This window comes from Melospiza melodia, chromosome 4 (assembly GCF_035770615.1).
Source record: "Melospiza melodia melodia isolate bMelMel2 chromosome 4, bMelMel2.pri, whole genome shotgun sequence".
Lineage (NCBI taxonomy): Eukaryota > Metazoa > Chordata > Aves > Passeriformes > Passerellidae > Melospiza > Melospiza melodia.
The window spans coordinates 61,183,372-61,255,460 of record NC_086197.1 but is presented as its reverse complement, the minus strand read 5'-3'; the positions used below and the strand labels follow the sequence as shown (position 1 = coordinate 61,255,460).

General features: G+C 37.1%; 2 protein-coding genes across 3 annotated transcripts in view; both read right to left on the bottom strand.

Moving 5' to 3' along the window:
* Positions 1-26,750: 26,750 nt before the first annotated feature.
* On the bottom strand, positions 26,751-46,252 carry EPYC (epiphycan). The gene is made up of 7 exons (XM_063155915.1): positions 46,124-46,252; positions 43,881-44,061; positions 33,188-33,341; positions 30,542-30,700; positions 30,169-30,371; positions 28,476-28,571; positions 26,751-27,222 (listed from the first exon to the last, which is right to left on the bottom strand). The coding sequence occupies exons 2-7, from the start codon at positions 44,046-44,048 to the stop codon at positions 27,052-27,054; spliced, it is 951 nt and encodes a 316-aa protein (XP_063011985.1). The 5' UTR covers positions 44,049-44,061; positions 46,124-46,252; the 3' UTR covers positions 26,751-27,051.
* Positions 46,253-65,662: 19,410 nt separating this feature from the next.
* KERA (keratocan) overlaps positions 65,663-72,089 on the bottom strand; it is an 8,942-nt gene continuing 2,515 nt past the window's right edge. For both annotated transcript variants that reach the window (XM_063155914.1, XM_063155913.1), the window contains exon 3: positions 65,663-67,534. In XM_063155914.1, the coding sequence (XP_063011984.1) occupies positions 67,362-67,534 (173 nt within the window). In that variant the 3' untranslated portion in view covers positions 65,663-67,361. The remainder of the gene's footprint in view (positions 67,535-72,089) is intronic.

The window sequence follows — 72,089 nt, the reverse complement described above, 5'->3', positions numbered from 1 at the left end:
CTGATTGTTCTGTTAACATGGAAACCTTTCAGAACACAACAAAGGAAAAAATAATCTACCTTCAAGGTCTTACTGGCTACACAGCATGACATATACCAGAGCAAGTTTTATTTGTTCCAACATGCAGGTTGGGATAGCAGATAGATAGCATTTTTCATGCAAGCCTAGAACTCACACTGGCCCTTTTCAGGGAGTTGATTGGGGCTCAGTACATGAGATTTCTCTATAAATAACTCTAGCATTTCTTGGCAAAGAGGTGAATTTTGTCCTGAACGTAGATCTTACTTCTAGATGAATGACACTCCCACCTCTCCAGCCTCTTCCTGGAATATATGCTGCCACAGGTGGGTGCCACTAACAAAATTATATCAGTGCAAGGTCAACTATATTTCTCTCATTCTCCTCAGTACCTAAAAAGCCAGCAAAGGACAGTCACATGGCTTTAGCATTCAGTAGCTTTGTATATTTTTGGATATCAGAGTTCCACTTCCACTGTCATTTTGTAAAATTTGTGATCTTTGCAGGGAAGTGGTGGCGGGAAGTGATGGAGAAGGGCGCATATGAATGAAAACCTTACCATTATGTTAATTCCTTTTTATTTTCCTAACTTTTTTTTACAGAGATGAACAAATGTTTGGCAGAGAGAAAGATCTTAAAATCTTAGAACTCAGAACTTGCAGGAACTTTACTCTTTGCTAGCCCATCTTGCCTTCAGCCTCAGCTGAAGCTCTGGAAAATGCTGGTGATGGCATGGCACAAGCTGTGAGTGCCCACGTGGCCTCCACTTTAATTCTGAGCCATGGACAGACAGTGTTATCCAATCTGCTGCTTCCAACAGCTGTGGGAAATGTCATTATTGATCTGTTTAGACCATTATATTAACTGGAAGCTGTGTTAACAGTTGATAATGACAGCTCACTGCAATCTTCTCCTTTACTCTTCCTTTCCATTTCTTCTCTGACTTCCTTCACCACCCATGAATGTGGAGTGGTACCCTTTTGTGTGTATTCCCACAGGATAATCTGGTAGGGAAATGTAGATGTCTTCCCAAGGCAACAGCTTACTGGTTGTATATAAAAAATGTAAAGCCTTTTTTCTCTTGAGCTTTTCAAAATTAGGTTATTGATTCCTCTCTACAGGAAAGTACCATATTTAAATATATCATGGTAACTGTGATTTTGTCATGGTTTAGGAATGGTACTCCCCAATGTACTGTTCCCACTGAAACCCCAAACCACACATTGTTCACTCTCAGTCCCCCTTTTCCCCTTCCCATCCCCACTGCAGCAGACTGGAGAGGAGAACCAGAGGCACAAAATGCAAAGATCACAGATTGAGATAAGAACTATTTACTGGAAACAACAATGATATGAAAACCAATAGTGACAGCAATAACATTAATAACAAAATCCTAGAAAATGGAGTGAAGAGCTCAGTCCAACTGCAGTTACTCACCCCAGCTGCTTCCTCCAGCTCAGGACAAATGTCACCCCACTGCTGTGCCCACCGTGCTTGCTCGACCCAAAGGAACCTGCTCTCCCTGGAAGAGAATTCCTTTTTCTGGCCCTCAGCAGTGACATGAGGTGGCATGGAGTAACCTCTGTGCTCTAGTAGCCATGTTCCCTCCTGCCTAATGCAAAAAATTAACCTTTCCATACACAGCTGTCTCCTGTCAGCTATGTAGCTTTATTCTTCTGTGAAATTCTGTTATTTGCTTTGTTGCTTTAGGTATTCATTAGTCCAGCATATGTTCTGTCGCTTTATATACTCATTAAAGGTCTATGAAACATGCTACAAAAATGTCAAGCACCTTGCAGCTCTGATTCACTTCTGTTCAGTATTCAGGTATTAGTTCCAGCAAACCTTCTGTGAACTTTTAATTGCAGCTGGTACAAACTTTGTGCTCCCTCTGCCTGTCTTCAAGCATCTTTTGATACTGCTCTGTGATGCATTTGAAAGCTGAATCTTGTCTTTCTGTAGAAAATCAACACTCTTCTTTCCATTTCTCTGACTGGATGAAAGTGCTGTCAGTGCCTCAGAGGATCAATTAGAAGCTATTTTACTTGTGTGACTATAGAAAGACAAGCTGAGCTCTTTCTCCAATGGAAGAAAAAAAATAAAAATCAAAAGACTAATTTATGTCAGTCCTTCTTTCTGGATTAACCAGAGCAATGAATTAGTGGAGTTCTATTTTCACTCTCTCAGAAACCCCACATGCAGACAGTGCAGTATGACAGCAAGGCCATAGTGTCCATCCCTTAGCTCAGCACTCCTAACAGTGCCCCACAAGTGGTTTGCAACAGTAGCTCTAAACCATGTGTGACAGCAGTACACAAGCAACAGAACATCACTGACTAGGTGTGACTCTGGTGTGACACACCAGTGCAAAATTCCATGTGCTTTGTGCTTTAGCATGGCTTTTATTTATCCTTTCAACCTTGGTGTATCTAATCATCTACATCCAAAAATACAGTAAGGTCCTGTTCACCAAATGTTAGCTTTTCTGACTGAAGTACATGAAGCGATTTTTGAACAACACAATGTCTTAAGGAATGAGCAAGACATTTGTGGGAATGTCTATTAACTGGAAATTAAGAAACCACAGAGACTCATGAGGCACACATGGAACTTGTGAGAGAGTATAAATATCCCTGAGTTATGCAGCCACCCAGAAAGTATAAATGAAGGATTTAATTAACCTCTGCTGTAAGCAAGCAGATTATTAGAAATAGCTGTTCAAAAACTCTATTTCAGGTAAAAAAAGCAACCACTGGTTCCTAGAAGTGATTTCTGTGGTACACATTAAGGAAAGCTTTAGAAACAGCAACTGTCAGTCGTGGAAAGCAGAAAACAAACTAAGGAAAGCAAAGCTTCTTCATATTTAACACAGGCTTTTCACAATAAAATCAGAAATGCAGTAGAGGACATTCAGACTTTTAGGAAAGATGTGGTCTCCTTGTAGAGAAGAATCTCAGAGCTATATCACTGCTTGTCATCTATATTGCTGCTATAAATTCCTGAGTGACAATGATTTAGCAGAGATTACAGCAGGCAGGATGCCTGCTCTGTCAGAAGTGTCTTGTGTGGATATTAGCAGTGGCTGGTGCTCAAGCACCTCATATCACAAGCTCTCCTGCTATGGAGTTACTGTCTTTCAGCACAGCAGCTCTCCTTCCCCCCTCCACCTCCACGATTTCTACAATAGTTTAAAATACTGAGAAGCATTAGGTATAGAAGTATATAGATACTTAGAAGTATCAGGTATAAAATACCTGAAGTATTTATATGTTGGTTGAAAGGAAATTAGGACTGTGTGAAAGGAAGATGCACAAGGAACTCCTCTAATGCAGGACTGATAATAAAACTACCTATGGCTTTCCAAGCTGGAACAGAAATAGAGCACCCCGAGTCCTTAAAATCAGGAGGAGAGAAGAGAAAACAGACAAAAAAATGTGTTTCTGAACCTATTGTCCAGTTCCACCTTGAGCAGCTATGAAGAGTGAGCTCTGATAAACAAATTGCTGTAAAATAACATATAGAGCTGCTCCTGTACCAAAAAAATATTTTTTGAAAATGTAAGTCATTTCCTGCTTCACAACAATACTGAGTCAGCGCCTTGTACTTTCTCAAATGCAGAAACTGAAAATAAAATTCCATAGCTTTTCTTCCTATGAATCTTTCTTTCAGCTAGTATGCAAGCAAAAATTTAAATCTAAGTCTAAGGATCATCAGTCCTAGTAGCCAAGACTGCTGTTTTGAAAAGGTCACCTTCTTACATGCAAAGCATTTGGAGTGAAATCCAAGCCTTGGCAAGTCTCCTATTGATCTCATTTACTTCAGATGCATATACTGATCAGGAAAAACACTTTACAATGAGGAAGGAATTGAACTGGAAATGTAACTTTATGAATAAAAGTCTTAAATATTATTGCAACAAGATTTTCCTTTTGAATTTCAGGTTTTGGACTGAAAACTGTTTTTTCTAATTCTCCAAAAAGTTGTATTTAGTTCATCTATGCCACTCTATGGCACTTCTTGTAGAAGCTAGCCTCTACATTGAAAAAAAAAATCCTCTGCAGACATTTTAAATTTTAACCTGATTAACTCAGTTATTTTGATTTATTTTTTTGATTGCCTTCAGGTTCTGAACCCACACCAATTAATTACTACAGATGATAAAATTAATCATCTTATTAGCTAGAAGCCACAGCTACCATGGTAGCCTCATTTAGTATGCTACAAGAAAGTCATGCAGAAATCAAAAGCTTTAGAGAAGTTTTAATCATACAAAAATTATTGGAAATAAGAGATTAACTCCCAGATATACTAAATCTCTTTTATGTCTGAATTTTATAGTGTTTGACAACTAGGATCTCCAAGAGAGTAGACCAGCATTTGGACAGGAGATGTGCTACTGTATTTCATAGTTATCAACAAAAAAGCCTAGAACAAAAAACCCTTACTGCTGAAAGTAGAAAGTCAGACAAGTTAGAGCATTTTTGAAAAACAATGTGCCCCTAAGTGTACTGAAATGTCCCTGTGTTATTTAATCAATTACTAGAAAAAATTAAAAGGCTAAGAACTCATTTGTCTGTGATGTTTCTACAAAATGTATTTTTAAAACCCACAATAAATTTGTCAGACGCTAAAGTTTAATTCTTTACGTATTTCCATTCATTTTGGGGAACGGTTTGGAAAAGGAGATAGTTATATCCTCTCTATCAGAGGGGTGAAAATTATAAGGTCTATGTCAGGCAGAATGTTGCCTCCTCAGATGGTGAACATCCCTCTATTTCAGGATCAGCTAAAAAAAGAATTGGATGATGGAAAAATTTGGAAATGTTATAACCTTTTTGTTGTTGTTGTTGCTATCTTTGGAATGAGTCAGTTCTGAAGGTTTTTCATTTACAATTGAAAATGTGAGTGAAAGGGTGAAAAAAGGTTTTGAAAGTGTCAAACACGTTGGATAATAAGAGAAATCATTTTAGTTTGGCTACACCACATTTAAAAATCACCAACTAGGAGTACCAACTCTTCTCAAAGCCTTTTGTGCAGCAAAAGAAAAAGTATGGATTATTCAGTCAGGGTAGTGCCCCTGAATTGGAAGTCTGAGTTGGAATTTGAGTCTGTCAAAGAGGTCTCTCAGCGCTGCTGGAGAATTGCTTCCTGTTTACTGCAAGTACATGCTTTTTTAAAAGTATGGGAGATCATAAAAGAGATGTTTTCCAAAGTTCTTAGGGTATTCAGTTTCTCCCTCTATATCTAAGCTGAAAGTGTCTCCTCTTGTTTGGTTTATGGAAGTACAAGTCTATGTATTAAGCAAACTATCAGCTCTGCATTAACTTAATTTCCCTTCTCTAATCATGATACATATCAAGATGACAACAAGTATTCTCAAAATAGCAGGGCCCAAATCCATTATCCTGTGCAGAAAACTGCTTGACATTTGTGACATTTAAACACCATTCTTATATGTAGTCAGGGAATGTGGTGAGGCATGATTGCTCTCAGTCAAGCAACATAGGATATCACAGTTCATAAAGTATGGGGCAGGGATGCTCTATAGGTCACAAAAAGTGTCTTAAATTGCAGACAGTCACATACTGTTCTGGTGAAAAATGATGAACTCTTCTGGTTTTCTTTGATTTTAATCCTTAATGGCACAGAACACCGTCATGTAAGGGAGTTCCACTTTTGCAGAGCCCAAGGATGATGTTGTTTTCCACTTTTCACAGAACTTCTGGAGAAATCTGTAATGAAATACAGAATTTAGATTCTGTATTTGTAGGCTTGAGGCTGCACTTGCTATAGTCCTATTCACCCCAACAGTGTGATATTAAAAATTATTTAATTTTTAGCAGGGAAGTCTCATCTTCTAACTACAATAGGAGAATGTGGCAGATGTGCTACAACAGTGAATTCCACTCCAGTGTGTGCAGAGACAGGGAAGGAGGCAGCTCTGCAACTGAGGGCTGGAAGAGATTGCACTGGTGACACAATTTTAAAAATGGTACATGGAAATTTTCAATGCTCTTGACTAAGAGCGCATTCTATGATTCCTGGGCCTTCACGGAAAATACCTCTCTTTCTTGACAGGCTGTGAACCCTAAAAAGAAACACCAGAGACTCATGTAAATGCTTTTACTATTTACAATCATAGATTTAATTACATTACATTTAATTACAGTGAAGTACTGTTGATGCCTGTCTTCTCTTCATTTGTCTCCTGTCAGTCTTAAAAGCATTTCATTGACATGCCTGGAAAATAACTTGTTTTTAGAAAACTCTTCATATTAAAGCTGAATTAATTTGATTCTAAAGAAAAAGGAATGACATTAAAATAGTCAATTGTACTTCTAGGTTTTATAGCATACAGAATTATCAAATTAAACCTTGTCAATAGTAATTAATTTGTTTTGGTAATAAAAACATCAGGCTGCCTTTTCCTGTGTTAACATTAATTCTTCAAACCATCAAATCTATACATGTGATACACCTCTTTTGTAGTACTTATGTTTTTATATGGCTGCTTGATAGGATTTCTCTTTTAAAACCCCTATGAATCTTATTACAAAAGAAGAGCTATTGAGATGGATGCTTTTACAGACATTTCATTGCTCATTTTCCTTTCTTAGCATACACATTTTTATTTGGTATTTTGCAAGAATTTGAAAGCATCTTGTCAAAGAAAAAGTAGCTATTTTTCTATAATTACATATCTAGTCCAGTTCATTGTCCTTGCTACTGTTTTACAAGCCGCATTGGGTTAAGTTCCAGTGGCAGTTAATAAATCTTTGAATTCTTTCATGTAGCGAGATGCAGTAAGAAAAATCTATGGCACAATATCATGTGAATTATCTGTCTAGACACTTTCAATCTCTCTGAAGATATAGTGGAACTATTGAATTACTAATATTCACTGTTTCTAAGGTATATGTTTAAAGCCCTATCTATGTCACAGACAAATACTTTAGAAAAAGAAGGAAAGTATTTCAATGATGAAACCAAAAATCAATTGTTTTCTGTCAGACATGATCTATATTACCAAGACCAATTGAGATGCTCCAAAATGTTGACAAAGTATGTTTGAAAAGAAACAAAACCAAAATAAAACATTAAAGTAACTAGAATTTTAAATAGGAAGAAGAAAAAGTCATCACTGATTGCCATATTAAAGTCAAGACCTTTATTTTTAACTTCCTTTAGTTTGAGCTTTCATTCGTAAATACACTTCTTAGTGGTTGCTCAGATGCAATTTAGCTATTTCAGTCAACAATCAAAAATGGTTATATCTCCATTGTATTAAAAGGAATAAAACCCCAACAAATCAACCCTAAATTAGTTTTAGAATTTAGTTTGGATTTGTAGTGATAGAGGAAGAAATCAGATTCAGTTTGTAGATTATGGCATCTAATGCACCAATCTCCAAGTAGAATTTCAGACCTACACTGAGCAAGGTGTGTAGGCTGTCCTTACACTGGGGAAATCAACATTCTATTGTGATCTTAGATAAGAGTGTGAGCATAAAATTTAGGTGTCAATCTTTAAACTATATTTTAGCTATGTTGCTTTACAAGGTTATTAATCTTGAAGTGGAATAGTGGTTGTTTGAGACAGTCATGCAAAAAGTCTGTGCTTCCTTTAAGGAGGGGTAAATAAAAGGTTGCATGAGATCCTTGTGATGATCTCTCTGAGTCTGAAATTGGTAATTTTTGGCTGTCATGCGATTTGCCTAATTCAGTTTTTTCCATGATCAAGAGAAGGGGAAAGTAATTGACAAAGGGCTTGAGCATTGACTTTCAGGCTTATGTCTCAGGCTTTCAGACTAAAGCTTTCAAAAGACTATAGACATTAGCAAACATCTAGACTAACAAGCTGAATGTATTGGGGACCTTCATTTGTGGTATTAAACTCTTACCTTCTAACCAGAACAGCCTTGTAGCTGCCTAATGAGAGTAATACCCAACCCATGCTGAGCCCTGAGCAGTGCCCAGGAGGTGCTTGGAGCAGGCATAGCTGACTTGGGCCAAATCAACACAGCACCTACTCCACCTATTTAGAGTTCTATGCTGATTGCTTCAAGGCCTGGAAATAGATCTTCGGAGTCTTCAGTTTATTACTAGAGATACAGGTTATATGTTTCTCTAGCAATGCATTTCTAGAAATGCATAAAATGCTGAGTGCTCCTATGCTGTGGCTGAAGATGTATATTTGGATGCACTAAGATGAGCACACCAATAACTGTTTCAGATATCTTTTTAAAGAAAATTAGTAAGATTTTCACCTTAACTAGATGTTGAAGATTAAATATTGTAGAAGAATGCTACAGTTGAGGATCAAAACCAGAGAGAGAACTAAATTTTGAAGGAAAGATCTTGGAAAATATCCAATTTTAGGTTATTTCAACAAAGTCAGGATAGCACTGCTATGATCCACTTCTCTCCATAGCCCTAAACTGATAAGAAACAAAAGACGCCTAATATGTCCATAACTTTAAACTGAATCCTCCTTTTAAAATATCCAGTAATTTCAGGAATTTAATCTATAAAAATTTTCACATGGACTATTTTTTTAATCCTCATATGCCTCCTCATTGGATTGGTTTGGATTACCTTTTAAAAAGTTTTTTAATACTTTATTTTTCAAGTTGTACTTAGTTGGAAGGATAACATACTCAGCAATGTCTATTTCTGTTCTCCTGAAGTAAAGTAATTAAAACTTGCTGTACTTTCAGTTTGTGTGTTTAGCAGATATCTGTCAACATTCCCTACCTGGATTTTCTTTTTTCTCTCCTGTGTATTTTAAGCGTATATTTGCACTTCTGCAGGAATTTGAGCAAGGGCTAAATGTTAAGCAGAGAGAATGTCTGTCCCAAAATCGGGGTAACAGAATGGGAAGCTGGAAGGAATCTCTGGAGGTCATTTTGTGCCCAACCCCTTCTTAAGAAGGACACCTAAAGCCACTTGCCCAGGACCATATCTAGATGGCTTTTAAATATCTCCAACGCAAAAGTCTCCACTATCTCCTCAGGCCACTTGTGCCAGCACTCTGTCAACCTCACAGTAAAGAAGTGTTTCCTGATGTTCAGGAAATCTCCTGAGTTTCAGTTTGTGACTATTGCCTCTGGTGCCATCACGGTACCACGGAAGTGAGTGAGCTTACATCCAGTCATCTGCCCTTCATTTTTTATATATTTTGATAAGATCTCTCCAAAACCTTCCCTTCTCCAGGCTGAAAACTCCCAGCTCTCTCAGCCTTTCCTCATATGTTGGATGCTCTAGTTCCCTAATCATTCTTGCTCTTCACTGAACTCTCTCCAGGATGTCCATGTCTGTCCTGTACTGAGAAACCCAGAACAGGACCCAATACATTTGAGATGGCCTCACAGCACTGAATAAAGGGGAAGGATTGCTAGCTCACGTTCCATGTGGGGTCCACCAGGACTCCCAGGTCATTTTCTGCCAAGCTAATTTTTTGCTGTGTGGCTCAGGGCACATTTGGGTACTTGGGCTGGTTCTTCCCTAGGTTCAGGCCTTCCCAGTTCCCTTTTCTGAAGTTCATGAGGCTCTTGGCAGCCCATTTCATCAGTCTGTCACAATTACTCCAGATGGCAGCATGACCCTCTGGCGTATCAGCCTTTCTTCTCAATTTGGCATTTGAAAAATTGCACTTTGCCCCATCATCCAGATCATTATGAAGAATATTAAACAGGTACATCTTCAATACTGATGCTTGGGGTATACCACTAGTCACTGGCCTCCAGATGGACTTTATGCCACGGTCCATCCCCTCTGGGGCCAGTCATTCATCTAGTTTTCAATCTGCCTCACTGTGTGCTCATCCACCCATGACCTCACTTTGGTGAAGCCACACTGTCTACTTTGGATGGCCTTCTAATTCTGGAAAATATTTTATTCTTGTTCATGACAAAAAAAAGCCTAAACAAACAAACAAACAAAACCTAAAAACAAACAAACAAACAAACAAAAAAACCCTAAAAAACCCCACAAACAAACAAATAAAAACAAAAAAAAAAATAAACCCAACAAGTTATGGTAGTTACGGTTAATGCTGTGTGTTGGTTTTTTGTGTTTCAATAAACTTGATCTGATAATTAGAGAAATAGCAGTCTTTGTTAAAACCCCAATAACTAGTCAGTGTACTCACTGCGACATTGGTTATTAATAACCCAGGTGAAATACGAAATTCTGGCAACACTGAGTTGATTGGAATGATAGTTGCATTAGAAAAGAATATCCCTGATACACATGTTGGTAATATATATGCCACACTTGCAAAAATCATTTGCTAGAGTAGGTGTTATTTGTCACATAATGTATAATACAATTTTCTTTTAAGGTAATGAAAAAGTAAATTAAACTCCTTGGAGTGGAATGGAATACAGGCTTTAATAGCTTTGTTAACTCAAACACTGGCTTCAGTTCATAAAATCTAACACTTAAAAGGAAAAAGATTTGCATGTGACCTGACTTAATATTTTTGCCTTTATGAAAAAAAAATTTTAAAAAATAAATCTAACCATCTGTTCTAACTCTTCCAAGTAACCACCTTTATTAGGTGAACACTGCTTGATTCATTAAGACAGGGACACTGTAGACACTTTCAGTAATTCTTACTTGAATTTCTTTTAAAATAAGTTAATCAGTGATGGGATGTAAAAATTCAAAGTTTTAATTTTCTGACACATTTTATCGAAGAGCAAGTTACATGTAAAAATGAATGACAGACTCTTATAATTTTTTTTCTCCAAAAATACCTTCGAGGGAAAGTAGAAAAACTGATCAGAGATTATCTTTATTGATTAGGTCTTGCCATATGGCTCCAGAGATTGATTTCAGAAGAAAAAATATTACAAGATTCAATTATTATCTCCTGAGGAAAAACAGTATTGATTTTTCATGAAATCCAAGGTGTTAATGCTGAAAATTGGCAAAAACAAGTAACATTTAGCTTGGTTTTAGGGGTATTGTGTCCTGAGACATTTATTGGAGTGTAAGGATGTATTTCAGGAATTTTGTATCAAGAAATGATTTAATATTCTTACTCCAAAATGTCCTGTTCTTAGTTCCTTAAAATTGTAGAATTTATATCTGTTCTCCTTGTGAATTAGTGAAAAAAATAGCAAAAAGAGCTGGATAGGTTGAAAAACCCTGTTACATTTTTAGTTTCTTAAGACTGAACTTCAAGTTAACTCTATTTGTGAGTTTAATGAGTTTTATGAATGGATTTTAAATATTAAGTATATCAGTATTAAAATTAACTGCTGAATTGTAGGTCGTGCCAACTGAATTGTGTGAAAACCATGACATTTCTTTTCCTTGAAAGCAATGCATATAATCTGAAAACAAAAATTTCTAAAATTTACAGTTGTCTCTACATTATGAATAGTTTCTCCTTATTGCTGTGATGCAGTCCTCAGCCCTTCTGCCATAACCCCCAAAATGTACATTTTGTGACCATATCCTGTTGTAACGCCATATTATCAGAGTGGGAAAAAGGATTGATTTTGTAAAAAAGTACCTGTGACAACCAGATAGACATTTCACTAACATGAAGCTTGAGCAAGTCTTCAAAATGTGACTGAACTTTTATTTTTTTAATAGTAATTAAGGTAAGGATTTCATTAAGATTTCGAAAAAAAAAAAAAAACCAAAAAAAAACCCCACCAAAACTAACAAATGACACCAGCATTGGCCATTGGGATCTCAGCCTTATCTGACATTTCTGGGATAGTACCTGAGTTCTTTCCAGAAAATCCATAAAGTCCTCAGTTTCCATGTTTATGTCTTACCAATTTGTTCCTTCTGAACAAAGGACTGAATATGTGCTAAGTTTTATCCAGTGTTACATAGAAATTTATACAATAAGGAAACTTTAAAGGGGTTTTGTTTGCTTAGTTGATGGCAAACTTGCTCTATGTAGATTTTGTGTTTATTTCACAAAAATACTGGTCTGCAAATAATGCTGTACAAGTACAGAGTAAATTTTCTTAGACTTTCAACAAATATTTTGATTTTTATTCAAAAAGCACACTTGAATCATAGCCTGCTTTCATAATTAATATGACTACATATTAAAAACAAGATTTTTGTGGCATAGCATCCACTAACCTTTCTCTAAAATATAATATGCTCATTTCCATATTCTCCACAAAGAAATCTCTCAGAAATTTCAACCATGCTCCAGAAAGCCATCATTCAACCGAGAGCAAGCACGTATGAACACCTGCTCTTCCACAGTGGAGAAGTCTTGGAGGCAAGAAAAGAGGCTGTTGTGAGAATCCAAGGATTACTCAGCAATGCCTGCTGGTGTCTTGAGCAAACACATTAGTCTCTTGCTTAAAACAGATGCAGGTCACGTTCTCTGGGCCAACATGTGCAGACAAGGCTGTTGAATTGCCATCTGTGCTTAATCTGTCACTGAAGAGCAAACAAGGCTGTTCCAGCCTTTCAAAGAAAATGCTGACTGGTAGGAACATGTGCAGCATTAAAAGCCCTCCAGTCATAGGACTCTGCTCACTTATGCCTTCTGTTTGATTGCTTTCTTAATTAATTATTTGGCCAAGATAGCTATCTTAATCAGTATAGGCATTTATTTAAAAGATTAATTGCTGGAAAAACAGGAAAAAAAATTCGCCTTGAAGTTTTTTTTTTTTTTTCTTTTCTGTATGCTACTGCAGTTATGCAATTTCTGGACATGTCTGTTCTAATTAGCCATCTTCTTCTTAAAATAGTCCTAGGTTTTTAAAACATGAATCTCTGAAATTACGTGCTTAGGGTTGTAAAAATGTACAAGAAGTACTTTCAAGTTACTTTAGTATATTATCTAAGGGATTTTTTTAGAGACAAATCACACCAAAGCATGGTTCCAGGAGAAATGCTCTGCCAAAACCATTAGTTTGCCAGTGGGTTTTTTAGTCTTCTTTTCTACCATAGAGACACTTCTGTGGATTAAAAGTAGACTTTGCCTTGCCAAAATCTTTCTCTTCTCTGAATCTCTCCTACATATATACTAATTCATGCAGCTCCCTCTATCTTATTGCCATCACCAAAGAAAGGATGTAATTTCACAAACCATGTATTATGACTCAGCTACTGCAGCAACTAGAAAAATATATCAAATTACTTTCTCTCTAGGGGCAAGACATCACTTTGATAATTAGGCAAGACAGCAGAAAAAGCTGGTGGAAAGATCAAGACAAATCTGCATGCATTTTAAATAATATGGATGACGTATATCTGTATAAAGTTCCACTGGTATAAATGCCTCTCTTAGTAATATAGCCTGAAAATTAAGCTTGATGTGTTTTGGATTTTTGTAATTCATCTAGCAAACTACTCAGCTGCCTTCTGTCATGGGCTGGGTGCTGAAGGCAGGGAGAAAAGATAAAATATAGCCAGGCAGTTTAGCTCCTGGCAGGTCTTCCTTCCCATAAAGTCATGTTAATAGCAGAGTAATTTTGTTGCACCTTCCATTATGCCATTTGCCACAGCAAACAGGACAATTTGCTAGCCTTTAAAAAGTCTTTGTAAGCTTGGTTCTTTCTAAGAAAGAGGCAACATTATGAAGACAAAGACTTCTGAGAACAGTTTATTATTTTTCTCTTCCAGTGCATGAAGCTCTCATGAACCTTCCATGATCTCAGACATTTTCTGGCCAAGCATCCCCTTTTTCTGAAAGTTACTGTTATATTTTGATTTGTCTCTGTCCCCACAGATAATCTATTTTAAGTAGGTTTGCTTTTACATTTGAGCACAAGGTATCTCTAACCTTTATTTTACTGAGGCTAAAAAGGAGAAAATTCAGCTCTAGAATGGTAAAACTGGGGTTTTTTTAAATCCAACTGCCAAATTCAGTGGCGTATTGCACCAGCTACTGGCATCTTTCTAAACAAATCACTCTCTTTTTTTGGGGGTGTGGGCATAAAGTAATCACTGTACTTAATGAATTCAGGATGGTTTCATCCTCTCAAGCACTATTCTATAGAGATAATGACATTAAAAAAATCAATGCGTAGGAGTTTTTTTAAGTCTCCAAAACATTTCTAAAGTAGCTCTTATGCACCCTTTGTGGCATATCCAGATGACATGGCAGTGGAATATAATAGTCATTTTTAGCAATATTTTGGGGTGTATGATGTAACTTGGTGCTAGTCTTATAATTTATAGATAATTCAGTTTTCTAAAACTCATACTAATAGAAATGAAAAATTATTTGGAAACAAAACCATAACATGTTCCATTTTGCTTTTAGTGGAATCTCCCCTCTGTCACCATTGTTGTTTTCTAAACAGTGACAATTTTTCATTGTGAACCAGACCTATGCTTTAATTTTGACAAACTGTGTTTTGAAGCAGGACAATGTTCTGTTGGGCTCTCTGACTAGCTCTGCATACCAGAGATGAGCAGATGGAAAGGCTGTACTACTCCCACCAGCAGTGAAATACAGGGGGTTGATGCTTTTCACTTCCCAGGAAATTTTACTGGCTTCAAATTTTTCTCCTCCCACTCTCAACCCTCAATTCTCTTTGGGGCTGAAACCAGCCTTTTCTCTTGTTTTTTAGTTCTTGCTTCACACTAACAGTTAAAATCACTCCCTGCCTGAAACAAGAGCTGGGATGACTCCTGGATACACAGATATTTTTATTTCTTTTGCAGTATGCATCCCGAGTTTTCTAAACAGTTTATGAGTGGATTAAACACGCTGGCATATCCAGCAGCCTCAGGTAAAAGACTGCTGTTTTGCCTGTAGAAAAATCAAAGTTTAAATTTGTTCGGCAACTCACTTATCACCATTCAGAATGCCAGGACTGGAGTGGAGATTGAAATTCAGGGTTTACACGCCTGAGGGCAGATTATTCATGCTTTCTTGAACTATTTTGTTTCTTAACCATTAAGGCTATTAAAGACTTGTCCAAAAATGACTGTCCCTTCCCTGCCCAAATAATGTAATGCCTGAGTGCCCAGGTGCCATTTGTTAGGGAAATTGAAAGGATATTTTGAGTTTAATCTGTTCCTTTCAGGCTACAGGGGCTTGGTGTTAAAAGCTCTGCTGAACAGAGACGGGTTTCAATGCCAGGAATGAAAGCTCGGATCTGACAAAAAGCGACAACCACAAATAAAACCTTTTATGCTGCAAAGGGCCTGCCACTCTGGTGGTGACAAATACGTGTTCAAGAGACAGTGACGAAACGCCGCTGCCGCCCTGCTCGGCAGCTCCCTGGGCGCGGCGGAGCGCGGCCTCAGCGGGCAGCCCCGGGCTGGCGCTGCGCGGGGCCTGCGAGCGAGGCGCTGCTGCGGAGCGGGCAGGAGCTCCGGGACACATCACCTGCCCGGGCCTTCCCCCAGCTGCCTCTGCCTCCCCCCGGCTGCCCCTGCTTTCTCCCGGCTGCCCCTGCTTTCTCCCGGCTGCCCCTTCCTTCCCCCGGCTGCCCCGGCTTCCCCCCGCCTGCCCCTTCCGTCCCCGCCTCCCGCCTCCCTCCCCGGGATCCCGGGCTCGCAGCGCCGCCGGCCGGGAGCAGTTCCTCCTCCACAATCGGGAGCAACGTGTTCAGAAATGAAAGAGCAAAATGTAAGGGCTGGAAATTACTCGCATACAGAAGGGATAAAAGAAAATAAACAAAAACTAATAACATAGCACCACAAGAACTCTCTCCCCAAGCCCACACCTTACTTTGGTTAATGCACTCAGTCTTGTGTCAGGCTGTCTCTGTAATAACTCTAGGATTTCCATCCAAATGTTTCCCATTCAAAAGGACTTAAAAAAATCAATTTAATTTAATTGAAATTAAATTAAAATTTAATTTAAGCCACTGTTCTGAAGAAACTGTATAGTGCTGGGACCTCAAATTTGTTGTAGCTATCACAACCTGTCCAATCCTCTGACTGAAAACCTCATAACTCATGGCTCTGTACAGCTTGTTCCTACCTAGATTACAAAAATTTTCTGTGGGCATCTGAAGTGGATAGGTAAATACTGTATCCTGCTAATATTTCCATAATGCGTTAGTCTGCCAAAATGTTACAGTAATTCGAACTCCATTATGCCTCAGAAACCACCTTTTACTCCTGAAGCTAAAGCCAGCCATGCTGTGGATGAGGCATGGATTTCTGCTCAATGACCTGAAGAACCTATCTTACACTTTCAGGGCTGAAGATCATTTTTATTTTCATTTGTGTCTGGACCATGTTCTTAAAGTCCTGGAGGGGAAAATGGATTTTTTTTTTATATTTAAAGAGGTGGGATGATTCCCATCACAGGTTTAGGTATGGAGAGCTTGACACAGACCAAAGTTTTTATTCCATATGGTATCCTGTTGTGTTCTCAAAATCTGTTTTTATTCAGGTGTAATTTCATGAGAGAACAATTATTTAAAATATGTGCAGTTTTTATTGGTAGTTCACTAATTTTTAATTTTAGGCATTACCCATTATCAGTTGTAATTGTCACTTATAGCATCCTGTCTTCAGATGTTCGTAACTGAGCTTGGACTGAAATTTTCCATCTTAGATATATTCTTCGGTTTTAACCTTTGGGAAACTTATAATCAAATTTATTTTAGCTGTTTCTAAAAAGATGAAAAAGTGTCATGTCCCTGTTAAAAATACTTGTGCTCTTTCTTTTTCAGCCTCCTGCACTTCCTCTAAAGGGCAGGAACTTGATGTTGAACTGAAGTATGAAGTTTTGCCTTTTACATCTCTTCTGTTGTGAATGAAAAATACATCAATATTTTTTCTTACATTTATGAACCTTTAAAAAAGAAGTGCAGTTTAGTTATGACTATAGGAAGTTTGCAAAGGTTTTACAGTTTGGCTGAAGATTCCACTTGCTCTGAGTACATGAGTGCTATCCACATGGACACATCTGCCAGCTCATATTCCAGGGCAGGGTTGAAAGGGCTACAAAAGGATTTGGGCAACTCTGATCCCTTGCGGGCTGACTTGGGAGTGTGGACTAAATTCAGAATAAGAGGCTCACAGCTGTGCTGCTACCAACAAGAAAGTTCGAACCAGGAGGGGAGAAAAGTTGGCTCAAACACAGAAAGAAAAGACAAACAGATAGCAACAAAGTCTCTGAAGCTGCATTTGGACTTGAGGCCTACTGACACAGCATAGCTTATTTCGGGGTGGGAACAGAGAAAACACTGAACAGCTCAGTCTGGGAATATTAGAGAAGATGACTGAGTAAGGAGTCTAAATAGAAAACATAAGTTTGGGAGAAAGATGGCTTTAGAGAAAGTGCTTACCATGGATGTAAAACTCCTGGATGGGGAAGGCTGGAATATGAAAGTAATTTAATTGCAATCTTTGTAAACAACTATATCATTTTCAAATAATGGATACTTATCTCCTAAACATTTATCAAAGCAAGGTGCCCGAATCTCTATTCTGACATAGCAATAACAGCAGTCAGACAGAGTGGTAATCAGTCTGGGGCTTTGCAGTCCCAGATTAGATTTCATGAATTTTGAAAGATGTTGCATTCTTGTGTTTTTGTAATGATATCAATACATAATAAAGCATAAATCATGAGGATATCTCATTTACAAAAAAACCTTAACCGAAACCACATTTTCATTGTTTAGATTTCTTCTAAGCATATCCTTAATGTTGCAATTTCTTAAATCTATCTGACATAATTTGTTTAATGTTTACGTTTCAGACGTATCTTCCAAGACATACCTCCCATTTAAATTGTAATTCCTGCAGGAATTTTATTACTTTTTGAAAAGTTCATTCATGATCAGTAGGAAGGTAAATGCAAGGGAGAATTACTATGTTCTCAATTAATGGTGTGGAACTGTTTTTTTAGTGGAATCACAGATTTGCTAAAGATTTGCTAATCTGTGCTGCTGAAGGACAAAAATACAGCCAAGTTAAGAGTTTACAGAATCACACAATGGCTGAGCCTCAGATCCATTTGGAGATTGTGGATCGTCAGTGCTCAGAGCAAGGTCTGCTGGAACAGGTTGCTCAAGACAGGTCTTAAAGATCCAGAGGTGGAGATGCCGCAGCGTGTCTGGGCAATCTGAGTCAGTGTTTGACCACCCTCACTGAGGTGGTAAGTATTGCTCATATTTACGCAAAATTGCTTAAATTTCAATTTGTGCCCCTTACTTCTGGCCACCATTTGGGCGCCACTAAGAAGAATCTCCAACTCTGTCTTCTGTACTGTCCTCCTTGGATGTTCACACACATTTGTAAGATCTGCCTCAGCCTTTTCTGCTCTTTACCAAAATGCTAAATTAGTGGCTGCAAGGTTCTTCTCAGCTTTTATTTGGCCACTCTTTTGCATGCACTACCTAAAATGAAACACTGATCATCCTGATCTCTGGCCTCTGGCACATAATACCATGGAAAGGAAGAGACACCACCTTTGTGGTGTATGATCTCCTCCCAAGGAGAAGGAGCAGAAAGGTCTCACTTGTTCTATCAAGATCCTGTTTGGTGAATGAAGAATCAGTCTCTCTTGTCAGGCACCACTGCTAGGATATAAGGAGTAGTAAAAGTGGTCTTGTATCTTTCATTAGTGTGCAATAGAGAGATAGTGCCAGGTCTGTGAACTGCCATTAATGGCATTCCATAGCAATATTCTGTCAGGCTCATTTACTAAATTGAGTATATATTTAATTAAGTACAGTCAAAATATTAGTGATTTAGATTTTTGTGTAATGAGCTCTATTTATTGTAAACACCAAGCTGATCTTTATGTACCATCAGATGTCATCAGAAATACCTGTTACGACACAATTCACAATAAATTCCTGTTTTAGGAAGTGTGTATTGTGGGAGATATTAAGAAGTTTTATTTGGGAGGCCTTCTGGTGTGTGCCACAAATTTGAAAGTATTTAGACAACTTGAAATTATTAGCTGCTGGTTGTCTGGGGAACTTAAATTGTAGTTTGATAAATTGGAGAAATTCAAAATGTTGCCATAAAGTTAGGGTTGATTCATCCTCTTAGCTGCGAGAGCACTTTAGAGCAAACTCTTTCTCTAAAAAAAGAGGAGGAGGGGAGGAAGACGCTGTTATTTTCTCTCAGCTATTGTTTTTCACTAGAAATTCACATGTGTAACTCATACCCTCTAGGGGTACCATTACAATCAATCAATCCCTTTAACAGAATTTACCCAGACTCTTTACTATTAATATTTTCTACTTTCTATCTTTTTTATTTCTCCTATTCACAGCAGTAAATTAAAAACCCACAAATTTTTCCTTATGCTCTTGAGATAAAATTATAGTCCTGAACAGCTCTTCTCTTACAACTGTAGCTTCTTTGTCAGAAGATTAATATTTTAAAAGTGCAATAAGCTGATTTTCCTTAGAATCATTTCAGACAGAAATTCAATATTTAAACCATTCTCTGCCATATTATTGAGCAGTACCCATAGCTGTTTTTCCCAATCTATCACAAAAGCAGATGAAAGAGATGAAAATTCAGATATTCAAATCTTGCGATTTAAACAGTTTTATTGTCAGATTACACATACTTCTAAAAGACTAACTTTTTAATATATACATAAATAATGGCAGAATTTTGAAGAAAGGCATTTCAACCTTATAACTTTTAAAGTTATATAGTTTAATAGTCTTATGCAGTTTTAGAGTCTTTAATAAAAGTCTCTTGTGACCAGTACAGTGTCAGTAGTCCACCACTGAACTCAAAAAGATGACATACAACTTGTACACTGTGAATGGAGAAAATACTTTGTAATAATTTTAACTCATTGGACTGTATATCAAAATGATAAATATTTTGTGCTAGCTGTGGTGCAGTCATCTTTTCTAGTGCAATAACAAAAGAGAGAAAGGGAATCAGCAATTCCAGCTTTATAGGGCCTTGGTATTACATTGACCAAAGAACTTGAGAGCTAAGAAGCCTTTTTTTTCCCCTGAATTTTGAATGCTAACTGATGTTGCTTGAAATATAAATTCAGCCATTACAAAATAAAATTAAATAAATTGGACAAATCTTACTTATTCATAAAAGAAAATTGCTAATCTTAATCTTTCAATTGATAAAACAAATTCAATCTTTCAATTGAAAAAACAAGTAAGAAAATTTGAATAGAAACAGAATTAGAATGCAAAATACTTGAGAACTACATTTGAAATTCCTTTGAGGAAGCTCCATTTTTTGTTTTTGTGATGCTGCAGTTCTTGGTAACCTTACAACAGAATAGAATAGAATAGAATAGAATAGAATAGAATAGAATAGAATAGAATAGAATAGAATAGAATAGAATAGAATATTTTAAATTGGAAGGGACCTGCAATGATCGTCTAGTCCACCAGCCTGACCATTCCAGGGCTGACCAAAAGTTAAGGCATGTGGTTAAGGCCATTGTCCAAATGCCTCGTAAGCCCTGACAGGCCTGGAACCTCAACCAACTCTCTAGAAAGCCTCTGTCAGTGTTTGACTGACCTCTCAGTAAAAAAATGCTTCTCAACGTCCAGGCTAAACTCTCCTGGCAGATATTCAAACTTCATGCATCATGGTTCCCATGCATCCTGTACCTGGATACCTGGAAAAGAGACCAGCACCTTCCCCTCCTTGGGAAGCTGTAGAAAGCAATGAGACAGCCTCTCAGCCTCCTCTTCTGTGAATTAAGCCCAAAATCATCAGCCTTCCAGCCCTTTCCTCAACTTTGTTGCCCTCCTCTGGATGTATTCAAGGATCTCCACAACCTTCTGAAATTGTGGGGCCCAGGATTGCACACAGTGCTCCAGGTAAGCCCACACTGAGCACAGTGGGACAATCCCCTCTTTTTCCCAGCTGGTCATGCAGAGTTTGATGCACCCCATGCCTTTTGCCCTCTAGGCTGACAGGGTTCACTCACTGCTGACCTGTGTCAAGCCTGCTGCCCAGCAGCACCCACATATCCTTTCTTGCAGGGCTGCTTCTCCAGCCACTCTTGTTCCAGTTTATACTTGTGCCCAGCATTTTCATCTCATTAATGATTGCCCAGTGCTGCAGTCTATCAAGATACCTTTTGCAGGCCAAAGTTTTATGAAGGTTTTTATTGTCTTTCAAAGACAAAAATGTACCATAGAGACTATAAACCTTGCATTTATACAAATTTTTTATTCATAATTAGTGAATTTGAAGTCATTTTTGCAGACAATAAAAAGATAGAAAATTACACTGATTGAGGAATAAATGTAGTTTCATGGTTTTCAATTAAGCAAGGGTTTGATAAGTCTAGCATAAACTTCTGCTCATTAGTTTATGGCATATCAAAGCTTTTCTTGCTTTACTGCCTCTCTCTTACTCCCTCTCACTCTCAACACCACCCTATCTTATTACAGTCCAGGATATCATCTTGAGGGCTATGACAGGATATGGGAGCTAAAAACGAGGCTTTCTGCCAAATAAGAGATTTGCATCCTGCTAAATGTTCAAGTTCTAATGGTTTAAGATGGTTTCTATTAGCTAGCAGTGAAGAAGACTGTGAAGGAGGAAGACCAAAAAGTATTAAGGCATTATAAGATTAAAGGTGAACTTCAGGAGCAGAATTTAGGACTTTTAAAAATTATTTGGAGAAAAAAGGCCAAAGAAGAAAAATAGATCTGCAGGTCTAGGTAGGCACTTACTTTTATGAAGGATTCAAGAAATTTAAATATGTCTATTTATATATACAAATATATATAGTTGCTTTGCGCATAAAGCCTATCAACATCTACAGCAACATTGTATTTAATATTGATTTTAATTTATTTAATTATAAAATTTTATTTTATAGCGATTTTTTTTTCACTAGAAGCATGAAAAATTTAATACTTGTATAACAAACCGAGTTTTAAATCTTCTCTCAACTTAGACCCAAGTTAAAAAAGGCTTATGGGCACCTCATTTTATCTTTAGCTACAAATACAAGGGTCAGATCCACAGCCTTTCCCACTAACATTTTGCCTTCTCCCCATTTAAAATCCCCAGACTACATCAGCATCATTCTCTCTCAAGCAGCTTCTTGAGCCAAGAGATTTGACTCTTGGGAATACTAGTATATTTGTGATGGTGTCCATGGCTATAATTTCAGCCACCTTAAAAAGCAAAGCTATGGCATATCACCAACCCTCTGTATTTGACATCTTCTAAAAGGAAAACCACATGAGCATTCATGACAGGTCAAGGTGCATGGTCTGTGATCTAAATGTTTTTTTTTGTTGTCTCTTATTTTTTTGCGATGCGTTTAATTTGCTTGTATATATGCAAATGCACACTTCAGTCATCGATGAACAAGTTGTAGTGTCTGTTTATAGCAAAAAGTATATTTATCTATCAAGTACTCTCTTATTTTTTTTTTTAATGCTCAAAAAGCCTCCGTTCTGATGTTTGCTTGTCACAGACACATTTTATGAAAAATCCTTTCCTTAGGATTTTTTCTTATGAGAAGCTGAGAGGCCTCAGGAACAAAATGTAAACAATGATTATCTGCTGCTGTGGAATGAAACAGGTTCATCTGTGATTGGTCTCGTGTGGTTGTTTCTAATTAATGGCCAATCACAGTCAGCTGGCTCGGACTCTGTCCAAGACACAAGCCTTTGTTATTCATTCTTTCCTTTTCTATTCTTAGCTAGCCTTCTGATGAAATCCTTTCTTCTATTCTTTTAGTGTAGTTTTAATATAATATTTATCATAAAATAATAAAGAAAGCCTTCTGAAACATGGAGTCAGATCCTCGTCTCTTCCCTCATCCTAAGACCCCTGCAAACACCATCACATTTGCTGAAAACCATTTTGGGATTTTTTGAAATTTCATCATCTAGTTAGGCTTTCTCTTTTCAGTATAACATAGTAACTTAAATATTATGTTAATAATAATACATATATAATATAATAATAAAATATTTAATACTTCAGTATAACTTAAAAAAACCTTCCTGAACAGGATATATGTATCTGAGGGGAACAAAGGTTCTCTAAATCTGTAGGGTAACAGTTTTGACCTCTTTGGCATATGCAATGCTAACCTTCTTCTGGTTCTTATTCTGCCAGGCCTCTCTTAGTGTATGTGAATCATTAGACAGTAGGCAGCGGGGTTAGAAGTATACAAATATATATATTTATTTAGGGAGCTGAATGTCAAACAGTTCCCTGCTCTTAATAGCTGATGATTTTACAAGTCAGACACTTTCCTTGTGCTGTCACTCTGGTTTGGGTTTCACACGAGATCGTCTTGGCACTTGCAGTCTTGGCAGGCAGGCTGTGTGCTCTCCTCTTCCTCTTCTGCTGATGTGCCTTCAGCCTACTGATCTGTGGAAGGGAAAGCAGCCATCAGAGGGAAATCCTCATCTTCAGTGCTGCAGTCACTAACTTCTCCAGACATCTCCACCGCCGCTTGTCTTTCTTCTCTGTACTCGCGGTGGCCCATGAAGTACTGGTTGGTGTTGTGGGGCGTGCACATCCCTGGCAGCCGGTATCCTGCCAGGTTCATGGGCCGCAGGCGCGCTCTTGCCTCTCGCTGAATTGCTGCTGGCAGATGTGAGGTTGTGATCCAGCAGCCCTTCTTTGCGTTCCAGAGCAGCTCGCTCTTTTCATCACTGCCGCTCTGCTCACCTGCCTGGTCTTGCTGGAGGGGCTCAGTGCATTGTAGTGGTTGCTGCTTCCAATTCCTGCTGCACTTGGGACCCTGCCACTGTGCCTTCCCAGGCTGCTTCTGCTGCAGTCCATGCACAGGATCATTGTGCTGGCCACCATGTCTCTCACAGCCATTTGAGGACGATGCACAGGGGTTCTGCTCCATGAGGTCCTTCTCTCTTTTCTGTTGCCCTCGCTGACCGTCTCCGTTAACGTGCCTTCTCAGCCTGTGCTTCCATGCCTGCTGTTGCCTCCTGCCCCTGCCAGCCCTGTTGCTATACAGGAGCACAATGAGCATGTCTTTTGCCTGTACTTGGTGGCCCTGCCTTGGTCTCTTGTCCCTGTCCTGACCTTGCTGTGCCTTCTAGCACTGCCCAACAGTGACAGTAGCCAGCAGCAAGGCACGGCTGGGGGAGCGGTACGGGGGTTGGCTTTCGCTCCAGCTGCGGCCTAGCACGGCAGCCATGGCCCCATGGGGGGTGCTTACCTGGCAGGCCACGGAGGGAGCCTGTCCATGCTGTCATCCTGCCCTGCAGAGGCTCTTTGTGTGGGCACTCTGTGACAGACTGCCATGCCACCCTGTCTGGAGGAGCCAGAGGTGCTTGGCGGTGACATGGAGCTGGTGCCAAGGGCACAGTCCATCAGTCAGTAGGGGCCACTCCCATGTAGGCCCTACAGGCCTAGGCCAGGCCTCGCTGGAACAAATCCAATCTCTGGCCCTGATAACATTACCAGCCCTGATACCATCACCAGCCCTGCTCTGTGATTCCCTCCAAGCACCTCGTGGGACTGAGGGAAAGGGGTCCTGGGCACCTGGTGAAGAAGGGTGTGGAGGGACTAAGTAGCTGTCAGGAGTTGTCACAGAAAGTCAGCACCTTCAAAAAGCCTTTCTCACCCTCCTGACTCAAAACCCTGTATCCAGCACTTATGTCAGCTGTTGAATGAATTCCTACTTTTTCAGAGTGGAAGGTGGAAAGATAGATACCAGGCTTATCTCAAATTAATTTTCTATACAAAGCATATTGGCATAACACCAGGTACTCTTTGTAGCATCCTTCTTGTTGGCTTTTTGTGATACAGAATAAAACCTAATAAATCATAGAAGTACTGAATGGTTGGCCTGGAAGGAATCTTAAATATCATCTAGTTCCAACCTCCCTGCCATTGGCAGATATATCTCCCACCAGACCTGGCTTCTCAAAAACCCCAGCCAGGCCTTGAACACTGCCAGGGATAGGACTAAATAAAATTAAAACTTTTTTTTTTTTTTAGTGTGTTTGTTATGGTTAGAAAAAAGCTGTATAGATGACAGCTATGTTGAAGAAAAGAGTGTCCTCCTTCTCACCACACAAAGATAAGGATGGGGTTTTTGGGGCTGTGTTTGTCTTTGGAAGTTTGCACAATTTGTGTTGCTGGGAGTAGGTGGGTATTTATTATTTTAGGCTCCCTGTCCTTCCACTGATACTGTCAGACCAGGCTTATTGTTTCATAGTAAGTGATGCATTTATACTATTTAGACCAGAAACTGTGTTTGTCATTTGTTGAGAGATATCATCAAGCACTCTGAATTTTTGTACTTAATATTAGAGAGATTATCTGTATAGTATCACACCCTGCAACATAAATTCTTTGGATGTCATTTATAGTCTACTAATTTAAATACAAAAAATATATAATTCAAAAAATTATAAAATAATAATTTGCAATATGCTATGAATATTGCAATATGCTAAGAATATTTTCCTCTTCTTTTTTTTTCCATATTCTAGGTTGATTTAAAAACCACAAACAAAATACCAAAGCCAACCAAACTGCCCCCTCAGCAAAAACAAAAGCAAAAATATTTCACAAAATCTTCCTTTGTTTTTTATCATCAAAGAGTTCCATTCCTTCTGCTTTCGTTCAACATGAAAGGGAAAAAAACGTGCATAGGGTCAAGTTCACCAAACAAGTAAAAACAAGTCTCATCTACCCTTAGTATCAGGCTTTGGTGTGATTTCCAGTGTCGCTATTCATCAACACACGATGGCAGTAGCAGTCCATGAAATGATTAGCTGATGCTGTACATGAATGAAACTAAATCTGCCTAAGGCCTTTTTTTTCTAGAGATAGCTATAGTCTTTGCTTATGAATATTGACAGTTCTGAGGCCAGCTCCACTGAGAAATAAAAAAAAAAAAAAGAAAAAGAAAAAAAGAGGAAGGTTCACAGTCTTTTCTTGATCAAGGCAACCCTAGATATTATCCCAGGTACAGTTTTTGATCCCAAACTCCATGTAAGAAGTGGCAGATTAGTGCTTTCATTAACCACAATTACTTTCTGGAAAGCTTACTGGCTTATAATGTTAATTATAGCAGGTTCTACAGTCATTCTTTATCTCCTGGTCATTTTGGGGATCTCCTCAAATCAAAGATTTCTCTAGCAGCCCATTTAGCTAATAAGACTCCCTTATCTGTGATCAATTTTGACTGAGCTATCAAAGGTGCTTACTGGAGAGCCATATTGACTAAGCATATACAACTTTTTTGGAACTACATTGCCACTTTGGTTTCATTCTATCAAGAGAAAGTCTTTTAAACATGTGGCTTAATCCTCACAGTTATGAGTTTGATTTAATGCCGTTACATGCCTCCCTGTTGAACCCTGATAGCTTCAGCGTTTCTGCGGAACATGTCTTCATGTATTTACTTTCAGGTGAGCTATTCACTGGAAAATAGACATTTAACATCAACTCCCTGTGACTTAAAGTAATTACATGGTTGAGATTCTCGTGGGTCTCCCAGGCTGAGTCTGTGGCTGAAGGAGTATTTGTACTGGTCAGTGGATTGTGCTGCTGAGGTAAGCCTGTATGTTTCCCAGCTCCAGAAGCCAGCAGCAGAAATAGCTGCGGCACTCCAAGAAGCCTAAGTTAACAGGATTTACCAACAATCTCAAAAGCATTACAAAGATAAATTATTGCTGCAAAAATATAGATAGATTATGGAAGGGTAAACTGAAGGAAAGATTCTGTTTTCTGAAGAAAACATGTTTTTTGGAATATTGCTAATACTTTTCCAAAATAAAGGGATCTTTAATGAAAGAAGTAGAAAATTAGATGTGTCTCTGAGAGAATAATATTTAATTAAAATAAAACCCAGTAAATAATCAATTGTGTACACAATTTTATTTTTGTTTACCATATAATAGTTAGACTTTAATATGTAAAAAGTATTTAAATTTAGAATTCATACATGGGATCTGAACAATTCAGCAAAAAATTTTGTATTTGCATTGTTTTTGTAGTAAAGTATTTTTCTTGATATTACTAAATAACTTGCAGTTGGGTAGATAATGGATTTTTCTTTTAGCATTTCATAATCTTCTCAGCATCTCAGTAATAAATTCCAATATTAACAGAAATTTTTCTCAAATAAATGATGTTTGTAAAAATTCATCTAGGTTGATGTAGCTTAGATGAGGTTACCAACTGGCAAGCGGGGTAGACACATGTAAGCATAAGGTGTTTTGCTCAGGTTGATGGGATTGCCATCCAGCCTGATGTCTTCAAGAGCCCTACGCACATAAGTAAAATCTCTCCTTTTGCAGAAAGTATCTTCATGCATCTCTTGAATGTTGTTGTTCTAAAAGAAAACAAGCAAACAGCAAAGAAACTATCAGAATATTTACCTGAAAGTAATTTTTTATTCTGAAACACCATTTATGGATGTGTTTTCAGTGTGTAGAGAGATACTTGCTTGAACTCAAGGGCCCAGATTGCGGCAGCAAGTCATCAACAGAGAAATCTCCCAAGCAGGGGAAAATTTCTTGGCCAGTGCAAAACTTCAGAACTAAGTAACTCAAACCTTGTAGCAGAGACATGCTTTGAAGGAGGAGCCTGGTAGAATTATAGAGTATTTTCATTTCCAGATTATAGTGAAGAGCCATATTAAGACAAATTTGATCCACGATAGGCCAGTCCAAAAATCACAGAAACATAATTATCATCCTGACATCTTAATATGCCTTAACCTGCAAAGGTACAACTCTGTAATTTGACCTGTGACAATTTCTTTCCCCCCACCCCTCTCACATTAGTTTAATTCACACCTGTATATGTACTGGCAAAATTGAATGCATTTGGTTTTATTCCTTTGATTTAAATTGCTCGTACATGCCTTATATTCACTGAGCTTCCATTCTTGAAGCGAACCATTCTCAACCATGAATTGCTGGAATGCAGCATTGTCAGGAAACTGGGACTAAAAAGCTCATTACCTAAAAGGAGGACTGAAAATTGTTCTCTTCTCCATTCCTTTGCTAGTGAAAAATTGGTGTGGGCAAAGTCCTGCTCACTAAGTTTTTTCTGTAGCACATAGCACTGAATATTTAATTTACAGGCACAAACTGGTGAAAAGGAAGTCAGCTAGCAGGCAGAGAGTTTTGATAAATTTACTTACTGAAAGATCGAGGTTAAATGATGTGAGGCACATGACATTGCTTACTGAAAGATTTTTTCTGTATGATGGAATTAGTAAAAACGTCTGATAAACAAAACTGTAAATTGATACAAGATGAGATAAAGGGAAAGAAGCAAAGCTGGAAACGGTTAAAAGGAAGTATTCAGAAAGAAACTCTTAGGTCATAGTAACTCTAGAATTTGATTTTTGAAAAATATTTTATTAAAAATTCTGAAAATTAAGGCTTAGCAGAGCTAAATTTTACTTCTCTAAAAGACTTGCAATCACTAGTTAATTTTATGTTTCCCATAGCTTGTTTAGTCAAGTAAGAACACTTTTTGATAAAAAGAAGAAACACTACAAGACAAATATTTGCCCTTCTGAGTTGTGCATGTGCTTTGAGCATGATATAAAGAGCCATTTCTTTTGTAGCCTACCTGAAGATGAAGAGCTTGGAGGCTTTCAGGGAGCGGCAAGGGAATGTGATCCAAGTTATTGTCAGTGATATAAAGATGCTGCAGTGCATCCAGATTCTAGAGGAATATGGAAGAAAACGGAGGAAATGAGAGATATATTTGAAAATCTCTGCCAAGTAAGTTTGAAATCTATCACTGCAATGAACACCACCAGATAGCAGAACATTTTGTTTCAGCATGATATGGTGAAAAGACAGAAATTCAAAGACAGTAATGGACTCTGATTTGCATAGGCTGAGAATGTTGCTGATAAGGGATAGGTGTTCAGATTAAAATGAAGGGGAAAATGTTTTTCAAAAATCTACAGAATTATTAAAGATATAATTTTAATGATGATGTTGTTACCTTTCTTTTGTGACAAGACTACTCAATTTTGCAGAAGTGTATTGTTTTGAAGCAAATTATAATTGTATAAGAAATGCTGGAGTTAAAAATACATTTCTCATTCTTTTCAAAAGGTAAAAATTCTTTTCCTTGTTGGAGGAATGAGCGCTGAGAAATCTGGCAGACACCATAGAGGTTGCTCACAGTGGTCTTTGAAAGGCCTCAGGGATCAGGGGAAGTGCCTGAGGACTGGAGGTAAGCCTGTGTCACCCCTATCTACCCCTAAAAAGAGCAAGGTGGATCTAGGGAGCAACCATTCAGTCAGCTTCACCTCCATCCCTAGAAAGGTTATGGAGTGCCTCATTCCAGAATCCATCTTGATCCCCAGGGATGATAAGAAGGTAATCAGGAGTAGCCAGCATGGATTCACTAAAGGTAAATCATGCTTGACCAACCTGATTGCTTTCTAAAATGAAACTACCAGAATGGATCAGGGGAAAACACTGAATATTTTCTATCTGACTTCAGCAAGGCTTTCAACACTTTGTCTCCTACTATACTCTTAGCAAACTCAGGAAGTGTGGACTGGAAGAGTAGAGAGTGAGGTGGATTGAGAACTGAGTGAATGGCAGATCCCAGAAGGACATAATAATCAATGGCACAGTCCAGTGGGAGGTCTGCCACTAATGCTGTCCCTCAAGGTTCAGTGCTGGGCCCAGTATTGTTTAACGTGTTAATCAATGACTTGGATGGAGGGACAGATGCCTCCTCAGCAAGTTCACTGATGACACAAAGCTGGGAGCAGTGGCTGATACCTCAGAAGGATGTTCAGCTCTCCAGAAGGACCCGAATAGGCTGGAGACAGGATGAGAAGAACCATCTGAAATTCAGCAAAGGCAAATGCAGTGTCCTGCACCTGGTAAATAATAACCAGCAGTACAGACTGGGGGGCGATCTGCTGGAAAGCAGCTCTGCAGAGAAGGACCTGGGGGTCCTGGTGGACCACAAGCTGTCCATGAGCCACCAGTGCCCTTATGGCCAAGAAGGCCAATGGAGACCTGGGGTACATTAGGAAGAGCCTTCCAGCAGAGCAAGGGAGGTGATCCTGCCCCTCTGCTCAGCCCTGGTGAGGGACATCTGGGGTGCTGTGTCCACTTCTGGGCTCCTCAGGACAAGAAAGAAACACGGAGCTCCTTGAGCGGGTCCATTTGAGGGCTATAAAGATGATTGGAAGACTAGAGCATCTCTCTTATGAAGAATAGGCTGCACTTCACTCTCCACATCCTCTGGAGAGAGGAAGAAAATATTTTCCCATCACACCCAAACTTACTTTAAATGCCTCATTTGGTATCCCTCTGCGACCAAGCCTGTTCTTACTAACATCAATGAACGTTAAGGTAGATGGTAACTCAGGCAGTTGCCTTATCCTATTGTCACGGAGCACCAGCTCCTGAAGTTGGGGCAATCTTCGGAAGGCATCTTTGTGGATGTCTGATATGAAGTTTGCAGTCAAATCAATCCTCTTCAAATGGTCTGGCAGAGAAAGAGGATACAACAGATTTATAAGAATGTATTTCCTGAAATTTAAAGAAAACCTGCCCATATCATTCTTTATACATCTTTCAGTGAAAGACTTCAAAATTTAAAGATTTCTGTGTGTTTTGGGAACCTTATAAAAATTTCAATAATGCTTCTATCCATACTTAAGTTTGCAAAGTCATTTCTGCTGATCTTCTTGATTCTGTTATAGCGTGAGTAAAAATAGGTGGTTTTCTTAGGCAATGGTGGAACGGCATGAAGCTCACGATCATCACAGTAGACTGTGGTCCCTAGGCATGTACACAAAAGGCAAGTGGGAAGACCTGTCAAGGAATTTAAAAGAAAACACTTTGTTAGAAAGGACATGAATAAAAGTCATACATAAATTATTACAATGAAATGCTCACGTAAGCACCTAATCATCAGTCTTTGTCTATGGTAAAGTTCGCTTCCTATTCTGCTTTGATTAGGCAATCATATAATTGCAACACTAAAGTGATTAAATTATTTTTAAAATTAATTTATTTTTCGCCCTGTGCCTAGAAGAGCAATTAACCTGTTCTAATAAATTGTTTCTCAGACTATAATAGACTATTTGGTGACAGTAACCAGCCGGAAGTTGATTTCCCCTTAAGCTAGCAGGTGTATACTTCTGTCTAGATGGAGGAATAATAGCTGATGAATGATCTTTTCTACCTAATCTGTCTCTCTGACACTCTCTTTCTCTCCTCCCCCTCCCTTTTTATGTTTCTTTCTACCTCTCTCTCTCCCCCCCTTACATTTGCTAATATATAAAATTCGTCCTATTGACTGTGGCATATGGTCTCATTTACACCTTTATTCAGGCAGAGGCATCCCTCTAACAGTTTTAATAACTGGATTGTAACACTTGTGACACTGACTTTTTGATACATCTTTTTTCAGTATATTATGAGTATACATTATGAGTATAAATCAGCATATCTGTTTATCAACTTTTAATCCCATAGAAATACTTTTCTGTTTCATGTTTTCCTCCTCCTTGTAGCAGATGGGGTGGTTTGCTCTTGTTATTTATAGAATAGTAGGATAATGCAGGAATATGAAAATGTTTTCCTTGCAGATTAGTTTCTTCTCCAGGTCAGATGTGGCTACATGAGAGATGCTCCTTCTTAATCTGCCCCAATTACCTGTAGATTATTGAGGTGTCTTTTAAGGCAAGATTAAAGAATCAATAGGCAGAGTACTCTTTTATTTTTGTGTAATAATCGCTACTTGGACATCCAGGAATACAATTTCCCTAGAGATAAGGATCTTTTCATGCTTTCCCTAGCTTTCTCCACAGGACAGATTAAATTGGCTGCAGAGAGTAGGTCTGATACAGGGAAAAAAATATTCACACCTTGGACTATTCTGGCAAATCTGGGCCTAAATGAATATTGAGTTAATGATGGCTGACATTTTTTCATAATATTGCAACATAGTACCATAGTATGGGTAAAGGGTTTCACCCTGTCCTATTTTTGATCTTGGAGGAGTGGTATTTTTCACCTATGTCTGGTGGACACTGGATAAAAAACAGAGGTAGGGGAAGAATACAAAAAGATATCAAGAAAAAATGAGTTTGGCTTAATGTTACTGAGCCTTGTAGTCTTTTATTCAGCACCAGGTCAATAGCAGCAACATCTGACAGGAAAATATGCTGCTAAAATAAAGACAAAAGAGAAATATGATTTGATACATTACTGTGTTGAGCATTTCTTTAGTTGATGCACTACTTGATTTGCATTCAGTACTCAAAAATGTTGACAGACACAGAATTCATCATATAGAATTTTTAGAATATTTACAGGATATAATGTAAAATCTTCTAATCTTCAAATTTGAAAAAAGAAAATATGGGCCTTTTTTTTTCTAGACTCTCCCTGGAAGTTCTCATTTCATTTTTGTTTGTTTTGACAGTGTATATTTTTGCCTGGTCGAGCTCACTTGTAGTATGTACCAAAATAAGACTATGAATTATTAACTTCACTGAATACACAATTTTGGAAGCAGGAACTTTGGGTTTTATATTTGGGGTTGTTTTTTTTATAAATTTCATTTTTCTTCTATGTAACGCAGCTGTAGTGTTGGGTATAGTAGAAAGTAGGATTTTCCTGTTACTGTATGTTGATCACCATAAAACACAAAGATCCCTCACAGAAATTGATAACTCTAGTAGACTTTACCTACTATAACTTAGAGGAACTTCTGACGAATGCCAAAAATTAGCAGTGCAAAATTTGTGTGGGAGAGGGACAGATTGCGTTTTGCAATTTTAATTCCCCTGCAAGATTTATAAAGTTCTTATTTCACTATTGATAGTCAGAAGAACTGAAAAATGTCTCCACTAAAAAGTTCTAAGTAGCTCCCTTTCCTTAAGTTTTTCAGTTTATAACTTTCATGGTCAAAAATTCTTCAACAATTTAATTGTACTTTGTATTAACACATTTATAAAAAACATGCAGCAAATCACCATAAATAAAGACAGTTGATAATGATATTGAAATTTAAGACAGAATGACAAGTACTGGTAGCATTTCCAACCATCAGCAAATTTTCAAGTTGTAAATGTTCTGGAACAAGAGGCACAGTTGTTTTCATAGTGAAGTAGCATGGAGACCTTTTAGAGACTAGGCACCTATCTGACTTTGGAGGAGGATTCAAGATAGATTCTTTCTTCAGTAAGAGACATACAGAAACTATGTACTTCATTTTCAGTAAAAAAGAAAATAAAATGGGCTTGCTCAAAATCAACACTATACACAAAAACATTTCTCTTTCCTGCTAACCGTCTTGAGTCTGGGGTCCAAGAACCCCTGACCCCTGCGCTGAAGACCCATCAATTAATTTTGGTGTAGATGCTTCATCCTCAGTTTCTTCTGTCAATGGTGCAGAAGAATAACTCTCTTGAATTGCAGACAGTAGTTTTGTCCCAATATCTGTCTAGGAAAAATTAAAAGGAATTGTTACTATTTACTTCCCTTGGAAGCTGTTGGTCTTGCAGTTATTCATATTCTTCCACTAGAGGTCACAAATTTTCTGAGATTTAGTGCTGGAGCTGCATTTTATCCGGAGCTATAATGAATTCTGATAATTTATAAACAATTCATGAAAATCCAACATATTTGTTCACTTTTTGTCTGTGTTTTGGGTTTTTTACTGTATGCACACATGCATATACTTAATTACTAAGAATATATACTAGAAAAATTATTTTTCCATATTTATTTAAAGATAAATTAGATTTGTGATAAAAATTGATAAACTGTATGTAAAAAATGAAAATTTGCTATGAAATATCAAAAAGATGCGATTCATTTGCCATAAAATTGTAAATTGTACCATCATAAATCGAAATCCAATACAGGTGTGCAGGCTCTGCTTAGAACACTAACATGATTTTAAAATATTACTTAATAATTCTGAACATGATTTAAAAATATTACTAAATAATTCTGAACTTCAACTTCACATAACTTTCTAATATGTTAAAGACTCTGGTTAACTTCATGAATTAGTAGTTTGTATTCTGCAGTATGAAAAAATTGATATGTGGGATAAAACCTTGGTTTTAAAACACTTATAAAGTTTGGAAGATCCTTGCATAGAACTAGAAAACCTCTTATTTTGTCCTTCAATCAACATAACTAATCAAAGCATTTAATTCTGTCATTTTAACTCTACTTCTAAAAATGCATTCTGTTGATTTTCTTATATGACAATTCAGGATAAAAATTAAGATATAGCAATTTTCTTGTTTCACATCACCTCTCATAAAAAGAGTATTGCAGACTTGTCAGGCTTGTTGCAGAGGGGGTCTATGTTATCAAAGAGGGAGAGTTGTTTTCTGTAATCACCCAGACAGCTGTGTTATCTTTGCAAGTTACCTTCCCAGTGTATCTTCATTTCCCCATGTGTAATAATATTGTTCAGCTGAGGCAGAGCCCCCTTTGAAAGTGCACTCTATTCTTTAAATCTAAAACAATTAATTAGTATATTATAGCGTTTTGCACATCAGAGGTGCTGTTAAAAATGTAGGTAATTGTGGAGACCCTGGGGGGCATCCCCTAGTTTAGGGGTTCAGAAGAATCTTCCCCAAAAAAGCTGTTAATACCCCATTGGCTCCTACCCCTGTTTCTATGTCCCTGAGCCACTCCCTCCCTACTCCCTGATTTGCCCTCATCTTCGTACTGCCAGAGACCAGGTTCACCCCCTGCCCCTGGGATAGAGAGAAACCTGGACCCTCCCTGTGTGTGCCTGGGACCTGAACATCTTACCAGGTGGCTGAATAAAGCATCTGTGGATACCATGCAAAGACCCTTTTTGCTTCCTTGCCCTGGACTTTATTAGCAGTAATTCAGGCTGCAATAGGTAATGCATTTAACCCTGCAGGTGCTGCACCCCTGTGCTGCATTTAGCACTCCTTATCTTTTTCTAAGACACAGCCAAATACAGAAATTTTGTTACAGTATCATTATTCCAACTGCAAAGGCACCAAAGCCCAAAATTCTGCTTCAGTTTTCATCCACTGCAGCTTTCTAGCACAACACCACCACAAAGCCACTGAGTCCCGAGTCTTTAACCTGGCCAAGCATCTCCTTTTTTGACACCATCCCACAGCTACTGCTTTCTTTGCTGTCTTCATGAAGAACCAGTTGTAAAAATCCATCACAGTAGTGTTCATAAATTATAATTGTAAAACACAGGTCAAAACTAATTGACTGGCCAAATAGTTAGAATTTTTAAAATTTGGTTTTGTATGTAGACTATAGAAGTTAAAGGAACTAAAACACCTAACATCTGGATTCCAAGCACAGGCAAATCTTTGCTGTATTTGATCCCTATTTGAATCTCTTTCTAAGTGTATATATATTTAATGTGTAACCAGCAGCTCAGGGGATGTGATTCTGCCCTTCTACTCTGTACTTGTGGGACCCCACCTGCCGTACTGGATCCAGCACTGGAGTCTCCAGCACAAGGAGGACATGGGCTTGTGTGGAGCAAGTCCAGAGGAGGGCCAAGAAGATGAAGACAGACTGAGAGAGTTGAGGTTGTCCAGCCCAGAGAAAAGTAGCTTTTCAGTGCCTAAAGGGGACCTACAAGAAAGCTGGAGAGAGACCTTTTAGAAGGACATGTAGTGATAGGACAAGGGGGAATGGCTTGAAGCTGAAACTTTTATATATTATTAAATTCTTTACTGTGAGGGTGGTGAGGCACTGGAAATGGTTGCTCAGAGGAGTTATGGAGTCCCTTGCTCAAAGCAAGGTTGGATGGGGCTTTGAGCAACACGGGCTAGTTCAAAGTGTCCCTGTCCATGGCAGGGGGGTTGGAAGTTGAAGATCTTGGCCCCTTCCAACACAAACAATTCTATGATTCTATGAACTGTGAAAATTTCATTAAAAAAAAAACAAACCTTTACATCTCATAATAGACTGTCTTGCAGCATAGATATATATAATTACAGGCAGTATTAAGCAATATGATCCTGGATTGCCTTACAACATCTAAATAACTACCTAAAATCTATATTTTTGGACATAAATAATTTCATTTGGGTTATATAATGGCAATAGGTTCAAATATTTTACATCAATTAGTTTCACTGAAGACAGAGAACATGAAAGCAATAAAAAACCAGTAAGCACTCTGAACCACACAGGCTCAGATTTTGACTAAGAATATTTTAGGTTTTCTATATATTCTTTTTTGTATTCTACTAAGCCACAGATGCTATTACTAATTAGAGTTTATGGATAAAAATGCCCCAAACAGTTGCAAATTTCACAAAATGCAAGGTAATCAAATGATCAAGATGACCTTCAGCTGAACTGAGTAACTTGAGTTGATGTAAGTAAGAGTAAGGATGTACCTTGTCCTTCTGTGCAGACAAATACACAATGTTACCATCTGCAGCACTGACAGTAGACAGCTTAACCAGGAATGGACTTGGGGACAAATCAAAAGAAGATTTTGGGAACAAAGGAAATGGGACAGATGTTCTCTGAATGGAGGAAGCCTAGAGGGAGAGATACATTCCAGACTTTTATTGACCCAGGTTAGTGCTGCACTAAAGTTCTTGCACACGCTGTCTGCTTCTTCAGCAGATTTGTGGAAATCAGATAAGAATCCCTCTTCTGAACTTCGGAATTAAATCCAGAGATTTAAGATCTGTAAATGTCTTTATATACAACTTTTCTTCTACTGAAAGTAATATTCTGTAGAAGAGTATTTTCAAGATAGACTTTTTAAATAGGCTTCAGACCAAAGATAATTTTCCTTTCACTCGTTATGGGGTTTGGGTCATCTACACTGACTGCCACCTCTCTGCATATTTGGGACATGCTTTATGGAACTTATTATCTTGGGATTTGTTATTTACTTTATGCTTTCTGAGGGTTCTTAGTTGATTAATCACTGCAGCTGTTGGGCAGCAAAGTGGAGGTGTTAACCTCTAGTACTTCCATGTCTACACTATTATCTCTTTCTTACTATAGGATGTTACCTAGATTTGAAGATACACAGTTGAAAGTCTCCCAGCAGTTTCCCTGCAAATGCACTATGTCTGGGGTTTAGGGAAACTGCTCCTAATAGTTAGCTTTATCTGTCCAGTGTTCTGCAGTTGTGAGTGTCATAAGAAAATAAAAATTATTGATGTTAACTTAATGATGTTGCAATTTTTATACTTGCAACAGAGTAGGAGTTCATTGATATATGTGTTTTACATACCAGACCCAGAGCATGAGCAGCATTTTCTTGCTGTACATAACTTGGACTTGAACCAGTGACCTAAAGGTAAAAGTCTGTTTCCCATTATTGGTCATATGATCCATGCAGCTTTGTATCTTTTACAAGTTTGATAAATCATGCGAGATTTTAACAAGACAAAGATGTTTCTTGGACTGTATGCTGTACAGAATAATCCCTCATTTTCCAGATGTTTGTTTATTTTTGGCAACTGGACTTAATTAAAAAAAATTGAAACATAAATGATTATATATCACTTAATGTCGTTATTTTCCATAGGGTTTTTTGGAGGGAGGTGGGAGCCTGTAGTTAGGCAGGGAGTGGACTTGTATTTCATCTGGTACTTTAAGAAATATTCTTTGTGAAAAATCACAAAGCAGGAAGAACATTGTAGAGAAATACAATAAAGTGTGTTTCTCCTTGTCAATATCTACAAGCTTCAAATAATAATCTGCCTTCCAAGACAGTTTTTATGCACGGCATAAGAAAAAACTGAAGGGGCATCACATCACTTATCATTAGCCATCTATGTGGTTAATAGTTACCCTACTCTGTCTTTGGCATCAATCAAAAGATTTAGAGAATATCAGTGCAGATTAGTCCCAGAGCATGGCAAATGACAGTGATACCTTTCCTAAGATTGCATGGAGTACCTACTTTTTTCACTATCCTATATTTATCCAGTGTGACTCCAATTTCCAATGAAAGATCTTAGTGAGCCTGGCCAATTCAGAGGCCCATTCAGACCAGGAAGTTACAAAAGTCAGGAATGCAGAAATCAGAACATATCAGTAAGTGATAAAATGCAATTGGTAAAATCCAACCTGCTACTTGCCATCCATAGGCTGGGCATTTAGTTATATTAGCATCACTTCAAAGTCAGTGTGAATGACATAAAACTTCTGAAAAGCAGCTCCAGACATTGGCTACAGAAATTCCTTTTAGGGTGGGCTCTTTAGATGTCTATATCTCACCACTGACAGTAAAAAGGTGAGACAAACAAAAGGCTAGGAGAGGCTCAGGAGTTTATTTTATGTGTCTTTTTTATGTGTCTATTTTATGTCTACATATTTTAGGATCAAAGCTGATGTATTACATGTGATAAGTTTAAATCCACAGAAGAATTCTGAAATGTGTTGTGTTTCAGTGTTTCTTTTACTGCAAAATATAGATTTAATACACAAATAAAAATGCAAAACTTAAAAATAGGCATTTTAACCTTGAAGGGACAGTTGTTCCACACACTGACCCATCAAAAGGAACTGGTTTCTCCCATAGCTGTTTTGAAACTACCAAAGGCTTACAAGAAAATGTCTAATTATGGTAGAAGTTATTCATAGAATCACAGAATGGTTTGGGTTGGATGGACCATCAAAATCATCTATTTCCAACCCCCTTGCCGCAGGCAGGGAGGTTTGCTTTCCCATCCAAAAGTGACCTAAACTTGTTCTTGAAATTTGCATTGAAAGACTTCTTTTCTCCTATTGTTCTAAAAAAGAAATGGAATTGTTAGTCACTGCAGACAAGTGAATAACAAGATCGGTAGTTGAAACCTTTCTGAAAAACTAGAAAAATTCCAATTTGGGGATAAAGCTTCAAATAAGTTCGATTTTCTGATCAGCTATATGGCCATCTGACTTGTACATTACTTGTACCAATTAATAGGGTTTTTTTTTTAAATTTACATGGTATTCTGAAAAGTCATTGTATATCCACTTTGGAGTCTCCTATTTAATCAGATACCAACCACAAAGACAGGAGCAGCAGTGTAAGCCTCTGTCAACCCTGCAGAATGGCAAGAGTGAGTTCTTGCTCAAGCATGGCTCCTCTTCACGAGTGTTATGCCAACAGGAGAGATGGTTTGTGTGTATGCACACAGACATGAGCAAATGTGTGTGTGGAACTCAAGTTCTGAACTATGTGCAGGCACCAAAATGCCCTATTATTAGTTGATTCAAATTCAACAAGCTATCAAGTAATGCTAATCAGAATGCATCAAATATTAGACTTTCACTGCATTTCTTTCTGAATATTTTGTGGATCATATTTTACAGCTCACATATTTTGTGTAAACAGACTCAGACCAACCTGTATTTAACTGTTTTACTTTTCTGCTCCTTCAGTGCTAGGCAAACCATTCTTAAGTGCTCCTTTGCTTTTCAGCCTCACTGATAGCCTCTCTTAGCAATGAAAATATTTTTCTGATGCTCCTGTATTTTTGCTTCTTATTTTTCTTAGTTTTTCCTACCTAAAGAAAAATTGACTGGTTATATTTAATAGATGCTGTAATAAAATAATAATAATGCATTTTATTAGGCATTAGTAGCTGATATACATAAGAATCTCTCTCCACAATTTGTTTCTCTCACACATTTTCCAAACAAAGTTTTAGTTTCAAAGAGGGAAAAAGTAAGAAGCTCACACAATAATTCCTTTGAGAGTCTGGTTGATTCTATTCATTTTAAAGGAGGAAATCTCGCTTTGTATATGCTTTCAGAGCAGTTAGGAGAGATAGTTTTGACTGCGGCCTCTGGACTCTATCATTATATAAATATTAATTCAAAATACTAATGAACTGTAAAGAAAAGGGGAGATACATCAGCTCATGTTTATACTGTTACTGTCTGTTTCAGAAGATAAATCCAACACAAAGCTTGTACACTTCCAGTGACATTTCTTTGCTGTAGCTTTCTCCTTGAGGACCTTGGAATTCTTTCCTTGATAATAGGCTTTTCTTTTACTCAGCCTTTTTTTAGCCGTTATCTGTGAAAAAGTTGATACTACTATCTTAATGTCTCTATGCACATTTTATTTCTGAGTGATATATTACTTTAAGGTTTTCCAGTATTAATTTCCATTTGGATGCAAAGCATTAGCTAGGTCTTCTGTGTCTCACTAACCTGGGATCTTGGAAACCATAGATTTTATAATCTGTAATGTCACCTAACACATGACAATCCATAGCTTTGATTGAGGATTCAATACAATACTCGCAAGTAATTCACAGGTACAACTACTTTCCCCATGCAAATATTTGCATTTAAAAAAGTATTCCATGTATACATTACTAACTTTTCCCAGCCTTAAGATTATTCCAGAATCTATGACAAAAATAGACTTCAAGTGAAGAACATCAAGGCCCATTATCTAGAAATGTTTTCAGAAAAATGTTTCCAATCCAATGAAGTGTGTGTGTATATACACAAATACACTCTACACAAGAAACCATACTTCCAGAGTATGAGAATTAGCAAAGTCATGAACTTGGGCTCAGTCACCTTACTTAACTGTATTAAGATTATAAATTCTCATACTAAGCCTGAAACACATGTCCAGGGTTCATCAAAAGTTATTTGAGGAAGATAGGTGTATGGGGTGGAATGAACTTTCCCCATGGCATTCCTCAGTGCTGTGCTTTGTGTTTCTGGCTGAAAGGTGTTGATAATGCACCAGTGCTCAGTGACTGATGAGCAGGGCTGGCACAGCACCAAGGCTGTCTCTCCAGCATTCCTCTCTCACCAGTAGGGCAGGGGTGGTCAAGGTCTCAGGAGGGGACGGAAACAGGACAGCTGATCCAAGCTGAGCAAAGCAATATTCAATATGGTATCTGGTCAGCAATAAGAGCTGAGAGAAAGGAAGCAGTGAGGGTAGGGGGTGGGCTTTATTTTTCAGGTGTTTGTCATCAGGAGCACCTGCTACACTTACTCAAGTCCTACTTCCTGGAAGTGTTTGGCCGTCACCTGCTGACGGGAAGTAGAGGATAAATCTTTTGTTTCCCTTTGCTTCTGCATGCAAACTACATTTTTCTTCATTAAACTGCATATATGTCAACTCCCAAGTTTTTAACCTTACTTTCTTTCCCTGTCTGTCTGAGAAGGGAGAGTGAGAAAGCATTTTGATGGTCACCTTGGTAGCCAGCTAAGATCAACCCACCTCAACAGATATCCAAAGAGAATGATTCATACTTGTCTTGGAGCATGGTATTGGGATGCCAAGCCTAATTTTTAAGAGAGAATGAGTGGAAAGAATCTCTTTCTAATTTTCTTCAGGTCTTTCCACACTTTGGTGATTACACATTGAATGTGTGATTACAGTACCTAATGGTCTGGAAAAGGACATGTTGACACAGGTGCTTTAGCTTAACTCCTTGAGGTGCACAGGTTAATTTTTACTTCAATTCACATTGAAATTATCAGGAGTAGCATCTGAATGCATCTGAGGTACTAGAATTTGTCAGTTTCCTGGATCTTCTGCTAATCAGTTGGATACACAACCTAATTCACATTGAAATTATCAGGAGTAGCATCTGAATGCATCTGAGGTACTAGAATTTGTCAGTTTCCTGGATCTTCTGCTAATCAGTTGGATACACAACCTTACTAAAGTTTGCAATTTTGCCAATGAGTCTAAAAATGGATTAAACAGAATGGCTTCTATCTGCACATAACTGAATTTTCAAATCTTAAATTGAAGACAGCAACAACAGAAAATGCTATTTGAGTTTCTTCTCCGCTGCTTCAATAGCCTGAATATATGATTCAGAACTCTAAATGGAAATTCAAGTCTTAAAGAGTTACTGCACACAGGCTAGATCTGTTGAAGGCCTGCTGGTTGTCTGGGTCTATGTGGTATTGCTCATCATGCAAACTATGCATAATAAAAACTAACCTGTGACCTTGAATAAATATTTTACACATAGATCCACTTGTGTTGTTCACATCATTATGATAACAAGATTTTAAGCGGTAAAGTCATAACAACAATCAAGAAATCAAACATATTCTGCTTAAAACTTGGGTGACATCAGTAATATCAGTGATTAAAATATAACTTGCAAGACTGACATGCCCTATCAAATAGGACACTGACATGTCTATAAAATTTGCTTGATTTCTACAGCACTGACCACTCATATCTCCTGGGATATGGGGAACTATGAATGCTTAGGATTCTCTTGGGTGGTACATGGTTTTGGGAATGTAAGCAAAAAAAAAAAAAAATTGGCTAAACATCTATGAAATAAAGGCTCTCACAGTGAGGTTCATCCATATGTAAAACAAAACTCTGTTCAACTGCTGTGTTGGATGAACTTTACTGGATGAATTTTAAAAAGGCTGTCTGAAGAGTTCAGTAATGGAAGATAATCCTGCTCTGGAAGAGAAGCTTACCGGTTTACCCTGACTCTGCCTATTCCATGCCTTTTAAAAAAAAAACAATCCATCTTGGGATCTCATATCTTTTCATGTTGGGTGCAACATCAGTCATCCTGAATTTCCTTTTGGCTGGAAAAGAACAGCAAAGCCTTGCTTTATCCTTCACTCAGAAACTTGGAAAGGGCCACCCTATGTTTTGGTGCTATAGGACCTTGCAGAGAGAGCACAGCACAGGAGAATCCCACCTACCATTAAATGCATTACTAAGAAATCTGTTGTTTGAATGAGAAAAACTCAGTGATGAGGCACATTCAAAATAACTTCTCCCATTTCTGGGAAGGAAGTAATTTCTGTAGGAATGATAAAGGTTTCATTTCTAAGAGCAAAGAGAGTCAGAAAGTGTGGTTTATTAATCAATGTGAAAGACAGCACAGTGACTTTATCAGGAAAGTGAGCTCAAACAAAATCAAGTAGAGCACAAGAGTGGCACAAGGGAAACAGGCCAAAGGCAAGGTAAATTCCTTGCAGCAATGTTATTCTCAATTCCTCTTAGATTGAAAATTTATTTCCTAAAAATTATAAGGTTCTGATTTTAGTGCTAACTTTATCTCTTCAGTTCTCCTGTTTTGGAATGTAGTTATTCTTAAATTGTCTCTGTCTTTTGATTTCAAAGCTTTTTTCCAATTTCTATTTCACATTGGTAAAAGAAGAGCTCCTGTCCCTCCTGCTGTAATCATGAATCTTTCAAAGGATTGTATTTTCATGAATTAGGCATATTGTTATGTGAATAAGCACTAAAACATTATGTATAAAAATAAAAATACCATGCTATTTAAATGTTATTTTTTTTACTTCACTTCTATCACACACAATCCTGAATCACAGAGTGCTTATATTACCTTCAGGGAAGTTGTGCCAATGTTTAATCAGCAGGGTGAGAAAAAAAAAAATTAACGTAGCCTTTTAGTAATTGTAAAGAAATAGAGGATTGTAGAAGAGGAAGGAAACTTTTAAGTCAAGAAGTGGAGTCCCTTGCTTCTACAGGCGACATATCTTACCATCTCATACTGTATCAGAATTTCAACAGGTTTTTTTCAGTAATTTATTTTACTTTCCTGCGTTCAAATTCAAATTCTTTCCCTTTCTTTTTTCTTCCTTCTGCCACTTTCCTAGCAGCAAGAGAAAACATTAGCATTTATAGCCTGACACACTTGTAGTGAACATAAACCTAAGGAAACAGCATTTTACAAGCTCATTTAATGGGAAATGCTGGAAATCCTGTCTCAACTGCCTCCATGCATCACCCAGACAGTTAAATTACAATGATGATCTCTAACAGAATTTGTGGAATTGCATGGAGACCTGAGGAAAGCATGATACCTTTCACCTACTCTTAAAGATTACCACAAAAAAATCCCAGAACAATTAGAATATATTTTGGCTGTGTTTGTAGGTTAGGGAAGAAGTGAATAGAAACCACATGAGTATATTTGTCAGATAAGTATTTTCATGGCAAAGAAAAACTGATCAGTAACTACTGCATTTCTGCACTTTGAAAAGACAGAATAAATTAAGTTATAATTACCTCTACTTGGTCAGACTGCTTGTTTTCATCATAGGCAAATGGATGAGGCAGCTCTCCAAGTGGTATGTCATAGAACTCAGAATCATAAATTATGGTATCACTGATAGGGGCAGCTACAACAGACTCAAAGATAAAAAATCCCAGAAAAACATTTACAAAGGTCTGCATTTTGTTTTCTTTTCTGAAAGAGAAGAAATTGGACAGATGATAGGTACTCTGATGTTGAGTACCATGTCACAAATACAGTACTTATATATAAACCCCACAATATTACTGATGAATAATTAACATTTATTTATGGTGACTCAGTAGTTTAATCTGGTTTTCTTCATGAAGAGTCTCTAGCTGAGAATCCTTCATACTGGTCTGGCCATATTCTTATTCATATAATTTAGAAAAGACTTATGGAATTTTATTGGTGTAAAAATAAACATCTGAATGATATTTTTACCCTTTCATCTAACTTCACCTATTTTCATTGCAATTAGATATGAACTTTTGAGAAACTAGAGAAAAGGTGAATTATTGTATTACTTGTCTCTATCACAATAAATAATCTTTTGGAATGTATAACAATGTAATATTATATCTCCCTTCATAAAAAACACTAAACAGAATCAAACAAACAAAACCACTAACCTGTTAGAAAAGACTCATGGATGGGTCATTTCTGGATAAGCATAATCAAAACACTTTTCACCTGTTAGTTGTTTTGTCAGAACATAATTTTACTTGGTGTGGCACATCTGGACCATACTTTTGCAAAGGTCTTGGGAGCAAAATAAAAAATAATATGTTGCCCCAAGGACAGTAACACCAGTACTCTGAATTCCTTTGTTATTCAATCAAAACCATTTTTGAAATAGTGAGAAATTGTGATGTGGTGTATTCACCTGTTCTTCTTGGAAAATAAAATTGTAAAACTGAATTATCACCTATTTAAAGTTCTATAAAATTGAATTATCACCTATTTAAAGTTCCAGAATTCAATAAAATGGTAGAAAATTCATGCTAGGCTAGAGAAGTAATGTTTATGCATTCCCTTTTCCTTGTAAATGATGCATTCACTATTATCATATAAGATGCCTGATACAAGGCTCTATTCAGCGTTCTTTACTTACATCTTTGTTTATCTACAGCTCACATTAATTTCACCGAAAGCACAGTGATAATGAGCAATGCATAAGTCTAATAAACTGTATTCCTTATGCGATGCCGTGATACGCAGTCTCAAATATTTAATTTCAAAATTGTAGCTACTTCGAATAAAGTACAAGAACTACATGAGATGTCTTTTTTTAATGTATGTACTGGGCAACAAGCTGAATTTTAGCTTCATGAAAAGAGGTCTTTATAAAGTTAGTTTAGGCATGAGGATATGAAATTCCTCTGGGGATGGTCAGTAACACAAGGCGTTCATTTTTCTCTCATTTTCTTTATTCGGAAAGCTGCTGCTGGAAGAAGCCTGAGTCACTGGGTCTTCTCTTTGAGAAAGCTTAGATTAATTTTACCTTTCAGTATTAGCTTCCAATATTACTAAAGGTATTCTGTTTTATCAAAAAAAATTAAAGTAAAATAAAATAAAAATGCAATCAATCTCTTAAATAAGTGAGTATGCTAGAATTAGCGGGTTTTTTTGGTCTTTGTTTTCTGCTGCTTATTTTTGGCAGAATTGGTTTTGGTCTTGCTTTTCTTTTTTATGTCATTTATCTCAGATGATTCAGCTATAGAGGGTGTTATCTATCAACCCAAAATGTAATACTAACATATACGGTGTAATTTTTCCTCTGAATAAACAATTCTTAAATAAAAAATTGTTCGCTATGCATAATTGTTTGCATACCACAACTCCTAAAAACAAAAGATTTTTAAAGAGTATAAGGCTTGATAAGTATTAAATTTTGCATATATACAAACCCAGCAAATATCTGTGGGAAAAAAAAGTTTACCTATGGCTATAGTATCTGCACTAATTTGCAGGGTTTGCATGTCTCTATTTCCCTTTCATGTAATATATTGGAATGCACTGTAGAAATATTGGCATCTGCAGTAGCTGTAAGATCAAATATTTTGATGAAGATTATGTACACCTCTCACAGGAAGGAACTAAGACATATCCAGGGAAAAATAAATAGTCTCCACAATCTGCGAGCTTTGAATCAGTATTAAGCATGATAAAATAAAACAAATACTAGTATTTCCAGCGATAAAAATTCAACTAAGAGAGAAGTGCCAAAACTTACCTTTAGCTTCTACTGTCTCAAATAGGATGGAGCTACTCAGAATGCAGAGCCAGTGCTATTAGACCCTGACCAATGGCAGTGGCATTCTGCAGCTGTGGGAGGTAGTACAGCTTCTACCCTCAGCTGAAGACCTCAGCCCAGGGAATTTTTCAGACTTCAAACACCTTTAATATATGATTTTGCTGAACTGAATTTTTGGAAGGTCAAACAAAGATTTGTTGTAAGGAAATGGCATTTATTTCACATGCCAGTTTTTTTACCCCTTCCCCTCAAATTTCTTGGTGCTCCTACCAATATAGCAATAAGCTGTGTTCTGGAAACAACTTCTTTTGTATTACCTGATAACCTACAAATACAAATTTGTCCAAAATCAAGTCTTCAGCAAATTGAGTTATATATTAATATTTTCTCTATATGTAACATCTCTATTTTGTGGCTTATTACATGTGATAGTGTTTAACAAATTTCCATCTACTGCAGGTATTTTCTGGTATGTATTCAGAGGTACTTTCCCCCCACCTCCTTTACTTTTCTGTAAGTACTTATGGAGCAATGCTCATAAAATATACTACTTCAAGTGTTTTCCTTCCAAGAGGAAATGCCACTTTCTTAATTGATATAAATCCCTATCATAGGCTGCACATAATGGGCATATACTCCAGTATAATGTGCTCTCTTACACCAGGAAAAATGTTTTACTATATTAGCATGTCAAGCTGTGTCTTTTCTTAATTGATTGTGCTTTCTCTATTATCAGTTCCTACTTAATTCTTTACTTTTGTATTATCAATATTTGTACAACATCCACCTATTCCTCTGAATATTTTCATAATTTTTCCAACTCTTCAATGAAATATACCTTCTACTACTGTCAACATCCAATATTAGCAACAGAACCTCTCCTGTATCCCTGGAGGGATGTAGGATTCATGTATAAGGCTCCAATGTGCTAAGGAAAATTTATTTCCTTTGCTTTATGTAACTTCCACAGCGATTTTTATTTTTTTTCCATTAAGGCCATCCTAGCGGACAAAATTTGCATGGTCCACTGACAGGACATCAAGAATTTTAAGCCATGTGCCTTGTGGCAAGAATCCAAGATGTTTGGCCAATAGGTCAAAGGGTAGAAGAGCAATAGCTCTGTTAGCAGATAGTAGAGGTTAGGGTGTTGTGGGACAAAATAGCTCAAGGTATCATGTGCTATTTTGGCAATTGAGTCAAGTCTGCAGTGGCTTTTAGAATATGACCAGTCTTGGATAACAGACTTCTTTCTTAGGAAGGTTTAGCATGAATAACTATGAATTTAGCATCGTTTCTATGAAAATAGAGGTCTTGAATCATTAAATCAGGTATATTTAATTTCTTTTTCCCTGTCTTTCCCATTGCAAAAACATCTTCTTCCATGAAGAATGAGGGCAGTAAGTAGAGTGAAAACACCACACTATTGTGTCCTGCTGCTCTTCTCTTTCTTCAGATCAATAGCCTCAGTTTACTCCTTAATTTAGTGTTCTAGTTGCTTGCAATACATACCTGTGTCTGCTCCTTCCTGACAACAAAGCAAACATCTGTGCCTGCTGCAGCAAAAATTCGTCATTCACCTTCTTAGTGCTACTGATAATTTTAATGCTGCTCCATTTGCAAGTAGTTAACATTATTTCATTTTTCAGTGTAGTATTTTCTGCTGTGCTTGGTAATTTAAGATTTGTTCCGCTAAATCCTCACTTCCGATGCGTCTCTTTCATTTACAAAACATATTCTCTCTAGGCAGGTCCAATAGTCATTGCTTTCACTTGTGTAAAAGATCCCAATGTTTTATTTTTTATTGAAGGAAAATTCTTATCTGTTAAAAGTTATTAATATAATTATTAATGTTTATCTTCATTCTTACACAACTAAGTAGATTTAGGCATACTGAGACCCAGGGCCTGAAACCTTTGTATCTGTAAGTTTTCTTTTTTGGTTTTATATTACCAATGAAGTTAAAACCACTTTATGTCTGGATCTTAACTTTGATTTTAATGGTATACTGTACTCTTGTCAGACTACAATATGCTTTGCTGGCCTTGTTTTCCAGAAACACTAAGCAAGTAAAATTAATTGAAAATGTTAACTTACAAATATTGGATTTCTGTTTTTGTTGGAGCTAGGGAAACTTATCTGAAAAAGAGTATATTTTATATAAAGAATTTTACAAGCTTATGAGAATGATAGTTTGCTAAGCACACAAATAAGAAAACAGTTTTGTTTGTTTTGGTTTATGCTTTAAAGAACAAGAATGTGGAGATTGAGTTCTGTATCTGTAGGGGACATGCCTTAGTTGATGCCAAAATTAATGTTTGGCAATTTGTTTGAGCTTGGATGACAGAAGTCCTGACGCCAGCAATTCTAGTCCAGCTAGAAAGCCAAGACACCCAACAAAAAAAAAAGATAAAAGAAAAAAAAAGACTGCTTAGAGGTCTTGTGGCATCACTGAGCAAAAACCCAAGCTTTTTATAAAGCTCACAGTAAATTTGCACATGAGTTAGAAACTGATTCAGATCATTGCTTGCATTTTCTGAGTCCTGTTATCACAGAAGATAATGAAATTCTCGAGACTTGGGAGTGAGCTTTTCATGTCCTCTAATTAGTCCCTTCACTGACGTTTGGGTTTTTTCCAGAGCCTCTGGCCTTGTACAGTCTAAGTTACTGTCTTGTGAACTTCCTCGGTTGTCTTTAAATCTTGCTCTTTGACTTAGTTGGGCTTGATTAAAAACTCACTGAAGTTAATAGAGAGTTCCATCCCATTCAGTGGTTTTTGGGGCACTGCTTAAACTGGAAGCATACCCAGCTGTGACCATTGCCTAACACATTCCTAGGAAGAATGTATTCCCACTGCATAATTTCTGGCAGTAGGAAATGAATTGATTTATTCCCCTGCTTTTTTGAGAGGCCTTTGTTTCCATTTCAGTTCTCCCAGTTCTTGGAGGTGCAATGACTCCTAAGGGTGTTCTTGAACTCAGTGCCAAAGCCTCAGGGTCGTCCTATTCTTGTTTTTCCAAAGCTTTGATTATAAAGCACTGAGCCTTTGATTCACACTGTCAACATTCACTCGTTATAATTTTTTCTTTGCTTTCTTTTCTTTCAGTCCTCAGAGATTCATCCCCAGGAACTTATCATAAGAAAAAATGTGTGGAAAAAATGTTATCTTTGCCATAAAATGAGAAATCCTGTTAAAATCTCAGAAAGAGCTTGGGTATTGTAGCAAATTTCCCTCTTATCAGCTTCTTGGCCTGCCAGTCTGAACAGAAGCAGAGCTCTTCAGTCTACAATGTCAGCTCTGGAAAATTTTAGTTCTGATTTTTAACAAGAGGAGAAAGGTACGTCCAGCATTTAAAAGAGTGACAGGAGAATCCCAAAATAACATTAATTTTGTTGTTTCACCTTGGCACCTGGCTAAAACATTCTCCTGGTCTGAGGCTATAGTGTAAGAGTAATAAAGCAAACTATGCTAACATGTTGATGTATTCTCATCTAGACCAATAGTAACAAAATAAAAGATCACCTTCTCCTGGGCCAGGGACCAGTCCTACATAAGGGGGGAGGTAATACATGAGCGTTCCTGTAATGGTGACAGTAAGTTCAACTGCTGGGTTATGCAGTCTCTTAAAACATCATATTCAGTTTCCTCCAAATTTTTCATGTTCTGTGACCAGAAAAGCATCAGTTAGATGAACAAAATTGGGTCACTCATATTGTCTGACAGAAACAATTGTGTTTGGGTCAGAAGTGGGAGGTCCATGAATATGCATTTCTCAACCTATGCTATGACTCATGAGCTTGGTAATGTTAGTATGAGGAAGCAAATGAATGTCAGTTTTCTTTGAGTTTACTGTAGACAAGTAACTGCAATGTAGGTGTAACTCCATCTAGACACTTTAAATTATTTGGAAAGACATGTATTATTGTGAATTAAAAAAAAAAAGGATTTAAAATATGACCTTTCAAACAATATACTTTTACCTAATTCAAATTGATTTGTTTTGGTTTTCTAAATAAAAGTATTTAGTATTCCAGATTAGGCCCACTGAATGAAGAATTTTACTACAGTGCATATCAAAGAGTACTGGATCAAACATCTTTGACATCCTACCTCTCCCAGTCATTTAATATGAAAATCCTCCAATATTTTCACAGACGTTACATGATGCACCAGTGTGTCTGCTTCATGTCCAAATAAAATCTTTCCTCACCTTTTTTTAATGACTTTATTTTTTCCTGCATCACTATCATTCATTTTCCTATCTTAAATATGTGGTCAGAATTATACTGAACAAAGGAAAAGCACGGTGTGAAATTCTGGAATCATTGAAGACACTACGATCATTTCCAGGGCTAAAATTCAGGCCAGTATTTTAGACTGATTCCTTCTGCAGTACTGAACACTCCTGACTCTTGTTTGTTTGTTAGTTTGTTCTGTAGGCATAGGAAGAGAATGGAGAGGTAGGAATCTGCTTTGATAGATCCCTTGCCTGTCTCAGTACCAGTTGCATTTCATGAATTGCTGGTTATGGAATTTCGTTCACCCTAGGGCCCTGGGAAAAGGAGAGCATCCTATGAAGCTCGCTGGGACTAGGGAACAAAGGCTGGATAACAGAAAAACAAATATCTCAGAGAGCAGGAGAAAGGAAGGAAATCATGTGTCTGCAGAAGGGATTAGCATTTCCATTTTGCTCATCAAAGTTAAAAGAAGTACAAAAGAAGGATTTAGAGTGCTCCAACTGTTCCATCCCCTGTGCAAATTAGCATAAACAGCAGGGAAAAGAGAGTTAAACAGAAAATGTGAGATAGCTACAACTGTTTTTGCTAGCAAAGTCTTGTTTAGATTTAATTATTTCTGCATAAACAGTGAATGCAAGCAATAAAAAGAAGCTTTTTAATGAGTCACAGAAAAAACTACCCTTTACATACAGATCTACTCAAGTGTCTTATTTCTCATGTTTGCCTGATTTTTGTTCTTGATGGCAGATTCCTTTTCAACTCACATACTCTTAAAGTCTGTTATTCTCTTCCTCTGTGTTTACTTTAATTGTCACCTCTTGCTTCCATGGCTGATGCAGGCAGAAAGCATATGACTTTTTCCCTGTCCTTCAAATATATTTTGCTGCTTTTTTGCACTGCCCATCCAGCTGTTTGGTTTTGGATTTGGGGGTTTTTCAGTTGGTTTTTTTGTTTGGTCAGGGTTTTTAAATCTTTCAGAAAAAAATAACGTGACAATTTTAAATTTGTCAGCTGTATGCTAGATCCATCTAATATTGCTTACTAGCAATAAAATCTCAATATTTTCATGCAGTCTGGTACACCACACTAATGACTTTCTAAATGAGCATTCAGAGTATTATTTACTTGCATATGGAAAGACCATATAGATATAGTCTCTGATATATCATTGCATTCAATATGCTTGGAACTTCTTAGTTGTTAACAAAAAGCATTTTCTTTCAACAGACACCTTGCACATCTGCAGTAGAATCAAACAATCTATAGTTATAGCAACAGGAATGGATGGCTCTCGCTTTACTTTCAGAAAGGGTGGTTTTGAAACTTCAATATCTGCTTCTGAAATTACTAAACTTTGTTGCAAACTGTGAGCAAGATCCAAAACTTATTTCTTTCAATTGCCTTAAGCCAGGCTTGATATAAAATTCAAAGATCCTCCTTAAATACATTGCTAATGTTGCATCTCTAACATTTGTTTATATAATAAACCCAGGAGTTAAATCAATCATAGCATGCTATTCACTCTTTCTGGATGATATGAATTTTAAAGCAGATGAAAAACTTGTCAGATTGCCACTATATATTGTATATGAATAAACTATATTGTTAACCTGGAAAAGCACCTTGGAAATCAGAGAGGTCCAATTATTCAAACTCTGCTAAAACAGGTCTGAAATACAGTTTATAATAAATTATGTTCTTGCGCTTCTTTTTATTTGATTTAAAAGTATCAAGAGAATATATTTTTTGAAGGGTATTTAGTAAATTTAGTTTTGAAACAGCTGGGAGGTAATACTGAAATATAATCTAAATTGATGTTGATGCCTAAGCTAAAAATTTTCCCCATTCCATGCAAATATGCATATGAGAGAAGGAAAGATGATTTTTTTCTGAGGATTTTGCTGGGCAAGTCTTAATGCGTCAATTTTTTCTGCCTTGTTGCTACTCCTTTCATACTTTTGAAATGACTTTGATTACAACACACCTGGGCTGGCCTGTTGAGTACATGCATGCATGCAGATCTTTGCAGGTTATACCAGAGCTCCTTCATGAAGGAAGTTTCAGGAATTCCCAGTGAGGCCAAAGGCAGGAGTCAGAGTTTCAGGCTCACATATTTGGATTCTATTCCACTCACATTAGACAGACTGTCATTCTTCTAAAACCAAATTTACAATTTGCTGTTTAAGAGGTATAATTTACATCAGTTTTGAGAAGGAGCAGGAAAAGAAATTGCTGTTCTTTCTTTAATCATGGTTGAATATAAGATAGTAATGCTGAGTATGCAAGCATGTGGTGTTGCAAAATGGTTTTTATTAGCATACAGAGCTATTGTCTGCTGTTCCAGCCCAGCCTGTGGACTGGTGGTGTTAGACCCTTTCAGGAAAATGCAGTTCCTGGCCCCAGAGATGGAAAATTTCAGTGTGTTTTTGCTTAGCTAAACAAGTACAGTTCAGAGCTGGGTTATCATATTTATCTCTAGAAGACAAATGATATTTTGCTTGGGATTGAAAAATAAACCCGAAACAAAGTTCAGTAAGACAAGGATTTGGAATTCATAGAGCACAAGCTTTGTGTTATATGTTCACATAGCCATTTATTCAAATGAAACTGTGAACAGTACTGTACTTCACTTATTTCATGGATAGAGAATAGAAAAGATTTTATGTAGCATAGTGTCCTCAATATCCTGAGAAAAATTGAAATTGATGTAATAAATTAAAGTTGATTTTCTCATTAGCATAAACATTTCCCAGTTTCCTATGAAGTTTGTTTATGAAATTTTATGTGTACTCATGGGTTTGCATTTTATATTACATAGATTGCAGTGGTTTATATCCTCTATGTGTGTTTCCAAAATGTTAAAAATATTTATAAAGAAGTTGGCATGATAATTTGCATTTGACTGCCTTCAACATTAGTAACATAAAGGAGTTCTCTGCTGTTACTGAATTTCTTACAATATGCATGCATAATAATAACTTGTAGCATCTTAAATCTTAGAACAACTTACCAGCAAGTAATTCTCCAACACAGTGATCCAAAAAGTTATGATTCCTTCGGACTGTAGAATACAATCTGGAAATTATTAGTGCAGTGTATAAACCAGTCATGTTAAGACTTTGCTTAGTCACCAGTGTGTCATACATGCAGTTTTCAGGTTCTCAAAATATCCATTGCACCCTTCAATGCCATATATGCATTATCTCCTTTTGATTGCTTCTTCTAGCAAGAGCCAAAGTAGTGGCTCTGGGGACTTGGATCTCAGGGGAAGCTCTACTGACCTTAATTCATGTTGCTCTGATCTAGTATATTTGAAATATGTTAATTCTCTTAATCTGTTATGGAATCAGTGATTGAGTATGGGTCCTGTTACATGATCTAGCCGTGACTATAACACAGAATTTCAGGCCGAAGGCACAGAAGGAGTGGTGGCATGCAGTGGGTGCATGGGAGGTGGGTGCTGTGGTCAGAAAACAGGGGGCAGAAGTGAAGGAGCCAGTTGCACAGAGTGAGAAAGACACAGCTGGTGTGGGCCAGGGCTAACCACAGCCTGACTGCAGGACCTCTGGCACTGTAAATAAGAGACACACCACCCTTCAGCCAATAGTTCTGTTTATTTGGTTTGAATTTCTGCTTTAAACTGTTTCTTTTCTGAGTAGATGTGGGAACATGTCCTTTGAGACACTAATGTACAAAGAATGTGAAAATCTCGTTTTTTTCATAGGCTTTAAGGAAAACTATTAATTAGCTTTAGCTCTTAGAATGACAACGGCCTTATTTATTACCAATAAAATAATGTGGCTGTGAATGAGACTTAAAGATGTTTTTAATCAAATCATCATTTACACAAATTAAATGTTTGGAAAACATCTTTAAAAAGTTTGGAGAAAATAATGCAGATAGCAGTCCAGCAAAAGTGCAGGTTGCTATGAGCATAACAATGAAGGAAATTATAATTTGTTAATGAGCAGCATGTGAATTTCTCTGCTATTTTACAGGTCAGACAGTCATGTTTTTAAAATGAAGATATCCAATAAAAATACTGAAGTCAATACTCCGTTTGTGGTTGAACTGAAGTATTAAAAAAATTGCATTTCAGCTCTATTTGGAATATAGGTGGCATTTTCCAAAAGTGTTTTTCTAATTTATACACATACACACACATACGGATCCTGGTAGCTTCAAAAGATCTCAAGATAGTGTGATCAAATGGTCTTTAAACTTTTGATTAGTGGCATTGTCTTTTAGGAGGTTTGTTTGTTGTGTTTCATTGCCTGCACAATGTGTCATTGACCCTCATTGCCTAAAATCAGTATTTACTCAGCTCACCATCTTCATGACATTACCACGTGATCTCTGCTCTGCAAACTCAGTCATCTCTCTGTTGCTGCTAACAGGAACAGGACCAGAACAGGGTGATGAAAGGCCCCTTCTCCAGCACACTCAATACCTTTTTTCACACAAAGCTGGGCTGATGAGTGTGTGAAGGAATCATTCATGGGGAAGTTTCAGCTTGTGTAAGTTTCCTGAAGTCTGTAAACCCAGAGTTATCCGGATTCATCCAGTTCTAGACTAAGGGAATAACTCCAACTCTGTGCAGAGAAAAATTCTACATCCAGGCACATGGGAAACAGTGTTAAATTTCATTGTATAAATGGTGCTTTCTTTTTGTTTCTGTCCTTTGATGAGCAGTGCGGTGATTATAGTGTTGCTTGCCCAGATGCCCGCAGTTATTTTGCTGATTCTTTGGTAGTGAGTTGGTCCACTGCAAGTAACTAGGGAAAAAATTATCTGCTGGCACCATGGCAAAAGGCGTTCTGTCAGCCATATAAAAATTCAGGTGGAAACTTTAAAGTTTCCTAACTGTAAAACAGTAGAGGAATTGTCCTATGATGACTAAAAGCCTTTGGTCAATTGTCCTATGATGGCTAAAAGCCTTTGGTCATTTTAGTGTAAAATCACAAAAATGTGTTAATTATATTATGTGATAACAAGTAATGGAGATTTTTGCTCCAAATGAAAAAGTTGTACATGAAGATCAGAAGGGGTTCTTTTAGCATTTGGGGAAAAGGAGTAAGTGGGAATATTCAGCCATAACCTGTCACAGTCAAAATGGCAGGCATGGAGGAGTATTTGAAACTTGGTGTTCACAATGTATGAAGTGTATCTAAATGGCCATGTATGGAGAGAGAAGGAAGAAAAAAAGAATTGCTGTACTGGAGATCAGAAGGAAGGTATTTTAATAACGGAGCTTTATAAAAACATTGACAAGAATCATGCAGAGGAACAACAGGTTTATGAAACAGCATAGCATGTAGTGCAAATATTCACACCATAGAATTGTGGTATCCAAAAGAAGAGTGGGTGTGATATTAGTATCAGTAAGGAAGACACATAGAAGACATTGTGGAAAATTGTGAAGAAGAAGAGTAAGCTCCATTTCCCCCATCTAAAATTCCAGTTTCTTTAATATAGTTGTCAGCAGGAGACTGGGGAATGAATCTCTACCACAGAGGTTAAAGATCAAGTAGTGTGAATCAATAAACTCATCCAAGGAAAATGAGCAAAGGGAGATCAGCAAGGAGTGGAAGAGATTGAGGGAAGGACTAAGAGTTACTGAAGAATGAACTGAGAAGTAAGAGGATACCCAGTTACTGATGCTGCTCTTTAACCAATAAATAAAATGCAGAACCATCACCTTTTCACATAATCATTTCCTGGAAGGAAATTTTATGTATGCAAAGATGAAAGTGTTCATCTCATTTGTAATTTCTAGTACTCATAGACTTTCTTTGTTTTAGTAAATTCCGAGGGACACAGCTGCAGCAGGTGAGAAACATCAGATTTTCCTGTCAGAGTGCAGATTAATGAAAGTTGAGGCCTGAACATTTTATGGTGGTTTAATGATAGCTAATACATAAGCATGGTAGGCCAAAACTAATTAAAGAACAGTGCAGTGTGACTTGTAAAACACATTACTGAAGTAAAGCCATCTCTGAGGTAAATCACTTGGAGCCTGTGGCGAGCTTAGTCTGCTGGCAGAAGTCATTGCTTTCATTTACACCTCTGAAACCCCATTAACAAAGGCAGATTTTGGTCCATGTGCTACTTTAAATAGAATTCAAGGGGATTTAGTAAGTCAGACACGTCTATCATTAAAAAGAATCCTGCTGAGGGGACCACTCCGCTTTGGTTGCTACTCTGTAGTGCCAGTGACTGTCACTGTATCAGCTGCTGCAGAGAAATTTTGTTCCTGAAGGACTTAATGCAAGAGCATTTGAAATGGTTTCATTTCATTATGTCTGGAATTTTATATCATTGAATAAAGATAATAAAGGGAGCAGAGGAGAATTCCATAATATATAGTCTGAGAAGAATAACCAAAGGCAACAAAAACTTTCCCTTTGGCAGTTAGTTTTTTCCCTTTTACTCCATGAAACATGAGAACTTTCATTATATAAAACTGTGCTTTCTTCTGAATTTTTCCTTTAGGTTTGCCAATGAGAGATGATGATTTAATTCTTTCCAGATATTCAGTTGATTTAATATAATTTCTTTCATGTGGAACAAAAAGGGATAAATGGGCACAGATCCTAGAATATCTATTCTTTTTCACAAATCCTTAAGGGTACATTTCATGGAATCACAACATATTTTTGGCACTCAATTCCTGAAATAATTACACAGTGTTTGATTATAAGGCTGTTTATTGAAGATCATATGGTGTTTGTCCTGTGTCCCTACCCTGTTTTCTTTTCTTTGTTTTAATGGATTGAGATGTATGCTTGAATTAGGAATACTATTAAAACAGACATATTTTAATAAGAAGCCCTCTTGTCCAGCTTCTCTAGACACAGCTGTTACTTTTGCAAACCCAGAAGCTTTAATGTACCTCATTCTCATTTCATTTCTCTTGGATTATTTCCAGAATAGCTTGAAGCATTGATTATGGTTAAAAGCTTCATTTTCCTCTAACTGAAACCAGTTGCATAAAAGTCTTCATTTCATGATATCTTTTATTCACTCTTGTGCCTCTTCCTCTATCCTGTGTCTTTTACGTGCTTGTAGTATGTTTCTTTTGTGTGCTGCACATATTTAGTTGGAAAAATCATCCTGAAATGAGCATATGTATCACTCAATTGGGAGCTATTGACACAAAGAACAACCTTGCCACTGTGGAATTCTGGCAAGAGGATGAGTCACTGTGGAGAGGGAATGTATGATCCAAACCAACATTTTATTCCCTAATTAGATTTTGTATTGAAATAAAAATATGTTGTGCTAAGGTTGAGCCAAAAAAGCAATTCTGTGAGTGCAGGGATTTGGTAGGAGAGTGGTTGAGTATTTTCTTCTCAGCTTTCCCTTTCCTTTGAAATTCACTTTCAAAACTGATATCTTTTTTTTAATGTCCTATATATGATTGAGGTAAAAAAGAGCTTAGGGAAATTTGCAGTTTACCTTTTAGCCCTTCTGTCTCCCTTAGTTTTTTTTAATAGAAACCCATAAGATCACTCTCCCTGTCTGGGAATGGCTGCTGCACGGACTTAATTGTCCCGAATGAAGGAACAGCTGAATTTGGTTGCTATTGCTGTCGTGGCTATTTCAAAACAGTGCTGCTGTTCTCACTGTCAAATTGTTAACCAGAATCCATTTGGGAACAATGTAACCCAATCTATCTGTATTGTAAGAAATTCACTTTTGCATTCCTGGACCCCAGAGGACGTAAGATCAGACATTTATTTACCTTTAAAAAAAAACCAACTGAAAAGTGTTTATCTTGACTGGTAACCTGTTCTTCAGTGAAAAAAAAAAAATCAAGTTGGATTTCTAATATCCTGAAATATCAATTTAAATTTAAATTTGGTCCATATCAATCAACATTAAGTATTTAGTGGTTTTCTCATCAGGAGTAAGATGACTTTACAAAGCCATCCCATTTAGATGACCAAAGATTTTATATTAAGCAGTGTTTGGACAGTTCTTTGAATTTCTTTAAACATTTTTTCTATAACCATCAAATATTGACTTTTCTGCTTCAGCATGGACAATTTGCTTCCAGTATTCCTAGACAAAAATAGGACATTTCATGATGTGAAATGGAGGCCAGCAAGAAGCAAAACTTTGCTTTTGATCTTGTACTACATCTGAGCTATGATTCAGCATCTGAAAGTATTTAGGGGACCATAGCACTTCTGTAAAGCCCAACAAGTAAACATGCCTCTGAAAATTCATAGACCTTGGATCTTACATCTGCCAGTGTCTGATATGTCAGCTGATAAAACTAAGTATATAAGCTGATAAAAAATGGAGAAGCATATGTTTTACAGGATGAAGACTAAACCTGAGAAGCTGCCAAAGCTAATTTGCCTCTGACATGACTGATATTACCTCTTCATGTGGTTTCCAACTAATGAAATTGATGGTTGTGGCCTATTACCATATTCCTTTTGGAATTCATTCTAAAAGGCATGAAAAAGAGCATGAAATACACAGAATCCAGCAATGCATGATCTGAAGAAAGCTCATGGGCGTTATTCACACATCTGCACACTTCCTTTCTGTTTGGACTGTGTGTTTATCAGTGTTTTAGTCAGCATTACAAATATTGAGCACTTACTCTTAGTTGTTGCAGTCATGTCAGTTCCCAAACTCTAGACCAGGCTGAAGGATTATAAATCTCAGACAGTAAACACCTTTGTAGACTGATATTTTCCAAGATTTCCAACTCCCAGTTTTTCTCCCTAAAAGTACGTGAGTATCCTGTGTCTGCTTGCCCATTCTTTTACTCTCATGGAAAGGGATGCCCAGAATGCTCTCAAGCTTCCTTCTTTTCCAAATGTCCTTGCTTCTTCCTCTTTTATCCTCTCATCACAAGTTTTTCCTCTTCCCTTCCTAGTCATCCTTTTCATGTCTTTTATTTTCTCTCTTCTAGTATTTGACTTCTTTTTTTCTTCTTCCTTATCAAGGTGTGGTTATATTGGTTACATAAAAAATGAAGGATAAAGATGTTTTGTTACTTTTTCAGGCATGGACCACAAGAGCCTTTTCCTATATCTGGAAGTACTGAGTAAAAGTGGTAACAACTAAGGCTCCTGCACATATATTTGAGATGTCTAAGATTTCCCCCTAAAAAGGCAGTTTTTCTACAATTACAATACTGTGAAAGGGCACTTTTTTACAAATGGAAAAAGGCCACCTATAGGACTAAAGTTAATATACATTTCTAAGTAAAGAATGCCATCCACAGCTATTTTGAATGTGATCTGTTAACTGATTTCTTATTTGTTCGTTTCACATCACTTCCTCTTCATCACAGTTTTTATCTCCTCCTGGTTCTATAACTGACAAAATAACTCTGTGATTTTGTGATGCAGAGGAGGAAGTCTCACCTAATCCTGGTCCAGGGCTGTCTAACAAACTATCTAATTTTATTTCAGCATTTCAGCTGTAAAAGGGACAAGGCTTCAGAATATTCAGCTCATCTTTAGACAAGTGAGACATCAAAAGTTATCAGTCTGAGGGCTAAGGGTCTTGAAAGAATAGGAATTTATATTCCCAACAAGGAAGTTAACTGGAGTCAATAGCTCCAGTAATTCCCAGTACCTCAGGTATTTTGTTAAATTTGAAAAGAATCTTAAAATTTTTATATATATCACTACACACACACAGAGGAGGAAAATTTAGAAATATTAAATGTTTGCACTTCAATGGGAGGCAAATATTCCATATAAAATGTGTCTTCTAGCAGATCAACACAGAAAAGTTTATCTAAAACATTTCAAATTGTCTGCTAATGACAAGATATGCTTGATCTAAGTTTATTTTCTTTTAAATAAGGCACATGAATTCCTCTGAAAATAGTTTCTGAAATAATGAAAACTTAATGCAAACTGTAGAAGTACTTAGTATATTCTCTCTGTAAACAATAGCAGCTTTCAAAGGAGAGGCACTCTTTTTAGTTTCCTGGGTTGTTTTAAACAAGTTAAATGTTTACATGAGCTTTCAGCAATACATATGACTGCTGGGCTCTTCCTAAACTGGTATGTTTTAAACAGTTTCTGAAGATCTAGAAATGTTGCCTGATGACTGTTTAGACCCAATCTCAGTGATCAGTATAGAAAAAAAAAAATGTTTCAAACCAACCTTATTGACAGCCTACTGTTTACCTGTGAGAAGGTAAACAAGAGACAAATCCTTACACATTATTAGAAAACTTTGTGAGTGTTAATTCAGCCAGTGCAATTAGAAGAGGCAGTTAGAGGGGATAAAAGTGTTTCCATTTCTGCATTCACAGCTTTCCACTGTTTCTTCTCTCTGAAGTCCCTCTGGTTTTATGCCATAGCAGCAAACTGCTCAGGCTTCATGGTAGGTTTGCAAAGACCTGTACAAATACTTTTAAGTTTGACAGTTTGCTCCAACTGCTTCATCACTCTGGATTATTTTCTGCTCTGTATGTTTGTGGTGAAATAGACTTCAATGAGTTGTTGAACCCATTTTTGCATTGATTCCTACCACATAATTCAGTGCCTTCATGAGCTGAGCTGCTGGTTATTTGCTTCAGCTCCTCAAGAGACCCTGGCTGTAATTCCCTCCCCAAGGCCAGATGACCCAGGCCACAAGCAGCCACCAGCAACAGGACTTATCCCCCTCCATCCTTACAGTGCTAACACTGGGAAAAATCCCAGTATGGAGATAGTATTAAACCAGCAGGAAATAAAACCACCTGAGTGTTGGGAGGTAAGCAGAGGATGTCTAAACATGTGGAAAGCAGACACCACAGAAAGCCTTGAATCTCTGGGAGCAACATTTTTCCTGAATAAAAAAAAAAGGGTGCTGTAGTGCAGGGTTTTCAAAAGTAGGGAAATACGGGCATAAATCTTAATGTTTTGAGGAAAATCAGAAGCATGGATAATACTGCAGCCGAAATAATTCTCAATGTTCCTCAATATGTACTAATTATGCTACACTGATCCCAGACAGAATGCAGATGTAAACAAAGAACAATGGAGAAAAAGAGAAAAGCATGGAAGTTTCAGCTTGAGAACAGATAATTTCCTTTTCTGATTGTTTGTTTATTTGATAATCAATCCAATGTAAAATTATTTATATTTATTTGAGGAGGAATTAATTATTTTAGTCTTCTTCTCCATATAAAAATGAAAAATATATTCATGTGTGGTATTTTAAATTTAATGTTAAAGAACTTGCACTAAACAAAAGTAAACACATAAATAATTAACTTTTTAAAAGATCCAAACCAGTGAGAGTTTTAGAGAAAATTTTAATGCACAGCTTTCTGTTCCCAAATTGGTCAGCAATTGAGAGGAAGGGAATTTGGACACCTTGTTTCTGGCAAATTTTAAGTGTAACTCACTTCTATTCTGCTGCTAAGCAGAGTTGAAAAGGCTTGCTATCAGTCGTCTTCATTAGAAGCAGTTCCAGTCATTGAAAGGAACAAATCTTAGGATTCACAAAAGACCATGAACCTCTAGTCTGGTGCTGAAAACAGCCTCCTCAGAGAAAAAAAAAAATAAATATGCACTCCAATTCAATCTGCTTCTGATTCCGACAGGGTTTTGAGCCTAGATCCTATAATGCCGTGAAGCCTATCCTCACTGCCAGGGGAGAGAATCGGTGATTATTTGAAGCCCTGTAACAAAGTAGAGCATCACAAGGAGATTACCGTCCTCAAAATAGGCTTCCTAGCAGTGGGAGCATGATTTCAGAAAAATTCAGGGATTTCAGTAACTGGTGAAGGGCACATCATGCTGCATGGACATCCTAGAAACAAGAATATTAAGTAAGAAACATGAACATTATTATTTTTTTCCTTTCCTTTCCTCTGGTTGAAAATATTTGCTTTTTTTTTTTTTTTTTTTTTTCCTGAATCCACTAAGGTTTCATAAGAATGGTAATAAACCATTATAATGAATAAAAATTATTGGAAAAAGCCTACATTGACTGAGAGCTACTGAGTCCAAATGTCACTTTCGTTGCCCCAGTCCCTAATTAAGAACAGCTTTTCTTTGTGGAAGATGTGATTCTAGTTTCTTCATAAATTTTCCTACAAAAAAGGGAGTGGGGAGACATAGTCTTGGAAATAGATTTCCAGATATACTCTACCTACAAGGCAGCACCAGCCTGGGTCTGCACAGATTCACTGTGGGAGGTGTGAGCACTGGGAGCAGTGGGGCTGTTCTGCTGCCATGGTTGTGTACAGTCAGGGCAATCCTTTCCCTTTGGAATTCCAAATGGAGCTGAAGTACCAGGAAAGGGCAGGGTATCACAACAAACATTAACACCACATGCATAATGATGCCTAAGCTAAAAAACACAGAAGAAATTAAATAAAGCCGATGGGCAGATAGTTTGGTCAAAGAGATGTAGAATCATAAAGTGATTGAGACTTGAACAGACCTTTAGGATCATCTAATTCCAAGAGCTCTGTCATAGGCATGGAACCTTCCACTACACCAGGTTGCTCAGAGCCTCATCCAACGTGGCCTTGAACACTTCCAAGCATAGGGCACCTACAACTTCTCTGAAGCCTTCTCTTCTTCAGGCTGAACAGCCACAGCCCTCTCTGCCTTCACAGGAGAGATGTTCCAGCCTTCTGATCAACTTAGTGACATCCCTCTGGACTCATCCCACTGCTACTGAAATCAAGACAAAACCAGTAAGAAGAATATACAGGCTGTTGGCAGCAGAGCAGGGAGTATAAGAGAAAACTGTTTTGGGAAAGATTTTGAATTCCTTAAAGTGTAGATTTGCTAGCACTAGCACTGCTAGAGCAAGCACAGGGCTTAGAAACAGTATCATTTCCACTAATGGGTGAGATAGTAAGTTAGCTAGGGCAGAACATGATGTGAATTGTGGATATGGTTTCATACACTTGACTTGAAGTGGTTATTGCTATTCCTGGGTATCACTACACACAATATGGTGCCCTATAGAGCCTCTCATGTTTAAATGGGCAAGCAAGTCTGGGGAAAAAAATGCAGTTATGGAAGCGACTTTCAGTCAAGAGAAAGACATTAACTTGCTGACTTTAACAGCGCCAAGGATTCTCAGCCATGCTTGGCAGAAGATATTAGCTCTTTAACAATCAACACAGAAATGTAGATGTTACAGTAACCTGATTCCCAGTAGGTAATTAAAATAGCTGCAATTTGATATCAGCAAATAGTTTTTCTAGGCTGGAAAAGTGAACAAAAACTACTTTTAGCAAACACTGGAAACCTTTTGGGTGCAGCAAGGGTCACTGGAAATCCCTCCAATGACACAATATGTGCTGGAGTTAGTAGTTGCAAAAATGCATATTATTTTTCTAGTTGTCTTCTGAATTTTTACCTCAGTGTTTGTGTTGAGTTGTCATACAGGCTGCTGTGGTCACTGGCATCTATGCATGATTGTTATGGTGGTGTTTTTCCCTCAGAATGTTGAAGAATAGTGGTAGCACACTGGACTCTTAAGAGAGAAACAGAAAATGCCAGAGAACAGTATCGAGCACGGAGAATCACACATGTGGCTAAATTTTTAACTATGCTGGCAGCATCTGAAAAGGACTTTTCTTCCACATTTGGCAGAGCCAACTGTGTTATAAAACCCCACAGCCTTTTGATAGATCCATCATTCCAGCCTCCAATCATGCTGGCAGACATGGCAGAAACATCTGGGTATTTTTCAGTTCTTGAGTCTCTCACTTTGCTTTAATACTTTTCTTCACAGGGCAACTATCTGTACCCTGGCTGAGGTGATAGCACATCTGTGTTAACAACCTTAATTTCAAAATTACCTAATATGTAAGATGGATTTCTGCAAAAAGCACTGGATGTTTGTGGTTTGATTAGTGATGGACCATGGCTGCAGTACACTTATGGTGACCTTTTCTCAGCTTGTCATACTTGTAAATGTCTTTGTTTCCATGCTATTCAATTCAAAACTGATTGCAATGTGTTCTGACAAGTAAGGGAAGCAAATGACTGTTCTATGATGCCCACTGCACTTTCAGACAAGACAGCTGAGAGGTGTTCCTCCCTTCTTTCAGAGGAAAAGAACACAATTGTTTCTGACCAGGAAATATCTGTGGGAAGTCTTAGAGGAGTCTTGGATTAGGAAGAATTAAAATCAGAATTTCAAGCACAGTGATGCTTTTTACATTATATTACTGGGTCTCAATATTAGCAAAAAGACAATGGATTTTACATATTCCTTTATAGTCTTCTGGCACAATGAATGAACTGACTGTGTAGTGGCTGAAAGCCTACATTGTTTAGTACCACACAATAGTGCAATTTAGGCCTGCTATTGTAGTCTGAAAGGAAATTTCACCAACTTTCCCAGGACATTTAAGAATATGAAAACTATTGCAAATGGCCACGTACATGCAGTAAAGAAGCTTAACCCCCAATCAGCATTGATTTATTTTGTGAAGGTCACTGCAGCAACATAACTGTTTGTTATTCTGCTTCATAGAGTGGCTCTGGGAGAGAGCATCAAGATGGAACAAATTAGCCTAAGTGAGAATACTTAAGATTTTCTCTTTATTAAGTAATTTCCAGACATGGAATCAGTGCATTGCACCCAAGGTGTAGAATATAGAGCACTGGGCAGCAGCAGCTCTTCAGCCAAACAGAAGTTTATGCAAGGATGTATCACGAATTTTCACTTCACTCAGATTAACTGGGATTTGACAGAAACAAATCTTGAGCATCAATCTGCATGTGTTCTAGAATTGTTGCACAGGATAGTACTGGCTTTTGAAGGACTGATTTATAAGAATTTCCACATTACACTGCATTGGAAAAATAGCAGTACAGCTGGTGAAAATAACTGTTAAAATTTATTTCATCACATCTTGTGCTCTTGATTCCATCACATAATGCCCCTATCCAGCAAATGGAATACCTTGATGCTCTAGTATCCCTTTATGATTTTACATATCAACCTTTGACATATTTAAGCTTAACATTTCTTTGGGAAGGTTTAGTCTTTTCTTCAATGTGTATATGGTACCTAAAAGATTAATTTTTTACTGGATCTTCAAGATCCTTTCTGTACAATTAGAACTGTAAATAAGATTAATAAGTGCATATATGCCTGTGAATATTCACTTTGAAGTACCTGTATTTGTTCTTTGTTTTAAGTAGAAATTAATTTCCAAGTACAAGAATATAATTATTTTTATAATTTAATTAGTAGTATTGTCACATAATTATTTTTCCAAAAATAAATTACTATGCTATTATTGAGTAAAGAACATAACTAAACATGCATACATATTGTAAAGACTTTTTAAATCTGTATTTTTTCATATAGGGCAAACACATGTACAGAAAATACTTTTGTTAAAAGGGCAGGAGTTTCTCAGCAATTACATAAAAAGAACAGCAAAAATAAATGGTTTAATGATCAGATTTCTGAGTGGGTTATTCCTATTCTGGGTTTCTATACTATGTTATTTCCACAAGTTCTCTGGATCAGAATAGGGCCTGACTTTCCGATAAAAAGGATTGATTGTCAGAAATTACAGTTCTCAACACTTTCAAAAATCTACTTTCAAGAAAATACAGCAAAGTAAAATTATACCATGTGCATAGTCTTTAAATGCTTGCTACTGAGGCCAGTCTTAAAACATTAACAATAGATGCAACTAATTGCTTCCATCTAGAAATGCAAGAAGACTAAATCAATGGCTGATGGATAGTCTGTTGTGCTGGCTAGCAGAAATAATAAAGTCATACTCTGTCAATGAATAGTTGACTCTAATATTCAAGTCATTTATTGAAAGCCAATATAATAAAAGAGAAAAAAAATCAACTAGATTTGATAAAATTAGCCATAATTCGTTAAAAGTTACCTTTTGATATCTCCCTTGTTAGTGAATTGTTAATGTATTGTGTTCTAATAATCTGGACTTCTCTAAAATCCAGTATTATTGTGTGCATGTGTGTGAGTTAGCAGATAGCTGAATATTGCTCTGAATTGAATGTATTTGCTTAAACGATACAGTCCCTATGCAAGTGCTTTCCTAGTTCAGCAAATAATTGGGAGGGGATTTAGTCTCTGAATTTCTTAATTTTCTCTTCGTCACCATTTCATTAACTAGCCATTCAAATTTTTATTAAGTACCTAGTCCATGAAGTATGTAATCATTCCTATTCTTGGTTGTATCTCTCTGCAAACTAAAATTAACCAGATACTCAATGATGATTCCAAAGTTGCAGAAAGAAATTTTGTCCAGACTAGAAATAGAATAAAATAGCAGAAAACTGGTACTTTGAGAGAACAAGATTACATCTCATGTTCTCTCATCCCTGGATTTGAGTTGGATCAGTTTATTCCAGTTCTGAAATTCACTGAATGAGTCCCTACAATGATATATATTCAGCGTGCTGCTTTGGATGCTAAGCCTCATGTATTTTTCACCTTAAAAGTATTAATCTTCAAAGGATGACAGCAATTTATGGGTTATTTGCATGTTAAGTGGTTGTTCACCACAAGTCACTATCTGAAATGTCAGTGGCAGTTTTGATAACTAGTAATCATGCAGCTCATGATTTCATTGGCATAAGTATTTGGCCAAGTGCACCCAAATTGATTGTGTTAGTTACTACATAACAAAATGAGGACACCTAACTTGTCTATAGGAATTATGTTAGCAGGGTAGGCATTGTCACATTTGACAAGAAAGATGGAGTAAGTAATGATTTTCTTTGGAATATTTGGGATCTTACACCAATGATTTTTCAATGTATTCATGTTATGAATTTATAGGATAAGGTGTTAAGCACATGTTTCAGGTCCATACAAAATCCCTTCTGAAAGAACAGCCTTTTCAGTTGTAGAAAAGATACAAGCAAAGAAAAAAAATTAAAGTCAAATAAAGCTGTTACTTCTTGATTTGGGTTAGAACAAGTTTCATTCCAGCAAAACTTGTATCTTAACACTCTCACGGTACAAGAGTGTCACTGCAATATCTTTATATGACAACAGCTTGAAGTAGTCGGAAACAGATCATGACGTCCAGTGGGATTGGAGGCTGAATTTCATTTCCATCCAGACGAAGGTATCGGAGGCGAGGGATGTTGCCATAATAACCATAATCTTCTTCTAGGGCAATGGAAACTGGGCACATCTGAGTACCATTGACACCTGAAAGTGTAGATCAACATGTTAGGTTATTTTCATGGGAGAAGTTTGTGAAGACAAAATTCAGCCGGGACACAAATAAAGTAAACTTCCACTGACGTTAGCATGGGAGACTGTTGCTTTTGTTTCCATTTAAATGCTTTTTGATTGAAAACAAGCAATATAATGTGATCTGGATCAGTGAATTACATATTTACTGTGGTGCAATGATGAAAAAAGGCCATTAGATGCAAATTTATCCTTGGACAAATGGGATACTAAGTTATACAACTACATGGTAAGGATTGAGAAATAGCTCTTTACATTCTGAGTGAGCAAGGCAAGATTACTTCTGAGGGGTTTTGAACATCTTATTTCAGTAACAGTACATTAATTTTAGGCTGATAATATTCCCTAATGAAGATCTTGCATTCAAAACAATAGCAGTATTGAATCAAAGGAACTTTTTGTATAGTGTTTTTAATTTTTAACATCTGTACTTTTCTATTCTCTGACATTATTAAGTGGATTTGGTTCTAATTGCAAGACTATAACTTGTGCAATGAGGTATTTTTCTTCCTAATCTGAAAGCTAACAACTCCTCAAAATTCTACATACATCATGCATAATTTGTTTCTGTACAGATAAAATTTGAAACCATGGCTTCAATCATTACCCATATTCTGAAGTATTGAGTAGCTTGGGCTTTTTATCTCCTCTAGGTTACCTCTGCACTGTCACTTGGCTAAAATACTTGTTATATTTTGGTTTTAGTTGTTAAATAATCAGGCAGCTTCAAAATAGCCTCTAGAAAACACTGAAGTGTTGTTTGTTTATCAGAGATGTCAAATTCCTTCAACCAAATTATGATATTCTTTGATTGATCTAACTGCTTGAAGATCTTGGCCCCAGACTAACTGAAAAAAAAAAGTGACTGGAGAACATGTATGTAACAGATATTTTTAAACAAATTTCTTTACTAACAAAGAGATAGGAAAAAAAATTCTTCCTTTATATTTAGTAATGATGCCATGCACAAATATTCTGACTACAATCTCCAAAATCAGAGAAATGTTATGAAGTAAAAATAACAACATAACTTTTTTAAACATTTTTTTCCATAACTTTTTTTTTTTTTTCCTCTCCACTCTATTTTGAAAAACTGCCCAGACGTTTGCAACATCTTGGAAGTGGACTCCGTCTTTGTCATGGAAACTAGATAAATACATCCAGTTGGCCAAGGCCCGAAGCTTTTGTTATATCCGTGATAGCAAATTGTGGTTGTTTATCTTGTGAAAGTTGATTAATGTTGGCAAAGCTTTTGGTATTTTTGGAAGAAACAAACTACAGCTTATCTTTATGTGTGAATTTACAACACAGAAAGCTTAAGAATTTTCATTAAGAAGGCAGCTATTTAAAGTTTTTGGTGAATCAACACTATCTAGCAGAAAATATCTGCTTTGTTTGATCAGCACTACTGTTCATAGAGACAAGATGGCTTCAAGTGTATCCTAAATGTCTGTCTTCTCTGACTAAAATCTATCTCACTGCACTCATTTTCACTGAGTTAATTACTTCAGGCTTGAAGTGAGGCAGCAGTTATCTAACCACAGGCCACCTAGGAAGAAGTTATTTCCTGATGATGTGTGGTATGAACTGGTTTGGGTTTTATTGTTCTCTTCCCATAAACAGTAAATCCTACCCAAACTATCAGGGGAGTAAAAGCCTCTCTATTTTTTTCTCTCTTTCAATACTCTTCATGGATATATGGCTGAATTTTATTTAAGTAGGAGGAAGAGGTTTTTCCTTCCAGAGGTACAATTCACCTTGCCATGATCCATGTAGAAGTTGTGTCAGCCTAAGTAAACCATTTAGACTCTCTGTATAAATTCAGAGAGAGATGAACGCTTCCAAAAGGGGACTGACAGCTCCTTTAGATGGGATGAATTTCCCTATACAATTGTGCGTCCCTTTCCATGGAGTAGGAGGTCTGTATGACTACCACAAATTAGATTTAAAAATATAGGATAGTTCATTCAAAGAAGATGAATTCCACCACTTGTTAACAGAATTGTTATGTCCTTGAATATTTAAACATGAAACCTAGAGCTGCTGTACGGGAAAACTGCCAAAGTTCTCATTAATGGCTAATGCTGTATGTCTGCTGAAGAAATGCAGAAGATCTTTTCCCAGTAAAACTTACAATTTGGGAAAAAATTTTAGATACATGGCCCAGGGATTTCTCTCTTTCTCTAAATGTGGTATAATATTAGCTAACAGTATCTATCTTGTCCTCCTGGTGTTCTTCCAGAGGAACTTACTGTTTACTCCCTTTCATTTGTCCTTTGATAGCACTGTAATAATACCACCTGCTGACCCTTGCTCACTTATTACATCATTTCATACCTTCTCTTTGCTTACTTTAACATTCTCTTTTCCATTATTTAAAAATTCCCCCAGAGCCTCACAAGTGTATGTCTCAGGTAAATATGTGGGCACGTGTGTTTTAAAATGCCATAGATCAAATGTGTTACAAATCTGTTGGAGCCATAATTAGTTTTGGATTTATTTTGATTTTACTTCCAAAACTGGAATGTTTTTTTCCCTCTGTGTATTGCGATCCTTAGGGAAGGGATTGTAGGTGAAATTCTTGTTCCACTGAGACAAATGATGAGGCTATCATTGGCTTTCCTGGGCTTCAGAAGAAGACCTTGTATCTTCATAAATGGTCTCTGGAGAAATAAGGCCATGCACTTATATGAGGAATTGATATTACAAAATAGCATATAATAAAACAGAGTCAAATGGTATTTACATAGAAATCCTGATGTCTGAACTCTTGCAATGACAACAGTGTAACTATGAGACACCAATAGAAAATAACGCAGTGGTTTGAAGGAATACCTGAGAATTAATGTTATAAAAAGGGCTCATACTGCACACATAAAAGTAAACCTTCAGCAGGACTCTTTTGTGGAGGAACTAGGTCAGGACTTTACCGCTATTTTTCTTTCAAGCCTTTCACATTGATTATCTTAAAATAGTGATTGATGTGGGTTAAAGAAGATGAAACCAATCTGCAGAATTAGTGTCAGCTCTGACTACTCTGGCCTGATGGAATTACATTCTTTGTTTGCCATCCTAAAGGCCCTTTAAGATATTATCTATCAGAGCAAAGTCTCAGGGAGACTATGTCATTATCCTTTACTTGAACAATTATTCTATGTGGTAAAATATCCTTGCATGATACCCAAGTTTCATTTAAGGTATCAGGTTGCAACTATTTTATATTCAGTTACTAATAATTTCCTTCTTTTTTTCTTTTTTTGGCTAAAGTCAGCCACAAGCCAACTTGTGCTTAAGTTGACAATGATTTTTGAAAAGTGGTAAAGGCACTAAGGAATACAAGATTTGTGGAAAAGCATCATGATTCAGTTCACAGGTTATGTGTCATTGGAACATAAGATTTGATTTTGTACATACTACAAAATTTAATTTTCATGGTCTTAAGCTTTGTCAAACTTTTTCAGGGAAGGAAGACGACTGGACAATTCTTTAAATACTACCTAGACACAAAACTGTTCTTAAACTGGACAGGCTACATTCCATTGATTTCAATTTTGTGTCCACTTGAAGTGAGAGAATAAAGTCTGCACCTGAGGCCTTGCAGTGAAGCAATTAAAATAAATCTCTTAGTAACCAGGGGCCAATGAAATATGTTCAGAAACAACATCTGTCATAAGCTTTAACTCTAATTAACACATAGAATTCTTTCAGGCCACTAAAATATGTGCCACTTATACACATTTTTTATTAATTTATATGATTTCACATTTTTATTTTGCCAAATGCAATGAATAAATATAAATTATCAAGAAGTATCTTCATGTCATAGATCCTTGTTTTGTGCAAAAGCCAAACCATTATTTTTAGCATATTTTTGGACTACAGTGGCACAAAAAAGTGGTAAAGGACCATGTATTCAATTAAATCATCATGATGAGAAGATAAATATAGAAACTTGGCTTCCTTCCATGCAGTGGTGAATAAAAAGTCATCATTTTTATTTTGACTTTTGGCATGAAATGAAGTACTTACTGATTAGATACTTTCATTATATAGAGTATGTAATGTCCCTAACTACCACACCCCCTCTCTACCTGGATGAATTTGGAAACAGTCCTGGAAATGAATCTTAAAACCAGAAGGCTTCTGTTGCCTTGGGTACAAAACCTTGTCTCATTTACACAAAATGGAAAACTTTTGAGGACATCAATCTTAATAGAACATATATGCTGTAAAATCCATAAAACACAAAAACATTTTGCTCAGAGAGGTGGTGGATGCCCCATGCCTGGCAAATTTCAAGGTCAGGCTGGACAGGGCTGTGAGAAACCTAATCCAATGTCCCTGCTTATTGCAGGAAGGTTGGAATAAAGGGACCTCTAGAAGTCCCTTCCTTCCCAAAATATTCAATGATTCTATGATTTTAATCACTTTATCTCAAAGACCATTTTTACTGTGAAGTAGACATTTAAAATGGAGATGGTTTTGAAGGGTTTCACACTGGTAATACACA

Bases quoted from the DNA above. Each gene is read 5' to 3' on its own strand.
- EPYC (XM_063155915.1), bottom strand. From the start codon at position 44,048: ATGCAGACCTTTGTAAATGTTTTTCTGGGATTTTTTATCTTTGAGTCT. The intron at 28,572-30,168 runs GTAAGTTTGGGT...ATATTCCTCTAG, and splicing joins TACCAAATGAGGCATTTAAA to AATCTGGATGCACTGCAGCA. The intron at 27,223-28,475 runs GTAGGCTACAAA...GTTTTCTTTTAG, and splicing joins TCCAAGCTCTTCATCTTCAG to AACAACAACATTCAAGAGAT.